Genomic DNA, 72,089 nt, shown 5'->3' on the forward strand with positions numbered 1-72,089 from the left:
GTGAAAGAAGTATGCTTAAGCTTCAATTTTAAAAGATAAGTATGTGCATTCATGAGTGTGCTTGAAACACGACTGCTTTTGCATGTCTGAAAGAATGAGTCTACATAAAGAGTCTACTTGCATGTGAGTCTGTCGGGACAGTAAACATGAACTCTTGCCATGGTAAGTAGACCATATTGTGTAAGGCCTAGCCATTTGCTATGGCATCATAAGGAAAATGAATACCATATAGTGTAAGGCCTAGCTGTTTGGCATGACATCATATGGGAATACGAAGACCACATAGTGTAAGACCTAGTCAGGGACTATGGCATCATGTGGGTGATAACTCTTGAAAAGAGTTATATTTTATGCCTTTGGACCTAGTTAATTGCTTGTACTTAAGTATATCTAGTTGCATTTTAACACAATTCACAATAATCATCACACATGACTCATATCATAATATTGTATCGTAATAATCAATCCACAATTATTCACATAATCACATAATTGCCAAAATAAAGTAAGGGAAACAGAACGCTTACACTAAGAACGTAGGATAGGGGTTTAGACTATTCCTATGCTCCCAATTAACACAACGAATAGTGTCTACAAGTAGCAATTCCAAACACTCACTGATCACGCTTTCGCCTAATTTCCAAAAGCTTAAACTAGCTTTTCCTTGTCTTTATCTTTACTCGTTGAAGGTCCTAACCATTCCAAAGCTTCAAAAAGGTAACTCACACAACAACACAATCAACAATCAGCCAAAGACTCACTTCAAACAATCAAAACACAAGCTTAAACTAAATTCTCATGCAATCAAAACTTTCGACATAGCAAATTGAATTTCAATTATCTAGGTCTATACTTAATTTTTTGCCTAAAATTGATTCCGTTCATCTAATTATTCACCTACAACTGATTCTAAATCTTTTTACTACTCAAAACTACTCAATTCATGGTATCAAAATTTTCGACATGTTTATGACAATTTTCACGAAATTAATTAAAACTTAAGAAATATTTAATAAAACTTTAAAGTAAATTTAGAAAGATTATAATCATGTCAAAACTAATTGAAAAACACTTTGAAACTACATTTTTACCCAAAATGTCGAAATCCACCATTAATGACCCAATATTTGGCTTTTAGTTAAAACCTGCAATTTAACGGATAAAAACACAATTTAAAAGGATTAACATAAAAATATTATAAGGAACCGAATCATTACCTTAGTTGATGAAAAGCCAAAGATTTAATCGAAAACACGAAAAACCTAAAAATTCAACAATGGAGAAATTATGGCGATCTTGGATGTTTTTATTGAAATACTATGGAGATTTACGGCTTGGGAATTGATAGAAATCAAAGGAATAAAGTTTGAGAATAAAAATTGAATGAAAGGAGCTTTGGAATGCAATGGACGGCAAAACAAAAATATGGAAAAGAGACTAACGTGGGGTTTATAAAGATGAAGAGGAAAAATAGGGTATTTTTAAAACTTTGATATTATTGATTTATAACTACTCCTAATTTGAAACCTTTTACAAAAAAATCCTTATTCAAGATTATAGGTCTTTTCAACATTATGTTCAAAAATTGATTTAATTTTCAAAAAGCTATAGTCGAAAATAATTTCGGGTTACCACAATGTAGAATTTTCGAACCCATTCTGAGCCAAAATTCCTAATTTAGCCACAGAAATACTAGGCCCAATTTTGAGGTGTGACAAGCCACTTACCTAGTGGATTTGACACTTGGCTCAGTTGGCTAAGTTGTACAAAATTCTTTATTTAAAATTTGCAAAGTATATTTTCCTTAGAAATTTGGGGTTATTGACATTGCAAAATTACTAAAAACTATTAATTAAATATGTTTGAATGTTTATAAACTTTAGTATTTGATATAAAGTTGATTGAATTATTTATGTTTTTTATTTGATGGATGTAACATCCCGAATTAGGGTCTAATCAAAATAGTGGTTTCGAGACCACAAATTCAAAATAGAAATAATTATTTTATGATTATTTGATGATCTATAACATGATTGCATGTTTGTGTGAAATTTTCATAAAGAAATTCTATGCATAAGATGTCCAATTTGACTTTAGGGATTAAATTGAATATGTTGCAAAACTTGTGTTCTAGAAGCTGAAGTATGAAATTGCATTGGATTATTAATTAAAGGCCTAAAATAGAAATTTTACCAAGTTAAAAAATTTTGGACAAAAATGGGCATGAATAGGAAAAATTTGAAAGAAAGGCCTTAAGGGCATTTTGGTTATTTGGTTAATAAAAGAATAAAAAGGGAAAAATCAAGCAAAAATCTTGTCCATCTTCTCCCACCTTAGCTAAAATTTTCAATGAGCCATAGCTAGGGTTTTGTTCATCTTTCAAGCTCAATCTTAAGTGCTCCCAAGCCTCGTGGTATCGAAGAATCTCGTTTGAACCTTAAGAATAATTTGGGATACAAGTGACATGTCACTAGGAATTATGATATCTGAACTCATTGAGTTGTGGTCTGAGTTCATGATTCATGTGATTTGAACTCATGAGTTGTGGTTTAAGTTCATGATTATGAGACACATGTTATGGCGGTCCGGATACTGGTCTCGTACATACTATTGATGGCGAGGTAGTCCGGTATGTGTTATGGATACCTGATAGCCTGTATGAGCAGACCCGTGAGTAGCTCGAAAGCAAGCAACATGTGATATGAGATATGAAGTAGCATTGGCTGCATATAGGGCACTTAGGTGCAAGATTCCGATGTATCCGATAGTATTCTCAGTGTTTAACGGGTAATCCAAAGAGAAGCCCAATGGGTAATGTGTAATCTTAATGAATACGACAAAGAAGCGAAAGTAAGTTATTTTGTGCAAGTGGGCATACCATGAGATATGATGAACTTGTGGTAAGAATATGCATATGTATATTTACGTGAAATTAAAGTTGAGAAGTTGATAAAAATACAAGATTATGTTCAATATGTTAATATATGATTAATGCTTATTTAAGTTGTATTTTATTTGCATATAAACTTACTAAGCTTTAAAGCTTACCCCATTTCCTTTCCTTTTCTTATAGTGTCGCCAAGCTAGCTTGGGGATTGTGGAACGTCGGGGACTCGATCACACTATCAATTGGATAATTGGGTATAGTTAGACTTTTCATTTCGAGTATAGCATGTATAGGGACTTGGTCTTTTTGTTATATGTCATATTGATTAGGCAAATGTGTTGGCTCATGATGGTGTTGTGATTCATTTTGTATATGGCCATGAGAGGTGGCTCATATTAATTATTGGGTTGTAACCCTAATCATTTATGCATGCATGCAATTGAGTTTATGTTTTGATGTGGTTTGGTTGCTTGTGGATGAAATACGTGATGAATGACATATGTATTTAATGAAAGAATGGGGACTAATAGGTATGACCATAATTATTTTGTAAATGAGTAACTTGAAAGAATAATTATAATGATGAATAAACATGAAATTGGTGTGGAATGCCATATGGTAGTATGACGATTGAAGTATGTGGTAGGTCATCATTATAAAGTCATGGATTAACCATGAATGTGTTTGCTTGTGTAATTAAATGTACCATGTTGCATGCCATGAAGTGAGATGATGTATGTATGTGCTTAAGAGTGGTAAATGGCTTGGAAAATAGCCTAAAAGTTGTCCACACGGGTAGACACACGGGCATGTATCTAGGCTGTGTGTGACACAAGGTCTGCCCCGTGGGTGTGTGGTTTGGCCGTGTGTCCCTTGCACCCTAATTAATGCAAAATAGAATGCTCGGTAGTAAATACACAGGTAGAGACACGGCCGTATGTCTTAGCCGTGTGGAGGACACGACCTCAGGACATGGGCATGTGCCTAGGTCATATGGAGCCTGCACTTAATTTTTGGAATTTAATTCGCCACACGGCCTAATCACACAGGCATGTGACTTGGCCGTGTGCTCTTATTTGGTTGATGAAATCATAGTCAGAGAGTTACACGGGCTGAGGACATGAGCGTGTCCTAGAGCCACACGGCCTGCCCACACGGGCGTGTGACTCTCTAAAACAAAAACATTTTCTAAGTGTCAAAAAGGTTCCGAAAGTTCTTGGATTAGTCCCAAACCGCTTCTGATGTATGTTTTGGGCCTCATAGGCCGTTATAAGGGACAATTTGCATGTGCTTGAATAGTTTTAAATTTGGATGAAATTTTATGGCTTGGTTTTGTATGTTTGTTTACGTTTAAGTCCGGTAATGCCTCAAACCCTGTCCCGGTATCGGATATGGGTAAGGGGTGTTACATATGGAATTCCAGCAATTGGTCCTTTTTTGCACACTCTCTTATAATATATGGACTAAATTGGTCCTGACTCTGTTGTACAAGGACCTCCCATATTGTTTTTCCCTACTAACTAAAAGAAGTAAAATAGGAAGAATTATAAAAAGAAAACAAGAATAAAAGTACAGAACAAGTTGTGGGAAAGTTATGAATGAATTGGCTACTCAAATTAGGCATCCAAGGTGCTAGTGGAAAGATTACTAAAACCCCACAAACTCTATATAACTAGGTTGACATAGAACAATTTCAATCTTTAACTAGGAGAGGCCTATACTCGTTCCATAATGGCCCGAGACAAAAGTGGGCATTCATTATCCTTAATAAAGTTTCTTTTCGCCAAACATTGAAAAGGAATATTATTTTTTTCGAGTAGTCTTCATTTAATTCTAAACTTTTGGTATGTTGTAATATTTGGAAAAATAATTCTAATGTAAATAAATGAGTTTCAAGTAATTATATTACATTTTATTGTGTTCACCTTTATCATTAAAACATGTAAGGCACTGTTTGTAAATTTCAAATTGCATTAGGCAACTTGTCATACAAGATTTATGAAAATGAAGTAGATGAAAAAAACATTGGAAACATGCTGAATCTAATATAAAAGCGACAGTGAGTGATTTATTCCTGGTGGATTGTGTTGAGATCGAAATACACCAAGGGGGTGAATTGGAGTTGTAAAAGGTTTTTGGGAAATCGCAAAAATTGAACGACTCAAGAAATTATTATGGTTCGGTCTCAATTGCCTACATTCACTACCTTAAATTTCCTCAACTAAGGATTTCCTAAATTCACTAGATTTGAACCTTTAAGGACAATGTTTAACCTTTCAAAACCCTATCTTTTCAAAGATAAGATAAAACCACTTCCCCATAAGGTTTTCTACCCAAAACATTAGGTAACACCTCACAAATGAAAGAAAAAAAAATGATGAATAAGATGATACATCTAAAAGGTGGATAATCAACAAGGAAGCACTCTCACTCAAAGTTACAACACTTGAAAGAACGATAAAAATCTTAATCCACAAGTGTGTACAAGAAATATTTAGTGAAAAATTAAGAAAGATTGGAAAATTGAGTATTTCATTTGGTATCGGTAGAAATCATCAGAGTATCGATAGAAGTGCAGGGGATGCTGAACTTTGGCTTTTGACTTGACTTGTTTCGGTAGAAGTCCTTAAGGTATTCGTAGAACACTGAGGATATCAGTAGATCTGACCAGGGTATCGATAGAAGTCCCAAAACAAAACTACCATACTTACTAGAATACGTTCTACCAATAGAAGACCAAGCTGTATCGGCAGAACCCAGAATTGTATCAGTAGAACTTCCAGTTCTACCGGTAGAATTTTGTGGCCTTTTCAAAGTAATTTTCATCTTGATTTCTACCGACACTTGTCCACCTAAGTATCGGTAGAAGTCGTTCAGACTTGAAAAACTCATTAAAAATCAAGTGAACTCAAGGCTTTTTTGAAAAGTTTATTTTGTCCAACACTTTGAAAATAATTTTTAGGACTTATACACAATTTTTGCAAATTTAAGTAGGGGATTTTTAATATTGATTTTGTTATATCAAAATACTAGAAAAAAATAGAGCTAACAATCTCCCCTTTTTGATATAACAAAATATTTTAAAAATTTGCTAGCTCCCCATATCTTGAACATTATTTTCAAAGCAAGCTCTCTTTTTGAAAAAAAAATTTAGATGTCATTTCATTTAAGTTTCCAACTTAAAAATTTGGCTTTAAGATTAAGTTGAAAGAATTTGTAGTGAAGCAAATTTTGCATTGTTCTCTCTCTTTTTTGTAATATAAAAAAGAACGTTTGCTTGAAAAAACTAGGGGAATAAGTACACAATACATAAACATTTGAAGACATTAAGAAAAAAATGAAGCAACCAAAGGCAAACAGAAGAAAAATAAAGAATGGCAATACATTTTAAACAAAAGCATCCAAATGCAATGAAAATCAAATTTCCCAAAGCAACCAATATGCAACCAATATTAATATCCTAAATATCCAAAGAATGAAAACCAAACAACCTAAACGAGTGACATAATCCAACCAAAAAGCATATAAAAATCACCCAAGAAGTGAGGTCCTAATCATCCGAAGGCGGGGGAAACCGAAAGGCCAACTCATTGATACCTTCGTCTAATTGATTGTAGCGATCGTCGAAATGAGCTGTCAATGCATTAAAGCGTTCATTGACTTGCAATGATCCATTGATCGCCTTGAGTAAACATGCTGTGTGTGGGGTTGGCGGAACGAGGACAGCTGGATAAGCCTCATGCGGAGTCCTAGGAGCATTAGATGATTGTGGAGCAATCGGTGGAACCGTCGATGCCTGAGCTATCGAGGATTGTCGATCGAACTTGCAGGCCCAATTTCCCTCATCATCAAGCTTCCAACTGCAACTATGCACAGTTGAGATATCAATAAAGGAGTTTATGGCACGACCAGGGTCTACACTTATGTTAATTCTAAGGGTATGAAACATAAGAGAAGGAAAGTTCCGTAACATACGGTTTTTGTTCCTACACATCAGTAACCTAACAATCTCGAGAAGACAAAAGAAAAATTATAATGTAAAAATTAAACTAAAAACAAAAATATAAAAATAAAATAAAAAAGGCTAAATTGATAAAAATCAAATGTTCCTAATATTTTAGTCCCCGACAACGGTGCCAAAAACTTGATGGTCACTAAACTAACTATAAATACGAAAAAGGCAAGTGCACCTATCGAACAATAGTATAGCTATGGTGAGTAGAGAATATTGTATGCACGAGGACTAAAAGTATTAGTAATTACCGTTTTTCTATTATTTAGCCGACAATTTGGAGTGATGTGTTTTAATCTAAATTTACTAAACTAATTTAACTAAGAATGCAACTGAGAATGAATCAAAGAAATAATCGAATATTAACCAATGGGATAGACGATATCCAGGAAAGAAATAATCAACGTAAGGTTGTTGTTCCTAGACATCAATAACCTAACAATCTCGAGAAGACAAAAGAAAAATTATAATGTAAAAATTAAACTAAAAAATATATAAAAATAAAATAAAAAAGGCTAAATTAATAAAAATCAAGTGTTCCTAATATTTTAGTCCCCGACAACGGTGCCAAAAACTTGATGGTCACTAAACTAACTATAAATACGAAAAAGGCAAGTGCACCTATCGAACAATAGTATAGCTATGGTGAGTAGAGAATATCGTATCCACGAGGACTAAGAGTATTAGTAATTACCCTTTTTCCATTATTTAGCTGACAATTTGGAGTGATGTGTTTTAATCTAAGTTTACTAAACTGATTTAACTAAGAATGCAACTGAGAATGAATCAAATAAATAATCGAATATTAACCAATAAGATAGACGATTTCCAGGAAAGAATCCACAATATCTAGGAAAGAATCCATTTAGACTTCTCCTATTATTATGAGTCTATATTAAACGATTTATTCACTTGTTTCTTGATCCATAGAAATCCATAAAGTATGTTAATATCTCTTTCAAGAGTAAGAACAACTGACTCTAGGTTGATTAATTGAAATTTCTTTCTAATTAAAACCCCTATCGTCGCATTAATTTGATTTATGGATTGTCCTATTAGATCTGGTAGATTTATGTCGTCCTATTTCTAGGATTGCATCTAACTCTAGTCAATTATGCTAGATCTACTCTTAAACAGGGACTTTTGCTCCACTAAAGCGACAATGAGTGATTTATTCCCGGTGGATTGTTTTGTCCATTCAAAATATAGTAAGAAATGAATTGTGATAAAAGGTGAAAATTGAAGGAAACTAAAATTTCAACATTCATACATAACTAAGAACAATAGTAACAACTGAAAAAATAAGTTAGAAACTCTTATCACATTCTAAAAGTTCAAGCAGAGTTTGAAGGTATTACATTTTAGATAAAGAAATGATGTAATTTAAGCATAGGCAGGGACTTGAAAGTCTCTGATGGTTACATAGACTATGGAATGAGTTGCAATAGAGATTGGTGTGGAAGCATTGACAAGCTTTGGCTCCATCGCAGGAATTTCGAATGTTTCTGTTAGAACCATTGGAACGTCATTCAGCATCATGATTTAACCTTGTATATTTCCAGCTAGCGCAGCCAAATGATACTCTTCTCTATTTTGGGAACCTCTAAATTCCAAATTAGGCTTCGCACCATCTGTGGATCTCAAATTACGAATCTGATGTTCGTAATTTGAAAGGGTGACATTGAACGAGCTATCCTTTGACAAGTTAATAAAAATGACAGAAATCCTAGGCTGCAAGAGAGAAAATGATGCAGATAACAATTAATAAAAATAAATAATTTCAAAAACAAAAAGTTTACTCTATCAAAGTTGGCATACCTTTTTCTTCCCACAGTGAGCATATACATGCAAATTTGGGTTAGACTCTTGAGTTACAGCAAGTACAGTACTTCCCATAAGTCGGTGCCATAGAAGTGCACTAGAAACGAAACAAACTGATAAGATGAACTATGTTGGCTGTAATAGGTAAAAAAGCAAGGATAAGGCTCACACTATCTGTGTGAAGATACGGACCCGTAGTAATATGGATCAGGAATAGATGTTGTAGTATTAAGTAAAGTATAATTTTCACCGATGAGAGTTTACCTGCAGAAGACCTTGTGATTATCGGTTGAAGCCATTCCCAATTGATCAAAATACCTGTTAAGGGAGAAAAGTTTGAAGATGTGTTTTATTTCACAAAAAAAAAGGTAGAGGTAGAAGAAAATGAGAGAAAAGTATTACCAAAATCCATAAGCAAAGGTTGGGGACAAATCCTTAGCACCATCGTTAAGAGCTCTGCCAGATTCAGAAACCTAAGCTCCCGACTGTGGTTTAAACTTGTTGAAAATATTCAAAACACCTTTATAGGTTTGGGCAACTTGATTTAGGTAAGTTGGATCTTGAATCTTGGTAATCATGTTTGGATCATCACCTGCATATGCATCCATCGAATTAAGAAACTGACCCTACTAGTAATAAGTAAGCCTCTAAAAGCTCTTCAATAAACACTGAATTGAGACATATTTGGATACCAGGTCCAAGATTATAGATATGATGTGTAACTCCATCAACAACTTCATGTCCTGAAACTTCTAGGAAGGAATTAAACCATTTCTCATCATAATAGCCGCTAGGACCTAGAACCTTTAGTTGAGTTTTGGGATCTGGGTGTAATTCTTTCACTAGATTCTTAAATACTACTATGTCTTTTCCATATTGTTCAGCCTCAATGCTTGCACCCATCCCAGCTTCGGAGAGTTGATTTCCTGAAATGATAAATTGATTAAAATACAAGTCAAAAAATATAATGAAAAATAATCTCGTGCAGAGCCTCGGGAAAACAAATTTAGTTACCAAATTCATAAGAATCAACTTTGTATCCCCTAGAAATAGTATACTTCATGAAATCCCTTGCATTTTGCAATTTCCAATCTCCAACCCAAAGACCCTTTTCGATTTGTGACTGGTTTCTTCCGAGAAGAGCATTCAACCCGAATGTAACCTTTACTCTTCAAAATGTCATATCAATAAATTCAATGTCTTTACTAAGAAAAAAGAAAAAGGGAATGCTTAATTTTTTTTCAGAACAAATAGAAATATCAACCCAGTTTGATTGAAAATTTTATTGAGTTCGTCCCATCTTTCTATGGGAAGGCAACCCTGAGAGAATCCAAATAAACTATCTTCATTTTTCATGAAATTGGGGCAATTCTTAACTCCTCCTACTCCGTATACCACTTGATCTTGCAATGACCCACCAACTTGGATTCTTAAAGGATTGAATGCTGAAAGTAATTTTAAAAATTAGTTTGAAATTACTTTTACCAGCGTTGAACCGAGTTTAGTCCAACTCGTTCACATAACCACTCTTATGAGGTGGCTTTTAATAGTATTCGAATCGCAATATTTGCAATCTCTTTTTTGATTCTTAGGGTATGGACTACCACGGATGAATTAATGATAGAGACATATAATATTATATACGTAGAACTCACATTTTATTGCATTTATGAGACCCTTCTTTTTCAAATCCTACGGAAAACATAAAATAAAAGGAAATTCAAAATTTATGTAAAAGACATTGTTCATACACACACAATAAAAATTTCTTACCAAATTTAAAAGTCCAGCCTTTCCCTAAGGACAGTGATTGTAGTTGCATTTTTCAGTAGGCCACCAATCCAATGTAGCGCATACAAAGTTATCATCTGTTTCAGCAATTGATGTTGCTCCTTGAATCACAACGTTCACATTTTGTGTCGACAAAAGTGATATTTGGGAAACAAGGATTGCTAGGCCGAATATGCATTTCAAATCCATATTCACGATATCTAAATATTAGGAAAGAGCAGAATGAATTAAAGGTAATGCAATTGTAATCATGCATGCGTTTATATATATATATATTTATGCATGTATTAAAAGTTTGTTACAATTAGATATGAATATAAAATATGTTGGGAAATTTAATCGTGGTAAAGGCATCATTATCCTTTTGTTTAAAAGTTACACTTTTGCAGCTGCAACTTATTTCTTTTCAACTACGGTCGAGATAATGATTCCAACTCGTTAGTTGGCATGAAAATTTCATTTTCAAACCATTTTTGGGCCATCTACCATTCAAATTCCAAACTAAAGGCTTGTATTGTTGCTTTAGCTTTTATGTCTTGTTGTCCAAATTGTTAATGGAAGAGGAATGTGGGTTTTGTTACTAGGAAAATTGTAATTTTAATAATATTTTAACAAGTAGATATTGCATGTTAAGGAAGTCTGCGGGAATTATATTATTGCAATAATTAAGCCTATCATTAATCTTGAAATGTTAGAAATTCCGTATCGATGGTAGTGGCTTTTGAGAAAAAGTTTCCCATGTTAGTTTCTTCAAAAATTTTCTGGAGAGGACCTATCTACTTTCGCTCCAAAATCCTAAATCTCTTTCATGAATTTTCATAAACTCTATAGTATCTTAAAATATTTTTGTACATAAAAGAACTTTCTGAGTTATTTTAATATGCTCGATAATTGAAAGTAATATATATTTTAAATCAATTCTATCGTATATGGATTTCAATAGAAATATTTTTTTTTTCTTCTTCTTTGTTTTATAGAAAAGATAGACCACAAGGTTTGTATAAGATAATGAATTGTTGGTTTGAGAGTGTTACTCTGGGCCTTTAGAAAATGCATCTTAACGATGATGACATCAACTACCTAGACAAAGCAAGACCTTCTTTTGTTTTCAGTGTAATGAAATGCATAAAAAATCAAACAGTTATAACTTAAACTCGAAACCTATAGGGATAGTTTATTTTATTTTTTTTGAATTTTTGTGTCTTTTTTTTTATATTGAAAATTCGAAACCAATTAGGGAAGAACAAGTGTTGCCCAAGTGCCCATATTTCACTTTGTATACAATAAAAGCCCAATAGATAAGCCACCTACCTAGTGGATTTGAAACTTGGGTCAGTTGGCCAAGTAGTACAAAATTATTTATTTAAAATTTACAAAGTATATTTTCCGTACAAATTCGGGGTTACTGACATTGCAAAATTACTAAAAACTATTAATTAAATATGTTTGAATGTTTATAAACTTTATTATTTGATATAAAGTTGTTTGGATTATTTATGTTTTTTAATTGATGAAATTTCACCAACTGATGATTATATTGTGTAGATGTATTTTTTTCGCAGTGGCATCTATCTTGTTTTTCTTTGAACCACTTAATTTTTTTGGCAAACGAGAGGAGTTAACCCCCTATTCAATTATCCCTTTTTCCTCACATTTGAATAATATAGGGACTAGATTACCCTATTTTAATTTGAAAGGGACTGAAATGATCATGTCCTAATATTTTATTAATAGAAATAGTCAATTTTGTCGTCAATTGTCCTTTTTTGCACACTCTCTTATAGTACATGAACTAAATTGGTCCTGACTCTGTTGTACAAGGACCTCCTGCGTTATGTTTCCCTACTAACTAAAAGAAGTAAAATAGGAGGAATCATAAAAATAAAACGAGAATAAAAGAATAAAACAAGTCATGGGAAAGTTATGAACGAATTGGCTACTCAAGTTAGGCATCCAAGGCGCGAGTGGGAAGAGTACTCAAATCCCACAATATCAAAATGACCAGGTTGATGTAGAGCAATTTCAATGTTCAACTAGGAGAGACCTATACCTGTTCCATAGCGGCCTGAGACAAAAGAGGGCGTTCGTTATCCATAATAGAGTTTCTTTCTGCCAAACATTGAAAAAGAAAATTATTTTCTTCCAATAGCGTTCATTTAATTCTTAATTTTTGGTACGTTGTAATATTTGGGAAAAAAATATTTCTAAGGTAAAGAAATGAGTTTTGATTAATTATATGCCATTTTATTGTGTTTATATTTATCATTGAAACACGTAGGGCATTGTCTTTAAATTTGAAATTGCACTAGGCAACTTGTGACAAAAGATGTACGAAAATGAAGTAGATGAAAAAAACATTGGAAATATGTCGAATCTAATATAGAAGCAATATTGAGTGATTTATTCCCGGTGGATTGTTTTGTCCGTTCAAAATATAATAAGAAATGAATTGAGATAAAGAGAGATAAATTGAAGGAAACTAAAATTTCAACATTCATACATAACTAAGAACAATAGTAAGAACTGAAAAAATAAGTTAGAAACTCTTATCACATTCTAAAAGTTCAAGCAGAGTTTGAATGTATTACATTTTAGATAAAGAAATGATGTAATTTAAATACAGGTTGGGACTTGAAAGTCTCTTATGGTTACATAGACTATGGAATGAGCGCAATAGAGATGGGTGTGGAAGCATTGACAAGCTTTGGCTCCATCGCTGGAATGTCTAATGTTTCTGTTGGAACTATTGGAACGTCATTTAGCATCACGATTTGACCTTGTATATTTCCAGCTAGCGCAGCCAATTGATACTCTTCTCTATTCTGGGAGCCTCTAAATTCAAAATTAAGCTTCGCAACATCCGTGGATCTCAAATTACAACTCTCATGTTCATAATTTGAAAGGGTGACATTGAACAAGTTATCCTTCGACAAGTTAATAAAAATGATAGAAATCCCAAACTGTAAGAGAGAAAATGATGCAAATAACATTTAATAAAAATAAATAATTTAAAAAATAAAAAGTTCACTCTATCAAAGTTGGCATACGTTTTTCTTATTGTAATAATAAAATTTTTTATATTTTAAGATGAAATAAAATAAAATAAAATAATATTATATTATGAGTCTAAAATAATGAATAATCCTAATATACTTCTTTTATGAATTTATCTAATCTTAGGAATTCATATTTATTAACTAATAATAATTTTAAAATTCTACTTTTTTTTAATTTTATTTTTGAAAAAAATATTTTGGTAAAACAACTTGTCAGTCTTTCAATTTCGAGATTTAGCAAATTGGTTCATTCCAAAAATTTAATCCCTATAGATGTCGAAAGTGAGCAACAATGTACAATTTATCACAATATTAATATTCCATCTATTGTACGTGATTTTGATTGGTATAATAATAAAATATGTAAATATTAAAGGACAAATTTATTATTATATCAATCAAAATTATGCACAATTGATGTGAGATATTAATTATGTGATTAATTGTATTTAATTATTCATTTTTAAAATTAATTTTTGTTGAAAGGTAATAATTTACTTAATTTTAAAAATCTTAAAAAAGAGAAAATTGTTTTCAAATAAAGAAAATCATATATTTGAACTTGAGAAAAATAGGTTGCCTTAAAAAATACTTTTTGAAAAAATAAAATAAAATCATGGTGGTGAAGCCCTGAAACCGGCCACGAGGGATGAGAAAGGGAGTGGTCAAACAGAAATGACCACTTAATTTCCTATTCTGTGATAACCTCTCTTTCTCTATCTGTCTTTCTATCTATCTATCAATTCATCTTCCGAAAACTTATTTTTGATTCAATTTAGATATCGTGAACAAACAAAAATTTGTGGAAATGAGCAGCCAGACGTTGCCTCCGGCGTCAACAACCCGCCGTGATTCTCAAAAAAGAAGATCAAATAGCACTAAGAAGTCTCATTCCTTCAACCATGCCAAGCCCATGTCTCCTTCGTTAGTTTCCTTTTTTTTTTTCTTATCTGTTAATATTATTACCTTTTGAATTTTGAATTTACCCAATGACCTTGTTTCATTTTGTTAGTTCCATCCCTGGTGAGAGGACGGTGAAAAAGCTCAGGTTATCCAAAGCCCTTACCATCCCGGAAGGAACCACCGTGTCTGAGGCTTGTAGGCGGATGGCAGCCCGTCGTGTCAATGCTGTGTTGCTCACCGATTCTAATGCCTTACTCTCTGGGATCGTTACTGACAAGGTATTTTTTTTCCTTCTTTATTTTGCTTGCCTCATTGTCTTTTTTATAACCATGTTAATATATATGTGTATATCATCGCCAGGACGTTGCCACTAGAGTAATAGGGGAAGGGTTGAAGCCAGAGCAGACAGTTGTATCTAAGATCATGACGCCTAGTCCAATTTTTGTTTCGGCAGACTCTTTGGCCATTGAGGCACTTCAGAAGATGGTTCAAGGTAGTTGATTATGTTATGTTTGGCACATAACCCAATTGTTTTTTTTTATAATATTTTTTAGAAATAATTGCTTATATTCCAATGGTGTTGGACGAAAAAACCTGTTATATTGTTGATTTTTTACGGTATTTGGAAGGAACTTTGATATGTTTGTAAAGTTTAAATGGTGATTGTATGTTCATGTGCTGAAGCTCGTTGGTAGCTAATTGCATTTGAGAAAGATACAAGACAAAACCAAGATTTGTTGTCGAATTTATATTTTCATGCAGTGTCTTGTTATAGCTGGTTTGACAGGTTAGGTTGGGAATTATCTGTTACCATCAAACATTAGGCTTTGATTTAACCCTTGACAGAAGTGGATGTTTTATATAATGGGCAGAACTTGAGGTGACTGTTGGAATTTAGTAAATTTATTATTATTTTCTGATAAGTATTTTTGTCATAGCCTTGAATTATAAGTAAGTCTTACAGTTTTAAGGAGTCCTTAACAATCACTTTAAGGTTTTATGTAGTCCATGGTCGTTTGTTAATTTCATTTTGTCAGGGAACTATTGTAGAATTTCTCTAATTAATGGTAGAACTGCGAATCATTGACTTGATACATGCCACAGTTGCACTAAGGTTTATTACAAATTTACAATAGCAGAATCGTTATTAAACTTTTAGTGCTAGTGTACACACATGTAAGTCATCTCATTCAATGGTTCTTTGACAGGAAAATTCAGGCATCTCCCTGTTGTGGAAAATGGTGAAGTCATTGCCATGTTGGATATTACAAAATGCCTTTATGATGCTATCTCAAGAATGGAGAAGGCTGTTGAGCAAGGAAATGCAATTGCCTCTTCAGTGGACCAAAATGGAAGTAAAGGTTCTGGTTGGTTAATTTGTTTTCTTTGGGATTGAAGGCTATAACATTCTAATGATTCGATGCTACTGCATGCATATATTTGAGAAGCTCTTCATATTGTCTCTGTTGTTCCAGCAATATTTATCTTCTGGAGAAAATAGAGAATAGAGAGGGAGAGAGGGAGGAGTGATTGGAAGAAAGAGACTTGTAATTCAATGAGATTTTGTGCTTTTAGATGATATCAACAGTACTACTGAGAAGATGATGTGGTGAAAGTAGATGACTAATAAACAGGTCTTGGGTAGTTGGTTTTAACCCCTTTTCTTTTCTCATGAACTAAAATTGGTTACAAGCATGTAAGGTACCGTTATGAAAAGTTATGGCCTTCAATGTGCATGGATAAAATAGTGCTTATCCTAGTTGTTTAACGCCTTTGGTGAAATCATTTATCTATTTTTTTTTTCTGAGGGGGTTTTGTGTCGAACAACAGTACACTTCTTCTATTTTTAGTGTAGAGACAAGTCTTGACTTGTCAGAAATCCTGTGTTTGATATCCGTCTCTATTGTCACAACAATTGTGTCCATGTTTGTAATATTACATTCATAGGATTTACCTTTTGAGTGTGAGGAAATTATTTGTTAAAGTTTTGTAGGTATCATACTGAATAGCAGTTTGTTGGTATTCCTAATTTATATATCAAGAGAGGAGGGCATGATTTAAATCGTTCAAATTAAAACTTTTATAATTCCAGTTTCCTTGCTATTATATTTCTTTATACTTAAAGAGATTAAGAAAGGTTCATATGTATTAGCAACATATCTTTGAACAAGGCGTGTGATCAAGCATATAGATTACTGCTCTTACCATACAGACTGAAACCTGTGATTTCTTGGTTGACATTTTGTTTTGTTTGTCATGTTCTTTTCAGCATCACATGCCTTCATGGAAACTTTGAGGGAGCGGATGTTCAAGCCATCCTTGTCTAGTATCATTGCTGAAAATTCGGAGTAACTTTTTATCTCAGCTGTCTGATGTGTCGAAATGCAATTTTCAATTTTCTATTAGTCATGCTCTTTTTATTATTTGCTTTACCAGCCCTTGTACCTTCTTCCTTTTTCAGTGTTGCAGTTGTTTCATCATCAGACCCTGTCTGTGTTGCTGCAAAAAAGATGAGGGACTTGCGGATTAATTCAGTTGTTACAGTTACAGGGAACAAAATTCAGGGGATACTAACGTAACACCTTTTTACTCATCACAATACTTTCATGAATTCATTAGTATTAGTTTTTGAGGTCTTTTGCACTATTACATGTATTTAGTGTGGTTTTGGAAGGTCTGTTTCGAGTCATTTGACATATATTGTGATTTCTTATGGTTTCTTTAATGATATGAACTGCAGTTCAAAGGATATCCTTATGCGAGTTGTGGCACAAAACCTGTCTCCTGAACTTACTCTCGTGGAAAAGGTTCAGTTCTTGATTTTTTTTTTTTGTACAGTATAGTCTTTGTTATTTACCCTCCACTGATGTTTACAGGAGATATTAACCTTCGTTTGAAATTGTGTGTATATTAAACTGAGCTTTAACTCTATTGTGCATATGTACATTGGTAAATAATATATGCTTAGCATTTATATAAAATTCTTGTGCTTGACAGTTTTCATAAATAGTTTTGTTATCTGCGGAGTAATTTCTTGATATTGTTTTCAAGAGTATTCCAGTGGTTATCCTTTGTTTCTTTACATATATGTTGTACTAGTGGCTATCCAGAATTTAATTGCATGTTTTCAGTAACCTCTTTTTAGTGGTGTCTGAGTTTTGATTGTTAATTGTAGTTACTCCTATAGCTTTACTTTGGACAGTTACAGTGGTTTATGTTGCATGGAATGATTAAATTAATTTGGAAAATGAAATTTTTTTGGTTCTTTTAAGTTCTAATTCTTTCGAAAGGATCAGTTGCATATATATTGCATCTCAACTTTGCTTAATTGTATTGCTGGTATCTGGCCTTGGAATGGAATGTGCAATTTATATCATGTATTTCTTACACAAGATGGGTCCAGGATTTAAGTGCAAATTTTTTTAGCGTAAATGGTTTCTGGTTCCAAAATTTTTTGTGCTTTCTTTTTTGATAAAAAACTTTTGATACTTCTGTTTTTGATAACCAGACTAATGTTTTCTTTATCTTATAGGTGATGACACCCAACCCTGAATGTGTGACAGTAGAAACAACAATCCTTGACGCACTGCATTTAATGCATGATGGAAAGTTTTTACATCTTCCTGTTCTAGACAAAGGTGAGCTTTGGTCTTTTTATATAGTTTTAGAATCACAATTCGTTCTTGTTCATATTCACGGAAATGGCTGTTGTGCAGATGGAAATGTTGCTGCTTGTTTGGATGTTCTGGATATAACTCATGCAGCAATTTCTATGGTATGCATGATGCGATTTTTATGTATTTCAGACTTTTATTTATTTTGTGTTTATGAATTGTATATTTAGGCGATTGCTTTTAGGCTAAGGGGAAGATTATTTACTTGGGGTTTACTTCATTGTTGCCTCTTTTTCCCATCTCCTTTTTTGCTTCATAAATGTTTCTAAAAAGGAAGATAAGAATCTATTAGAAAATTAACCAATAACTAGAATCTAACCCCAACCCTTACGTAAGTATTCTATAAAGAAGGAAAAATGCTTTTTTTCTCCGGAATATATAATTATGGTTTTTAATTATCCAAAAAAAATTATTTTTACCTAGAAGTGCTTTTTTAATTCCTAAAAGCAAATAGCAAAAGAAAAAGCAAAACAGAGCCTCGATAAACCAGGTTTATATTTACTCTGATCCATGAATTTCCTTTCAACCCATGTGAGAAAAGAGCAAGAATCACATTCTCACTATTTTTTCTTTTGTTTTCAAAATTTTTTACTTTTGAAGGTTGAAAGTAGCTCTGGAGTTGCTCTTAATGAAGTGTCAAGCACAATGATGCAAAAATTCTGGGATTCTGCCCTTGCTTTAGATCCGCCAGGTGATTATGACACTCACAGGTATTACTCATGCTGCCTCATTTACAATCCAAACCCGTTTATACTGTGGAATTAACCGTACAGAGTGTTCATTTCAGTGAAATGTCTGCAGTCATGGCATCAGATGGTGCAGATACTGGAAAACTATCACCCCATCATTCCCTTGGCCACGGGAACTCATTTTCTTTCAAACTTGAGGATCTTAAGGGTCGTCTACATCGATTCAGTTTTGGTATGTAACGCTGTATGTCAAGCTGCTTTCAGCGGAAAATTATCTGAATTTATATAAATACGTCATTTCATACCTAGAAGCAACAACGAACTGATACCTGGACTTCTGTATTGAAAACAAAGAAATATTCTATAGGCTAAGCAACCATGTTGAAGGCTTTGCTAGTATTTTTTTCTCCATTATGTTGTAGGCTTTCAAAAGCATCATACTTGTATTTTGTTCTTCAGGTACTGAGAATTTAAACGAGCTTTTATCTGCTGTAATGCAAAGAACTGCTTCCAGTAATGATAATAGACGTCCTCAGCTTTTGGTTAGTTGTTGGGTTTATTTATTTATTTTGTACTTCCTATGGTTTTTTCAAATTTTCTTGTTTGTTTTCATTCATACATTGATTCTTTTCTTTATTTTTTTTTCTCTTGTTTTTTTATAGTATAAGGATGATGAAGGTGACAAGGTTCTACTCACCAATGACACTGATCTTGTTGCTGCGGTTAACAGTGCTAGATCCATAGGAAAGAAGGTAACGCATTGTTTGTATTAGACTATTGCTTCCCTCTTCTTTGACCATCCTATTTATTTTCTGTTGTTGGTTTCCTTTTGTTTTCACTTCACTTAAGGCTTTGCTTGGTAGAGTGGAAAGAAAATTGGAAAGCTGAAAATTTCAAGGGGTAGAAAAATAGAAAGATGGAAAAGATCATTTTTTTTTCCACGGATGTGCTTGGTAGGAGATATGGAAAAATGAAAAAAAAAAAGTAATTTTCTTTCCATCCATTGTTTGGTAGAGTTGAAAAACGAAAGGAAAGACAATAAAACATTTCAAAAATGCATAATTTTGAACTAATATGCACTTCTCTCCCATTTTCTCTCCTCTCATAATTCCAATGTGAAAGGATTTATTTTTATGCATTAGGATGGAAAATGATGTCTCCTATTTTATTTCCAATAAAGCACTCTCAAAATTTATTTTCTTTTCACTTTTCCACTCTCTCCTTCCATTTCTCCACTTTTCCACCCGACTAAGCCCACCCTAAAAGATTATTATTTGTATAAAAACTTCATTAATTTTCATATTATTTACTCCAAGTAACAAGACAAGTTCATGAACCCAGCTTCGTGAGTTGTTCATCTCACACATCGGAAATTTGCTGAAGCTGGTGTTGGGAGTAGCCTGGTGCAGTTTTCAAAGTAGGCACAAGATAAAAGGAAAAAGAAAATTTTGATAAGACAAATAAGGTGTAGTTGCTGCTGATATATTATTCTAAATTTATAATTGTCTTCCTTTGGTACAGGTGTTAAGATTGCATCTGGATTTTTCCGAGTCAGCTGAGCAATTACAATCAGAACCAATTGCAAGTGCCAAGAGAAGCAGCGCAGGGGTACCTTTGCACTTGGGTTTATTGGCCGGTACTGTTGTCCTGACTAGCATCGGTGTACTTGTCTACTTAAAGCGCTCGAAATTGTGAGGTTATGCTAAATTATCTGCCAAAAACAACATAATATGAATCGTAGCATTGATTAATTAGGCAAGGCAATGAAAGTTAATCGGGGGTAGAAGGTACGAACTTAAGTTCTTTATACAGTCCACAGAAATCATTTTTGTTCCACTTGTATGTAACTCAGATCTAAGAAGGAAAAGCACTTGTGAGGGTATTTGAGCATCATTGTATACTATTTTGACATTCTTTCAGTGACTCAATGAAGCACTGCCATGTACATATGTATGGATGTTTTAAATATTCCATGCTTCAGTTATCTGAGGGCAAATTCTGAAAGATGTGCGGTGGAGATTTATTCTGATACTTTTTGCAAGAAACACAAATTTTCTTCATATTTAGGGGGTGGCTGACATTGCTGGTAGATGTAAGTTTGAGTATGTTGGTAAGGCATCGTAAACTGTTGGGGTATGTTGGTAAGGCATCGTAAACTGTTGGGTTAAATAAAACAATATATTTTGTTTCTACAATTATGTAAAGAATTTATTGGTTTGTCCATTTTAGACATTTGTTATGTTGGGTGAGCCGTTATTAGTTAGAAGAAAATTGTGTAGTGTAGACTAATGGTTTTGACATTGGATCGGTGATTGAACCGATTAGGTTATCGGTTCAATCTGTTTGATTAAAAAAAATATTAAAATAAAAAAAAAACCTTAATTCAGTTGGTTCGTATTGATTTTTGATTTAATTGGTTCAAAGCTAATTTTTAGATTAGTATCCTAATTGGTCTTGTTTGGTTCAAACAGCATTGGTGTAGAAGTTTAAGCTTTTAAGATTGACACGCAGTGTACAATAGAAGTTAAAATTGACCCAAATGCAATACACTACACTAGATTTATGGCACATTTACGGTGTAGGTGAAAATATTATGTTACGTAATAAAAATATTTATTAACAATTCGTATGAAAATTAATTGATACTTTTGTTATAATTGGTAATGTTAAATGTTTATTATATATAACATTTCATGTTTAAATTTCATTATAATCAAATTTTTTTGTTATGTATAAAAAGTAAAAATAACATCCTTATGAAAATATAAATTAATTTGTATATAAGAAGATAAGTTACTAATTTCACATTAAGTTGGTTCTCTTAGAAAAAAAATGGTTAAGAAAACAGAGTTTACAGTTATAGTGGAAGTTTTATTTTTATTTTCAAAATCGAGTCCTTTTATAATATTTAGAGTAATAAATAATACATGTGCTTTGTGCAAGATAGATTTAGTTAATCTTGGCTTTCAATCGAACGAGCTTCTTTGTTATTTTCATACCATGAATAGTAAAATAATTTATTTACTTCTTAACAGAATAACGATATTTCATTAGTGTCAAGCCTTGTTTTTAGGGAAATCGATGCTATTTATTTATAGAGAGAAGTACGAGAATTCTGGTTGCATAAGCCCTTGACAAATATATTATTTAAACAGAAAACACAGTTCCACTCTAAGTGAGATAGGGGGCAACATATGTTTGATCTAGTGCCACTTAGTATATTTGTTTGGTATACTTGTATTTTTTAAACAAATTGGCTTAATAGAATATTCATTAATTACATCAATACCTTTTGCATATTGTCCTCAATATTTTTGTACACAAAGCAAAAAGAAAGTAAATATTGACTCACAGGTTATCTAATGTTTAACTAATACTAAGAGGTATTACGTGGTCAGATCGTAATATGAAAAAACAAATTGTATTAGTAGAAATACCTAAACAAGTCATTAGTCTAATCTGAAATTAGAAAATCGATAGAAAGACTAATATGTCATCTATCAAGTCTAATTGGAAAGGTGTTTTGTCTTAAGCATCGACTCCTGGAAGATAGAGACATAAATGTGAATGAATGGACTAACAGTACATCGGACAGGACCCAAGTTGAATAGATCCTAGATCCATTTATGGATTTCTTCACCTGTGATATTTAGTGTGAGATACCTTAATCCTACGTGGATGATGGACTATGTATGCATGACTTGTATACTTTGATGTAAGTAAAAACCTAAGTTCAAATAGATAAGGTCGAACGTTGGTGCGTTGGGTATACGACTTTTGTAGTATATAGTATCATTTATAATAGTGGAATTCATAACCCAACTAAAGGGTAAATGATATCGTCTCAGCAGAATTACATGATAGATGAAAAGTAAATATCGCCATGAGTCGTTTGTCTTTGTGATAAATGACTTAATTACTATTTAATAGTAATTGACTTTTCATGAAGGAAGATGTGATGATTACCATGAGATAAAATAAGATCATATTGAGAAATCATATTTATCCTAAAGAGATTAAGTGTATCTTATAAGAGTAATACACTTAAAACAAGGTTATTGGACGAAAACTTATTAAGTAGCTCTCATAATCATCTCCCACAATTCGTTGTGGCAAATTAAAGTCTTTTTGGAACTTAACAATCTTGTTTTCTAGCTATTTTATATGATTCTATTATGTTTTCCATTTTTAGTAGTTTACGTTTAATTTTAGTAAAATAAGCACTATTACGCAATTTTTAGCCATGTGATGACCTAACAGGCCAATACGGGCCTAGGGAAGAACTAATAAGTCAATTGAGTGTGCATGACATTGTTTTCGGGTTAAGAACGCGAAGAATGACGGCAGTGTCGTGACATTGGCATGTGGTGTTGCCACACCATACTTCAAAGCCAAACAAGTCAGCCTTGAAAGGCAGTGTCGCAACACCACGGCGGATTGGAATTTTAAGCCAGGGATATTTTCATCCGCACAATACATATTATTCAATTTTATGGCTGCTAATTGACCTAGTTAAGATAGAACATTTTGGCTATAAATATGGGTGTTTATCCTTAGTTTAGAAGGCTTGGCCGAGTGAACCGTTTAAATTAGTTTTAGGATTTTATTTTAGTTTTACTTTTATTTCAATTTAGTCCTTTATTTTGGAAAAAAATTGTTTCATTTGTTTTAACTTGGATGCGATTTGGATTCAAGCTTTCATTTATTGAGTTTATCTTAATTTCTTTTTGGTTTTCAATTGCAATCGAGATTATCTTTGCAACTGTCAAAGGAATTTCAGTTTTTGCGCGTAAATCAATATTGAAAAAGATCAATTTTCATATTCATTTTTCCTATTTAAATATCTGCTTTGTATGTTGAATGTGAAATTAGGGAAAATGGCATCTAGATCCATGAGTGATTGATTTCCTTTGGGAGATTAACGATCAAATGTGGGAATAAATAATAGAAGAATTAGCGTTTATTTCTAAGTTAGTTGGCTTAAACCCGGAAGTAATTTCAGATAAACGAGATCGAAAGAAAAATTTACCTAGTAAATCATAATTTTTCCCGATCAAAAAAGTGAGGTTGAAAGATAAGTGAGTATTGGTCGATTAGTTAATTAATTAGAGGTTGAAAGGTAATAATTGGTTAACTAATAGCTAATTTGAAAAAAAACTCGAATTCTGAAGTTAATTAGGAACATTGATGTGAGTTAATCTTCTGCTTGTTTAATTGGATTAGTTTCGATTGTTGATTTGTGTTATTTAGTATTGCTTAATTTATGTTATTTTCATTGATTAATTTCCATTTTGTCTCTCATACTATAATATTAGTGTAACATCCCAAATTTTAGATTAATGAGAATGTAGAATTATATAAAAAATAAATAATTAGCTCAGTGGTTAGTTGTTGAATGTAAAAGCATGGTATTAAATGAGATCCCTAGTTTGAATCCATTCCTTTACAAAATAATTCAATTTTTGCAAAATCCCATTTTTTTTAGAGTCTGTCATCTATGCCCTTATTAACCTAGGTATAAATATTATTTTTTCACACTATTACTTTTTATTTTATTTCTTCTTAAAATTTCTTAGCATTATTTAGGTTTTGGATTGTAAAGTTTTTTAAATTGTGGTGTGGACTGTTTTTGTTTTGGAGTTTTCATGCATGCATGGTTTTCATATTAAATATATGTTGAAATTGGATTGAACATGTTAGTCAGTTAAATTAATAATTGGGAATTTTATTCGTTTTTTCATTGCAAATAAGATAAACAAAATGTTTTTCTTCTAAGGCAATGTCGTGCAATGTTTTCCAAAGACCACGCCAGTTCTGCTAACTTGACTTAATAAAAGGTTGATTTTAATTAAATGAACGCTTTCCCAAAGTTAAAAAGGTAACTACGGTTTTATTAAAAGAGAGTGTTTAGGAGGTTTCAACTATTGATAGAGTAGGATTGATGCTTAGGTGTTCAATGTAACTTTCACGAATCGGTCATAACGTATAGGCTAGATTTAAGAGGTTACATTTAGCGGTATCAGAGTGTAGGTTTAAAACCTCAGACTAAATTTTTGAATCTTTTCAAAACAAGTCTGCATGCATGCATACATGAAAAGAGTATTTTTGAAAAGTACTTTACAGGGAATGATGGAGTCCGAAGGTCCAATGCCAAGTCAATAGAAATAGTAATGAAACTTTTGTAAGACTATAGATACTATTGCATAAAATGTTAATAAAAGAATTGTAGATTGAGAATGCATTAAAAGATTAAACAAAGTACTAAAGACTGAAAAGAATATTTATTAAATGATCACTCGTGGTAAGAGGGACTGTAGGGGGTGACCTCTGAGGGCTCTAGTCTGGTATGTTGTTAGTATTATGGTTAGCAGCAGTTGTACAAGTATAAAAATCCTATCAGTGTACTCATCCAAGCAGATAATATTCTAAACAATATTTCAGTGATTTCAGTTTTTCTCAATTTGTGCTTTGTTTTTCATTTTAATAGAGTTACTAACAAACTAGAACATGATCAATCACCATTAAGGCAAATTGTGAAACCAAATTAACATTAGCAATGTAACTTCTTAAGCACAGTCAAACATTGTTGATCTGATAGAACATAATAATAACAACTCAGGTCATGCAAATTTTATATTATGATCCTTAAGGCAAAGCAAAGCATAATTTTTGCCTTTAGAAGTAGGAATGTCGTGGTCGTGCTTTCAGTAATACTCACTTATAGAAAAGAAAAAAAAACCCAAATATTTCATAGAACTCACCAAAAAAGGGGGAAAGAAGAAATGATTAAAAGAAAACCCAAAAGAACAAAACGGATCAAAAAGAGATTTTTTTACCAAACATGGACCCAATATAAAAAAATATTGCAGATGAGAGATGAAGTGAAACTAACTTGTAAAGTAAATAAAGAAAGAAAGTGAGCTGTTGAAGAGTGAAACCAATAAAAGGCCAGTGAGAAAGTAGAGAACAAACGGGCCCTAAGTATAAATTTACTTTCCTACTAGAAGTAAGAAAATTATTTATCGCTCTGTGTTTGATTCGTGATTGTCTAAACCCATACTCAAAGCGACTTGTGGTAGCCGAGAAAGTCATTCGGTTGAAAACCGGGAACGTTTAGGATCCATCTCGCACAAAGCATAGATACTTTTCGATAAAAAAATTATTATTATAAATATTACAAACTAACACAATTTTCAAATTTTTAATTTTTTACTATGAAAAAACTATTTTAAACCGAATTTTTTTCCAACATCGACGGATACAGTACAATACCCACTGCCATAATCTAAATACATTTTTCATGGTTGATTTTAATCACACCACTAAACAAACTAATTTCACCATCGTGACTGTTTTTACCATTAATAGAGCCATAGAAAGGAAGCTTTAGACCCCGGAACTACTATAGTTATTTTTATTATTATTATTTTATTATTTAAATTTAGCTATCTTTAAAAAGAATAAATAATCATTAATTGATTATCTAGGACTTGTTTCAAGCAGAAGTCAGTTTGTCTCTTGATTTCGCCTTTGACATTGTACAAATTTCTTAAGTTGAAATGCCTCGAAGCTTATCCCGGTCTCGGTCTCGGTCTCGGTCCCCGTCATACCGGTCTAGGCACAGCCGCCGTAGCCGAAGAGAGCACAGCCGGAGAAGCCGTTCATCCTCTCCACGTCGCCGCAGAAGCCGTTCACCATCTCATCGACGCCGCAAAAGTCGATCTCCGACTCCGAGGAGACACCGTAGGCGAACCTCCTTATCTCCTTTGCCCAAATCTCCCTCCCCACCTCCTCCCATCCCTCAAAACAAAAACAATAGGTATCTTTTTTATTTTTCTTTAATTCGAATTTTGTTTTTGTTACTTTGAACGAAAGCAAAAACAATAGAGCACAACGTGAGGTCAAATTTTAGTAAAATCTAGTATATGGCTAAATCATTGAGCATATTCATATGTAATCGTTTAGTTTTGTTGCTTTGGTTTGTAATTAGGCTTCATCAAGAAGCTGAACTAAAATTATTAGAGGAAGAGACGGCGAAGAGATTGGAGGAAGCAATCCAGAAAAATGTTGAGGAGAGGTTGAATTCGGAGGATGTTAAGTTAGATATAGAGAGACGGGTAGTGGAAGGGCGTAAGAAATTGTTCGATGATGTTGCCACTCAACTCCAAAAAGAAAAGGAATCTGCTCTTGCCGAGGCAAGGCTTAAACAGGTAAGCATCTTCACCCCTGCCTTCTTGTTCTTTTAACTCAAATGTTCTTCCATTTGTATTCGTATATTATTTGGATTTGCATTCTAGACTACAAAATTTAAGCTGATATTAGTGAAGCGTTTGGGAAGAATGACCCACATAGATATTAGATCCATGGTATGTCTTGATTTATTAAATGAGATTCATCACTTAAAAATTTCTTGGTAGAAGAGTGGTTGGTTAAGTTGGTTTTCTATTTCAAGTTATAATATATACCTATTTTACTTGAACTTGAGGGTGAGAATTGGGTACAAATATGTGTTTGAAATGAGTATATTCGATTTTCTATGTTTTTTTTATGTATTTTGGGTAGAGTGGGTGGGTCTTGGAGATCATATTCCCATATCCATGTCCGGAAATGCATTTGACATGAGTATTGGGCAATAAGTATTTCAAGAAAATTGGAGAGTCAAAGCAACTTAGTAGTGTCCTATAAACTTGGTCTTAGATCTCCTATGGCGTTTGATACTTCTTGTAATTGAAGTATTGAGATGATGATGGTGATGTTGGCAATGGGGGTTCCTTAGCTCTTGTGGTGATTAAGTCAACAAGTAGAAAATTGATGTCTCAAACTAATCTAGAATATAATGTACAAAAACTGTGATTGAGATTTTTGAACAATTTACTTAAAAATTAATTTAATAAGCAATTAAAGCAAATAAAAGAGTAGAGATAAAAGATCAAATACTATTGATTTATGGAGGTTCGATCTCGTGCCTATGTCCTCTTCTTTAGTCTCATTTGCCAAGAAGTTTCCAATTTGCTATCTTGAATTGATACTTTTAAAGGACGAAGGATATTTTCATAATTCCTATCTTTTATCTAGGTTAAGATAGCAACCTCTTCTATCTTTTCAAAGCTAAGATGTATCTTCTCTACTTTGAATGGCCTAAGTTGAAACCTCCTCTTTATAATAAAGATGTTTGTGTAAACAAGATGAATCTCTGATAGGCTAGATGTTTGTAAGGTTGAGCTCAACAAAGAGAAACTATTTATAAGGTGTTTTTATTTGGGAATGAAAAGAACGATATGAAGATATGAAATTAAGTTTAGATAGTGAACTTGAAAACTTTGTGAGGGATAATGATATTGCTTTGATCTTTCTCTCTTGGTGTTTCATACTTCTGGAAATGTGGGAGACCCTTATTTAATGCATGGAACATCGAAGTATATGAGTCAGTCATGTATTTGCTAGAGATAAAACACACCATGAACATTGTAAGTGAATTTATTTATAAAAAGCACCAGGAACATTGTAAGTGAATTTATTTTTAAACAGATTTAAGATCATTCAACCTAGGTCCAATCCAGTGTACTCCCAAGTCCAGACCATAAATCTCTATCTCTACTTAGAAATCCAACTAGCTCCGATAGTTAAGAAAATCTATCTCCCACTGATAGTATCTTAGACAAAATAATAATCTTCACATAAGTTACTTGCTCATTATAACCCCTTGTAGTACGAGCATATTTAGATTACTTACTATGAAAAGTTGTCTTCCCTCACACGAAAGACCATTGTATGTTTCTATCAGTTTAACTCGGGTAATCAGGGAACCATATTTGTTTTACATTGCTTTACATGCACAAAAATTTGAGGACAATATATTGCAGAAGAAGTGAATAATGTGTTTGTTTCCAATGATAATCAGTTTGATTGGTAACATTAACTTACAGTTTAATTAAATTATAAGACTATAGCCTAACACTTCTTTCTTCAATTTGTTAGTAGGGTGCTATTGTGCTTCTAATGCTGTTATTTATATTTGATGTTTTGATGTTGATTCCCTTTTTATTTTGAAGATTTGGATTCCAATTTTAGGAATCCAGATTGTTTTCCATGTGAAGTTCTAGGAGAAGTGGATCTGGTTACTATTGCTTGAACCAGATGTGTTACCCATGCCTAACTAACTTTCTCCATAAATTTATATTTGTCCTTGTGTCACATTTTGGTCCCTGTCTTGTTTTGATATGATGTCGACAATTTGGGCAGGAACAAGCACAGAAAGAGAGAGAAGAGCTGGATAAGATGCTTGAAGAGAACAAGCGGAGGGTGGAAGAGGCTCAGAGACGAGAAGCATTGGAGCAACAAAGGAAAGAGGAGGAAAGATACCGGGAGTTGGAGATGATTCAAAGGCAAAAGGAAGAGGCTGCACGGAGGAAAAAGCTTGAAGAGGAAGAAGAACATGCAAAGCAGATGAAGTTGGGCAAGAATAAGTCCAGGACAAAGGTTCCATTCGGAATTGGGTGATAACAAAAACATGTACCATATCACGGTATTGTATCGATCTTCAATCTTTTATGTTTCTTTGGCACTTCTGTACCAAGCCCCAATGCCCTTGTTCTCTTCTATACCTTGAGTACGATATTTGATTTACAAGAAAAGGAACTAAAACCTACTTCCTTGAAAAACTGGAAGTGAATTTCTTATGGTTGGTTGGTAAGCTATTTGCCGAGAAAATGAATTGCAAGGATTATGTTTTTCCTTTGGATTTAGGTTGTTTGCTTCACTTTCATGAGTTTTGCAGGCAATTCGCTTTTGGGAGTTCTAGTGTTAGCTTCTTAGAAAGAGTCCATAGTGAGCTATAGCTTCTGAAATATAAGTATTGTTCTCTTCTATACCTGTTTTTTTTTTTTTTTTGAATGAAGCAGGTAACATGTTAAATTATTGTATGTCTTGTAACTTTGTAATATTTTCGGTATACTAAATTTCTTACAACATTAGAAATTATTGAAATCTTACCAATTTATTCTTTTCTTTTTACAAAATTATTGAATTCCATTTAACATTGTAAAATTTTTAGAAGTTTATTTACTTTTTTCCAACTTAATTTATTGAAATTCTTACAAAATTGAATCTCTAACAACTTTATGATAGGCTTAATATATTATTTGGCACATGAGTTTGACATTTTCTCTACTGTGGTACTTGTGAAATTGGGAGGCTGCCCAATAAATTGAGCCAGCAGCAGTGTTGCCGCCTCTGAATACCTCAGCTGAAGGTTTGACAGCAACAAAACCACCATGGACTTCTGATCGAAAAAACTCTAAACTTTGCTCAGAAGACGAATCGAAAAGCTTCCTTCAATTCAAATCTTGTGAAGAGGACATAATAAAAAATCAATGCATAAGTGTCATGCTTTAGTGAATTATAACATGACACATCATTATTAAATTAAATAAAAATATTAAAAATTTGCAAATAAATATTGATAATTTTAATTAAACATTAATTGTAACTATTATAAATAAATATTAATAACTCTTGAATGTAAAATTTAAAAATTTAATGTTTTAACATTTATTTATAATTAATTATTATTTAATTATGTTAAAAATAAAGTTTACATATTCAATGATAATAATATATGAATAAAGAAAAAAAAAATATATACATACATATACCAAGAACATATTCATAACAATAGTATTAAGTATTAAAAGTATATATATAATATAGACAAAAATATATGCATAATGTAGTATTGAAAGTATTTACATGGGATAATATAAAAAAATATATGAATAATGTGATATTAAAAATATATACATAAAATATATATATATCAAATATATATAATATAGTATTAAAAATATATATAATACATACACATTAGAAATAATAATAATGTTACAAAACAATTATTAATAATACTTCATAAATATATACATATATATGTTAAAAATAAATACATATTAATATTAAGATGATGATAATATTAAAATAACCATTGATAACTTTACATATAAATATATATACATATAAGTGTAATTGTTACAGGCCATTTTGCCCGAGGCCCAATTAAACACAAAACAAGAACCCAAATAACAAGCCCAAAGTCCCTAGCCCAAATCTAACCCTAGCCTAGAAAACACAAATCAGAAAAATAAAATTTCCAAATCAGACGCCACTGTCCCTTCGTCCACCTGCCCTCTGACCGGCGCCACAACCTCCACCTGCTCCACCGCTCAACCACTCCTGCAAACACGCAAGAAATAGTGCAAAACAGTAGAAAAAAATAGATAAAAAAATACATTGTAGATCGACTATAAAGCCACGGAAAAAAACAGATCTAAAGGGGTTTTTTTTTCTTTCTTTTTTCGACGATTGTAACCAAAAAAAGAATTACTATCAACAATACAATAAAAAGATTTCTCCAAGGTGATTTCCAAGTTTTGTTTTCTGATTTCAATCTTCCATTTTTGTTTTTATCACTGTTTTTATTTTTATTTTTATTTAACGAAAATATAAAGAAAAAAGAGAAAAACTCACTGTGACGGAGTTTCAAACGCCGATCTGGCGCTTCGTCGGCCGTCGGAGACGGTGGTGGTGCGGCGGGCGCAGCGGTGGCGCGGCGGCGCTATGGCAATCCAAAGGCCGGCCATTTTTGGAGAGGAAAGGAGGGATTTCTGGATTTTTTTTAAAAAGAGGGTGGCTAAAATGAAGGATATCAAAAATTTTGGGCTTAAATACTGATATAAAACGGCACCGTTTTGATAGGGTCAGGACAGCCCCAAAACGACGTCGTTTTGGGCTCCTGACCCGAGACCCGACCCGTCTGCCTTAGGGGATCCGCGTGTTTTAACGGAAGGGCTAATTGCGCGTTTAGCCCTTCCGCTTTTTAATGCTTTTAAAATTAGGTTCTTTTAATCTTTTGAATTTTACCCGGAATTTTATTGCGTTTTCAATGTAGTCCCTTCTGAAACTACGTCGTTTTAAAGGCGAAGGACAAATTTCCTCTTTAGTCCCTCCATGTCTCGCGCGTGTTTAGAATTATCCCTCCCTTTTTATTTATTTGTGATTTGACCCGAATTTTGTTAAATTTTTAACTTAGTCCTTTTGTTATTTTGTTTATTTTCTTAATATTATATTATTATTATTATTTCCTCATTTATATATATACATACTTATATATATTTTATATTTTATAATTTTTATATATATTTTTATATACATATACGTGTATATACATACTTACATAAACTTTTATATTTAATAATTTTGAAATACACATATACATATATTTTTCATATTTTTATAAATTTATGTGCATACACACTTTTTTTTATATAACGTATATACTTATATTATATATATACATATTATTTTATAATCTATATACCTATATATGTAAATGTTTATGCTTTTATTTTTTATAATCCATATACATATCTTTTATTTATTTTCTTCATTTATTTATTTATTTGTATGTCCATTATTATTATTATTTATTATGCTTTATATTGGTTTATTATTGTATATACGTGATTGATTTTATTTATATATATATGATTTCTTATTTACTTATATTTTGTTTTCCTCGAGATTATTTTGCTTACACCATCATCATTCTATTACGCCCATTTCTATTTAGATTTCAAAAAAAGAAATTTTAAAAAATATAAGTAATATTCGGTATTTTGGATCTTCGAGAGAATCGAGCCCTAACGTATTGGGTTCCGACTTTCTTCGTTGAACTTAAATAATCGAGACTACTCTTCAAAAATGATAACAAGCTCGTTATCAAGAATTCAATACGTTGTGTCCTAACGCATTGGATGTGACATGTTGCTTTCTCGAAACGAGAATTTTTCGAAATAAATGTAATATTCAGTGTTTAATATTTTGATAAATTGTGCCCTAACGTATTGGGTTGCGATTTCTTCATTTGATTTAAACAATTGAATATTCTTTTAAACTTTATTACACGAATTTTTTTCAATATCGGGAATTAAAAAAGGATCGTGTCCTAACTTACTGGTTGTGATCCCTTTTTTAATCCAAGATAATTAAATATCTTCTAAATAAGCACTTTTCATTCGCGTATCGGGAATTCGAGACATTGTGTCCTCCTTACTGGATATGATTCTCTTTCTCGAATAACGTGAAATACCCTCCTTTTCTTGAAAATTTTCAACGTTTTAATACAAGGATCGTATTTTTTTAAAATTCTTCAAAGTTTTCAACCTTCGACATTAAGACATTAACTAATCAACTAGGTACCAATTTTGGGCGTTACGAGGGTGCTAATCCTTCCTCGTACGTAACTGACTCCCGAACCCGTCTTTTGAATTTCGTGGACCAAACTTGTTGTTTTAATAAAATCAAATCGTTTATTAAAAACAACCACTTTTCGAGGTGATCCAATCACACCTCATAAAAAAAAAGGATTGGTGGCGACTCCCGTTTCATTTTTCAAAACCCAAGTTGACCCCGTTTTCATCCAAAAAATGGCGTCAACAGCTTGGCGACTCCACTGGGGACGAAACACGAGAGTCAAGCCATGAGTTGATTACTTTTTATCTTTTTGTCAAAAATCAAAAACCTAGTTTAAATATACGATCCTTTCATTGTATTTTTATTTATCTTTATTATGATCTTCGTCATTGTGATTCATAATTGCTGTGTTTAAGTTCAGATTTATTTTTGCACATTGCATTGCATGACCGTTGGTCATACCCTTTTAAGTGGGAGTGAGAAGCTACGCCTTCGTGAGGTTTTCACCTCCGCATGGGATAGTGAATCGCTTTCGGGATACATCCGTACCTATGTCTTCGTGAGATTTTCATCTCCGCATGGCCATAGGGAAATGTATTCCCCTGAACTGAACTCAGTCCGTATGAGCCTATAATGGGTGAGGATCGAGGAATCTGCTGGTTCAGGTACCCTTACTTTAGAACCAACCCTCATATAGTAGACTTAGGAACTTAACCTAGGTAGAGCCACTCCAAACCCCTAGTATCTACCCGATTAGGTACTTTTTGTTTTCTGTGCTTGATTATGTTTTGTACTAACCCTTCTTGTTGTGTTTTGATTATGATTGCATTACATTGCATTTGCATCTTAGGAAAGAGATATGAATTCAAATCCAATTACTAAATTAGAAAGCTTGTCATGGAATACGAATTCCTTGATAAAGTGGAAAACAATACGACTTCCCAAACATATTCTGAGAAACACAAGAATGGCGATGGAAGAGTTCGTGACCTTGCTTGGTGGCCTGGGGATTCGAGACGATTGTCCAAAAGCCTTCAACAAGCTGACGAGCCTTATGAAGATGGGCAGATGATGGATCGCGACCAAGATCAAGAAAATGAGCTAGCAATGGCATTTATTGGTGAGATTACCTCAAACATGCGGATGAAGAAAAAAATCGATGTTGTTTCTTGGAATATGAGGGTGAGGTCGTACATGTATCCGTTTTATGTAAGGGAATTTGCTTTCTAGAAAAGTTTCCTAAATGTAATTGAATCAGAATCAACGTCTCTTTAGGCATTCATTTCATGCATTTGCATTACATTGCATCATATGCATTAGATTTTCACGAAGTGACCCTAATTATGTAAAATTATTTCAGCTAATCTGGAAAACCAATCAACCAAACATCCTTACGGTACTCGTCGCAAAGCCAAAGAAATGGATCAAAGATTAGAGAAACTGGAGCAAACGCAAAAAGAGATGCAAGGCCAGTTACAGGTGCAAATGAAAGAACATATGGAAAAGATCCAGAAAGACATGGCACAAAAGATGAAGGAGTCTCAGGATGAACTAATGACTAAATTGACGCAATTAATAACCAAGGGAGTGGATAAAGGGAAAAATCCTGTGGTTTGCGATGAAGAAGGAAACAATGATGAGCCACTTTTTTCTCCAGGATACACGCCTCCGCAAGCGCAAATTCAGATTGAACCACATCCACGAAGATCTTCTGTTTCGATTAGGCCTCAGCACTTTCAAGGTGACGCTTCAATACCGAAGAACCTTCAGGGCAGATCTGGTTCTAGTCCTGACGATAATCTGGTTGTCCCGGACTTCGATGAAGTAGCGGAGAAAGACAAGATGAAGGAGGAGTTACCAAAGCAGTTTGAGGAGAAATGGAAATGGATTGAAGAGAAGTTTAGAGCGATAGAAAGTATCGACGGCTATCGGGGAATAGATGCGAAAGATCTGAGTTTAGTTCCATATTTGGTGCTTCCTTACAAATTTAAGATGCCGGAATTCGAGAAATATAATGGGACCAGCTGCCCAGAAGCTCATATTACTATGTTCTGTAGGCGTATGGCCGGATACGTCAACAACGACCAACTGCTCATACACTGCTTTCAAGATAGCCTCACAGGGGCAGCGTCTAAGTGGTACAATCAATTGACGCGTATCCAGATTAGTTCTTGGAGGGATTTAGCACAAGCCTTTATGAAACAATACAGTCATGTAGCTGATATGGTCCTTGACAGAATTACCCTTCAAAATATGGAGAAAAAGCCTAATGAAAGTTTTAGGCAATACGCACAAAGGTGGAGGGAGGTCGCTATCCAAGTTCAGCCGCCACTCCTAGAGAAAGAAACGGCGATGCTCTTCATCAACACATTGAAGGCCCCGTTCATCACCCACATGTTAGGAAGTGCTTCGAAGAGTTTTTCAGACATAGTCATGAGCGGTGAAATGATTGAAAGTGCCGTGAGAAGTGGAAAGATTGATGCTGGAGAAAATAATAGGAGGTCAGACTTAAAGAAGAAGGAAAATGAGGTGAGCAATGTGAACACCTACAACAAATCGATTACACAGCCAAGAAAGGTGATTACTAGTCAGCAAGGTTCATCTAGACAAGAATCGTATGTGAAGCAAGGCACTGAGAACCTTCAATTCACGCCAATTCCGATGTCATATAAGGAGTTGTATCAAAGCTTATTCAACGCACGTATTGTCGCCCCTCTCTACACGAAACCTCCACAGCCTCCGTACCCCAAATGGCACGATGCGAATGCACAATGCGAGTATCATGCGAGAAATACGGGGCATTCCATAGAAAACTGCATTGCCTTTAAGAAACTGGTTGAAAGGCTTATCAGTATGGGCATCGTTAAATTTGATGATTCCTCCACTGCGGAAAATCCATTACCTAATCATAATTGACGAGTGGAGTGAAAGCAATGCACAAGCAACTGAAGAAGGGATCTTATTAGATGTTCGCCCTTATAAACCTGGGAGTGTTCTAAAGAAACCTTTAGAGCTTACTCAGAGTAATATTCAAAACACACTTGTTGCTTTCAGCCTAGAGCAACAAGAAGTCTTTTGTGAAAAAGGCTTATGTCTGAACGTCATTATTTTAATGGAATGCATCTCTGCGATCTTTTGAACTAATAGTTTTTTTTGATTATTCTTTTATTCTTCCATCCAAATCATTCTTTCATTCATAATCATACTGTGCAGATAATTATTCTTAAATTCATACATTCTTTATATATTATTTTGTACCTACAATAGGTCCCTGGATATCAACGACATGAATGACACTGCTACAGACTTAGAATCTCCTTTTGAGCGAGACATGTGTTTAGAGGGATCTCACGACTTTGAAAATGACACAGATCGTAGCTTATCTCCAAACTTGTTGAGGATGGTAGAACAAAAGGATAAACAGATCCTACCTCTCAGTGAATCATTAGAAATTGTGAGCTTGATGAAGACTAGAATTGACCTGCCTACAGAGACGAAAAATTCAAAGATGTCTTTGTATGATCATACCAGGGTATGCCTCGATTCTTATAATAAAACCTGCACAACAGCACGATGTCAGAAATTTACAGTGCGAACGATGCAATTCTTTGCCGGGGCAATGCCTCTCTCGTTGAGTCAGCATAGCTTTACCCATTTGAAGTTGAGTTTCCATCCTTTCAAGATGTTGTTGGATTTTATCCTGATTAAAGAGGAAGATCCAAATTTTTCTGTCGTAGTTGCGTCCCAAAAGGGCTCTATGAAAGAAATCTGGTACCAAAGAAGGTTTCTCCCATACAAGATGAAAGTGGAAGATCTTATGTGGAAGACTTTAGAATAACATTGATTCTGGTCGAAAAGCATGACCAGAACTTGCCTAATCTCATGAATTCAAAAAATCAAAAAATAAAAAAAAATCAAAGTCAAAATAGGAAAAAAAGAAAAAAGGAGAGGCCAAGGCGAAAACCCGCAAAGGGCGCTTTGACCAAAGGTGGATCTGAGTTGAAAACTCGAAAAAGGACGACTCAAATTTTGAGCACAATGGGGCATGGACATCACCATTATCGAAGACTTCTAATGGGCATTGTTTCATTTTGAGAGGCTACTTCATGAGCTAAAGTCATCGTATACCGATACAGAATTTTAGAGAAGAGAGTATTGGAGAATGCATTGAGGTTAAACAATAGCACGATAGCTGAAGTCTCAAATTAGCTCAGAAGTGGACACCACGATTCGTCACTGAAGTTCCTAGAGTTGAACATCAAAAATTGAAGGAAAATGACTGAGACTTACGAGGATTGACGTGAGAAATTACCATTTACCCTCATTGTTTGTCGAACATCGGTACTGGGGCAACACTTCTCTTTTTGGTTTACAGGATTGAGGTAGTTCTACCTATTAGAATCCCCTCATTGCTTGTTGAATGGATCCAATCGCAATGTGATCAGTTGGCCCTAGGAAAAGGGTTAAAAGCTATTCATCAGGGTCAGATGTACCATAAATAAATAATATGAGCCCATAATAAACATGCTCGTCTCAGAGAATTCCACAAAAGGGCTGGATGTTGAAAAAGATTCTTCCTTAACGAAAGGATTCTAAAGGGAAATGAATGCCAAACTAGGAAAGTCCCTATGTTGTAAAGAAGACCGTTTTTAGAAGAGCACTGATCCTGAGTGAGAATGCTAATCCTATAAACTCGGATCCAGTCTAGAAACACTTCGTTTAAAGAAGAAGGAAGGACCAAGGTGAAAACCTGCAAAAGGGCACTTTGATTCAAAAAAAAAAAAGAAGAAGAAGAAGAAGATGAAAAAAATGAAAAATGAAAAAGTAAAAATGGAGAGGCTAAGGGGAAAACCCGCAAAGGGCACCTTAGGCCAAAGGGGATTTGAGTTGAAAACCCGAAATGGGCGGCTCAAATATTGATCAGAATGGGGTATGAAGTGATCAGATTGGGGCATGTGGTGATCCTGCTATACCTGAAAGAGTAGGGCGACATCTTGGGGCATCGACAAAGTCCTATAGATCTCCTAAACACATGTCAAACTCAGGAAAGTCTTCAGAAAGTTTGTACAGAGAAGTTCAAGCTGCGATATCTGGGGCACCTAACCTTCATACTATTTATATATTGAATTTGTTGTTGTTCTTGGAATACTTCATTCTTTTTCAAGATACGTGTTCCAATCAATTCCTCTTTTATTACCCTTGATAATTCATGCATTTCGAGCTTGCTCTCAAATCAATTCTATTTCATCCATTGTTATATTCTTTTTTGCAAGTATGTTGCATTGGAATGATGATACTTTCACAATGAAAGTTTTGCATATTACTCTAGAAGTTTCTAAATAATATAGGAACCTGAAACAGGACTATCGTTTAGAACGCACCAAGTTTAAAGGGTGAAATATCTAAGAGGAAATAGTTTAAGTTAAAGGCTATCTTTTCAGATTTTGTTGTCCAAATATTGATTGAGCAAAATGACAAGATGTCGTGTTGGTGGCAAAGCTTCAATGAGCCAACAAGCGATGTTTACCAGGCAAAAGGAAAAAGTCTTCTGGGAGAAGAAAATTTTGCAATTGTGCATGAGCATTTGGTATGACACCTTGGGAATGAGGTAAATGACCAAAGAGTTTCACATTCAATATCATTGAATTGCGATAGGAGAAGATTGAGAAAAGCCATACCTTTCTACCATCGGGTTACAATGGGAGATTGATGGTACAAATTTTATGTCCCAGTGGATTAAACTTTGACGTGCACAGTGGGGGGCAATCAGATTAAGTGTTTCTTTGGATATGCTAGCCGAGCAAGAAGGCGGTGCAGCACGTCAGTGAATAAAGCCTTAATAAGCTTTTGTGTGATGATAAACTAAGCATTAAGGAATCATTTTCATGACATTTTGAATGTTATTCCTTCACATCTAGTTAGGAGTATTTGATTCATTTTGATCATGCCATCCTAATCATTAGGCATAATTAGGTTCATTATACAGGTCATGTTCCCTAGAGAACAGATCAGTGAAGACAGCAGATCTTGCCTTCCTGCGTTAACAGCGAAGCAGATCGAAAACAAGCCTTGCCTTCATTGGTTGCAGTGGAGCTGGTTAAAGAAGTAGATCTTGTCTTCCTGTGTTAACAGCGAAGCAGATCGAAAACAAGCATTGCCTTCATTGGTTACAGTGGAGCTGGTTAAAGAAGCAGATCTTGCCTTCCTGCGTTAACAGCGAAGCAGATCGAAAACAAGCCTTGCCTTCATTGGTTGCAGTGGAGCTGGTTAAAGAAGTAGATCTTGTCTTCCTGCGTTAACAGCGAAGCAGATCGAAAACAAGCATTGCCTTCATTGGTTACAGTGGAGCTGGTTAAAGAAGCAGATCTTGCCTTCCTACGTTAACAGCGAAGCAGATCGAAAACAAGCCTTGCCTTCATTGGTTGCAGTGGAGCTGGTTAAAGAAGTAGATCTTGCCTTCCTGCGTTAACAGCGAAGCAGATCGAAAACAAGCTTTGCCTTCATTGGTTACAGTGGAGCTGGTTGAAGATAGCAGATCTTGCCTTCCTGCATTAACAGCGAAGTAGATCGAAAAACAAAGCCTTGCCTCCATCGGTTGCAGTGGAGCTGGTTGAAGATAGCAGATCTTGCCTTCCTACGTTAACAGCGAAGCAGATCGAAAACAAAGCCTTGCCTCTCTCGAGTGTAGAAGAGTTGGTTGAAGACAACTGATTTTATCTTCCTGCGTTGACAGTGAAGCAGGTCGAAGACAAACCTTACCTCTCTCGGTTGTAGTGGAGCTGGTTGAAGAATTGCAGATCTGATCTCCCTGAGATTACAGAAGAGCAGATCAAAGATAGTAATCCTATCTCCCTGAGATTACAGTGAAGCGGATTAAAACAAAGGATCTTATCTCTCTGAAATTATAGTAGAGTAGATCGCATCAGGATTTACCTCCCTGTGGTTACAGTGGAGTACATTGAAGCCGATAATTCTATCTCCCTGGTTGGCAGTGGAATAGATTGAAGATCGAAGATGACAGATTTTACCTCTTTGTGGTTACAGTGGAGTACATTGAAGCCAGTAATTCTATCTCCCCGACATTGCGGAGTGGGTCGAAGCGCCAATACCTATACCTCTGAAGTTGCAGTAGAGCAGATCGCATCAAGTCTTATCTCCCTGACGTAGCAGTGGAGCAGACTAAAACCACAAATATCGTCCTCTTAAAGTTGTTGCGAAGAAGATTGAAGCTGCAAGTCAGAACACTCTGAAGTGCAGTGGAGTGGATCGAAGCGACAAGACATAGTGGACTAGAAGGAGGCTATTTGAAGAAAAGAAGCACTAGAAGAAGTCAAGATTCGGCAAGACCGGGCAAAATTGGCCTTTCTTGGTCTTTGCTCTGTTCTCGTTACACGACAACGAGCAAAGAGGGGCAGCTGTTACAGGCCATTTTGCCCGAGGCCCAATTAAACACAAAACAAGAACCCAAATAACAAGCCCAAAGTCCCTAGCCCAAATCTAACCCTAGCCTAGAAAACACAAATCATAAAAATAAAATTTCCAAATCAGACGCCACTGTCCCTTCGTCCACCTGCCCTCTGACCGGCGCCACAACCTCCACCTGCTCCACCGCTCAACCACTCCTGCAAACACGCAAGAAATAGTGCAAAACAGTAGAAAAAAATAGATAAAAAAATACATTGTAGATCGACTATAAAGCCACGGAAAAAAACAGATCTAAAGGGGTTTTTTTTTCTTTCTTTTTTCGACGATTGTAACCAAAAAAAGAATTACTATCAACAATACAATAAAAAGATTTCTCCAAGGTGATTTCCAAGTTTTGTTTTCTGATTTCAATCTTCCATTTTTGTTTTTATCACTGTTTTTATTTTTATTTTTATTTAACGAAAATATAAAGAAAAAAGAGAAAAACTCACTGTGACGGAGTTTCAAACGCCGATCTGGCGCTTCGTCGGCCGTCGGAGACGGTGGTGGTGCGGCGGGCGCAGCGGTAGCACGGCGGCGCTATGTCAATCCAAAGGCCGGCCATTTTTGGAGAGGAAAGGAGGGATTTCTGGATTTTTTTTAAAAAGAGGGTGGCTAAAATGAAGGATATCAAAAATTTTGGGCTTAAATACTGATATAAAACGGCACCGTTTTGATAGGGTCAGGACAGCCCCAAAACGACGTCGTTTTGGGCTCCTGACCCGAGACCCGACCCGTCTGCCTTAGGGGATCCGCGTGTTTTAACGGAAGGGCTAATTGCGCGTTTAGCCCTTCCGCTTTTTAATGCTTTTAAAATTAGGTTCTTTTAATCTTTTGAATTTTACCCGGAATTTTATTGCGTTTTCAATGTAGTCCCTTCTGAAACTACGTCGTTTTAAAGGCGAAGGACAAATTTCCTCTTTAGTCCCTCCATGTCTCGCGCGTGTTTAGAATTATCCCTCCCTTTTTATTTATTTGTGATTTGACCCGAATTTTGTTAAATTTTTAACTTAGTCCTTTTGTTATTTTGTTTATTTTCTTAATATTATATTATTATTATTATTTCCTCATTTATATATATACATACTTATATATATTTTATATTTTATAATTTTTATATATATTTTTATATACATATACGTGTATATACATACTTACATAAACTTTTATATTTAATAATTTTGAAATACACATATACATATATTTTCATATTTTTATAAATTTATGTGCATACACACTTTTTTTTATATAACGTATATACTTATATTATATATACATATTATTTTATAATCTATATACCTATATATGTAAATGTTTATGCTTTTATTTTTTATAATCCATATACATATCTTTTATTTATTTTCTTCATTTATTTATTTATTTGTATGTCCATTATTATTATTATTTATTATGCTTTATATTGGTTTATTATTGTATATACGTGATTGATTTTATTTATATATATATGATTTCTTATTTACTTATATTTTGTTTTCCTCGAGATTATTTTGCTTACACCATCATCATTCCATTACGCCCATTTCTATTTAGATTTCAAAAAAAGAAATTTTAAAAATATAAGTAATATTCGGTATTTTGGATCTTCGAGAGAATCGAGCCCTAACGTATTGGGTTCCGACTTTCTTCGTTGAACTTAAATAATCGAGACTACTCTTCAAAAATGATAACAAGCTCGTTATCAAGAATTCAATACGTTGTGTCCTAACGCATTGGATGTGACATGTTGCTTTCTCGAAACGAGAATTTTTCGAAATAAATGTAATATTCAGTGTTTAATATTTTGATAAATTGTGCCCTAACGTATTGGGTTGCGATTTCTTCATTTGATTTAAACAATTGAATATTCTTTTAAACTTTATTACACGAATTTTTTTTCAATATCGGGAATTAAAAAAGGATCGTGTCCTAACTTACTGGTTGTGATCCCTTTTTTAATCCAAGATAATTAAATATCTTCTAAATAAGCACTTTTCATTCGCGTATCGGGAATTCGAGACATTGTGTCCTCCTTACTGGATATGATTCTCTTTCTCGAATAACGTGAAATACCCTCCTTTTCTTGAAAATTTTCAACGTTTTAATACAAGGATCGTATTTTTTTAAAATTCTTCAAAGTTTTCAACCTTCGACATTAAGACATTAACTAATCAACTAGGTACCAATTTTGGGCGTTACGAGGGTGCTAATCCTTCCTCGTACGTAACTGACTCCCGAACCCGTCTTTTGAATTTCGTGGACCAAACTTGTTGTTTTAATAAAATCAAATCGTTTATTAAAAACAACCACTTTTCGAGGTGATCCAATCACACCTCATAAAAAAAAAGGATTGGTGGCGACTCCCGTTTCATTTTTCAAAACCCAAGTTGACCCCGTTTTCATCCAAAAAATGGCGTCAACAGTAATAATAGTAATTATAATACTAATACTAATACTAATAATAAATATAATAATAGTAGTAAAAATAAATACAATAATAATCATAAAATTAATATAAATAATGTGTACATGAAAAATAATAATGATATGATAATAATAATAATAAAACGAAAAAAGATGATACGATATAATAATAACGTAAGGAAAATAAAATAATAATATTTATAATAAAAGAAAATAAAAGAGTGTATTTAAAAGTATATATAATATTATTGGAACTAATATTAAAAATTAAAATAGCAAAGATAATATAAAAATCGACTTAAATTAAAAAAAAGGACTAAATTCGAATTAAAAACGAAGTTTTGGGGCAAATTTGTAATAAAAAAAGAATAAAAGGGCTTATTTAAACGCAGGTGAAACAACGGAGGGCCTAAAGTGCAATAACCCTCCTTCCTAAAACGCACAGCATCAGCTAGGATTAAATTAAAAATCGCGACAAATTTTGAGGCCAAATTTAAAATAAAAAATGACTTGATTACAAAGTAATAAAAAAGCGGAGGGGCTAAATGCGTAAATATCCCCTCCAATGAAAATACGCGGATCCTAAGTTGGAGCGGGTCGGGTTGCCGGTTGGCCATGGGTTAAGGGCCAAAACGTTGTCGTTTTGGCATTAGTGACTTAAGCCCAAAACGACGTCGTTTGTATGAGTCAAATTTCCCCAAAAAAAAACTCATTTTCCCATTTCATAAAAAAAACCTAACCCCTTCTCTCAAACTCTCTCACCCTCTCCCCACTCAGGCCAGGAATCCGGCCAAGGTCCGACCAGCCACCACCATGGGCTCCGCCGTCGGCGCCGCCATCGACCACCACGCACGGTGGTCGGAAATTTAAAAAAAGGTATTTTTTTGTATTTTTTTATATGCTTTTAAGATATATGTATATGTAAAGAAAAGGAGAAAGAAAGAAAAAAAAGGGAAGATTTGAAAAGAAAGAAAAAAGGAAATGAAAATCACCTCTTTTCGGTTTTGATTTTTTTTTTGTTTCTTTCTCTTTTTGATGTTCAATCTCGATTATGTGTTTGAGAAATATGTTGTTTTCATTGATTAAAAAAAAACCTTCTTTACATTCAGTTCTTCCCTTGGCTTATAAAGCCATTTACAAAATTTATTATAAATATTTTGCTGTCTTTTCTTCTTTTTGACTTTTGCAGGTGCAAGTGGAGCAAGTGGAGGTGCTGCAGGGCGGTGGAGTAGGTGGCGGTGTAGAGGCGTCAGAGGGCAGGTGGCCATAGGTGGCTAGGGTTTTGTCTTTTTTTGAAAATAGGTTTAGGCTGTATTGGGCTAGGGTTTTTATTATTTGGGCTTAGTTTGGGCTTGTTTTGTAATTGGTTTTTATTTTATTGGGCCTGGACAAATTAAGGATCTTACAATGAGGAATAATTTTCAGAGGTAGAACCTATTTTCCACCCTGCCAAAGCCTTGCTACGACAACTTACGGAGGTAAAGATTGGCCATACGCGACGGGATGGAAACAAAGCAACCCATGAATTAGCAAAGCATAACCTCTGCCATTTACGAAGCCATCTTGACCAGGGGCAAAGTCAAAAAAAGAAAAAATTGTGGGGGAGAGAGATTAAATTGTATACTTTTATGAAAATTAAAATACCATTTCACTATTGTCATATAGTTTTTATAATTTTTTAAATGATTAAATTAAGATTATATAACTTTTTGGGTTCAAACTATGATTTTAACATTTATTAACTTAAAACTTCATAAATTTTCAAAGACTAAAAATATAATTTTTCGTTTTAGGGAGTTAAGGCACCTGCCCCCCTCTCCCTTCGCCCAGAAATTGTCAATGTTTGAAGATATTTGATTTTTTTTTTAAATTCATGAATTTGAAGACTTACATAGTGAACCCCCATATCCATGCACAGCCACAATTATTATATTTTCAGTACATAAAAGAAAACTCTAAAAGGGAAAAAGTAGCCTCACAAACAGAGTTAGGCGGAAAGAATATAGTTTGGGATACCAGTTGAAAAACAAGAAAAAATCTGTTGATAAGTTAAATTAAAAAGGGGTTGAAAAGTCAAAAATGGTGGGAGGTGCAATTGGCACCGAAAGAAAAAAAATAATTGGCAAGTTGTTTAAAGTTGAAAGGGATAATTGCAATTTTGGTCCCTAATTTTTTAAGCCATTTGCAAGTTAGTCCCTGAACTTCAACTATAAATAGGCCTAACCATTTCTCATTTCAACCATCCCAACCAATCTTTCTCTCTTAGTTTTCTCTCTTCTCCCATTTGAGAATTCTTAAGGAATTCTATTTGTTTGTAATACTTTGGAGATAGTAAAGTTATCATCTGGTGTTAGTGCCCGAGGACGTAGGTATAATTTACCGAACCTCGTTAAATCTCTTGTGTTCTTTCTTGTCCTATTTTTCTTTCAATATTTGAGGGTATAATAGTAGTATTTAATTGTGCTATTAAATTACTATAGAAGGGATATTCTGTCTAAGGAAAGACTTGGTATTTAAGAGATCCATGTGATCCACCTCTCTTCCCTGGGAATTGAACTTTGTGTGATTTTTTAGTACAATAATTTACACGCTTCCGACCCTATTGGAACAACAAGTGGTATCAGAGCCGAAGGTTAATCGTAGTATGCTCTGTGGTTGCAGTCTGAACTGATCTTCCACATCAGAAAAGATTTCCTTAGGTATATTGAAAGATTATGGAGAAAACGGTCGGTGTAGGAGCTTCAACATCGTCCATGTGGACAAGACCGACAATTGCAAATGCAAGATTGGCCGTGGAGATCTTTGATGGCACGGGCCATTTTGGTATGTGGCAAAGTGAGGTTCTAGATGCCCTTTTTCAGCAGGGTCTAGACATTGCCATTGATGAAGAGAAACCAGATGATGTACAGGAGAAAGATTGGAAGGCGATCAATCGGTTGGCATGTGGCACAATTCGATCATGCCTTTCTCGAGAGCAGAGGTATGCTTTTTCAAAGGAGACTTCTGCAAATAAGTTGTGGGTGGCACTTGAAGAAAAATTTTTGAAGAAAAACAGTCAAAATAAGCTCCACTTGAAGAAAAGACTGTTTCGCTTCACATACGTCTCAAGTACCACAATGAATGATCACATCACCAAATTTAATCAGTTAGTCACTGATTTGCTGAATATGGATGAGACATTCAAAGATGAAGATTTGGCTTTGATGCTATTGGGGTCACTTCCTGAGGAGTTTGAGTTCCTAGAAACTACTTTACTTCATGGCAGGAGTGAGATATCTCTGAGCGAAGTCTGTGCGGCCTTATACAGTTATGAACAGAGAAAGAAGGACAAATAGAAAAACTCAATCAAAGATACAGAAGCTTTAGTAGTCCGAGGTCGTTCATACACTCAGAAGAAAACTCAAAAGGGGAGATCAAAGTCAAAGTCCAGACTCGGGAAAGATGAATGTGCTTTTTGTCATGAGAAAGGCCACTGGAAGAAAAATTGTCCAAAGCTGAAGAATAAGGGAAAAGCTGCTGTAGATGCTTGTGTTGCTAAGCATGATACTAGTGACTCTGAACTATCACTGGTTGCATCATCATCGTCGTTCCATTCAGAAGAGTGGATATTGGATTCGGGTTGTACCTATCATATGTCCCCTAACCGGGAGTGGTTCTCTGATTTAGTAGAACTAAATGGAGGAGTTGTTTATATGGGCAATGACAATGCCTGTAAAACTGTTGGGATAGGTTCAATCCAATTAAAGAATAAAGATGGATCAACTAGAGTTCTGACTGATGTTCGGTACGTGCCCAGTTTGAAGAAAAATCTCATCTCATTGGGAGCCTTGGAATCCAATGGTTCAGTTGTTACTATGAGAGATGGGGTTTTGAAAGTGACATCTGGCGTACTTGTGATATTGAAGGGCATCAGGAAAAATAACTTGTATTACTACCAAGGTAGTACAGTTATTGGAGCAGTCGCTGCAGCTTCCGGTAACAAAGACTTGGACTCAATGCAGTTGTGGCATATGAAGTTGGGACATGCCAGCAAAAAATCCTTGCAAATTCTGGCAAAGCAAGGATTGTTGAAAGGTGCAAAGGCTTGCAAATTAAAATTTTGTGAGCACTGTGTTCTGGGAAAGCAAAAGAGAGTGAAATTCGGCACTGCTATCCATAATACAAAAGGTATTTTGGAATATATTCACTCAGATGTGTGAGGGCCTTCCAAAACACCTTCGTTGGGAGGAAAACACTACTTTGTTACTTTTGTTGATGACTTTTCCAGAAGAGTTTGGGTGTATACCATGAAAACTAAAGATGAAGTGCTTGGAGTTTTTCTTAAATGGAAAACTATGATCGAAAACCAGACTGGCAAGAAAATCAAGCGGCTTAGGACGGACAATGGAGGGGAATATAAAAGTGATCCGTTCTTCGATGTGTGCCAAGAGTATGGTATTGTTCGACACTTCACAGTTAGGGATACACCACAACAGAATGGAGTGGCAGAGCGTATGAATCGAACATTGCTGGAGAAAGTTCGATGTTTGTTGTCCAATGCTGGGTTGGGCAAGCAATTTTGGGCTGAGGCTGTGACATACGTTGGCCATCTTGTTAATCGTTTGCCATCATCTGCATTAGAAAGAAAAACTCCTATGGAGGTATGGTCTGGAAAACCGGCTACAGATTATGATTCCTTACATGTGTTTGGATCCACTGCATATTACCATGTGAAGGAGTCAAAGTTAGATCCGAGGGCAAAGAAAGCTCTCTTTATGGGAATCACTTCTGGAGTGAAGGGATTTCGTCTTTGGTGTTTAAGCACAAAGAAAATAATCTGTAGCAGAGATGTTACCTTTGATGAATCTGCCACATTGAAAAAGGTAGCAGATAAAGATATTCAAACGAGCAATACTCTACAGCAGGTGGAGTGTACTCCAAAACAGGTGGAGTTTGAGCAGATGAGGATTTGCCCAGTTAATAAGTCTAATTCTCCAGCCACAATGGAGGAATTAGAGGTTGAAGAGGTTCTGACCCAAGAACCACTAAGTACACCAGAACCAGTTGCAGTTGCAAGGCCACGGAGAGAAATTCGTAAACCTGCTCGATTTACTGATATGGTGGCCTACGCCCTTCCCGTTGTTGATGATATTCCTATCACTTATCAAGAAGCAATGCAAAGCTTAGAAAGTGATAAATGGAAAAGCGCCATGGATGAAGAAATGCAGTCTCTCCGGAAGAACAATACTTGGGAGTTGGCGCAATTACCAAAAGGTAAAAGGGCAATCAGATGCAAGTGGGTATTCGCAAAGAAAGATGGATCTCCTAGCAAGAAGGATATTCGCGACAAGGCAAGATTGGTAGCTAAAGGCTACGCTCAGAAGGAGGGAATTGACTACAATGATGTATTTTCCCCTGTTGTGAAGCATTCTTCCATTAGAATTTTGTTGGCCTTGGTAGCACAGTTGAATTTGGAGCTAGCTCAACTTGATGTTAAGACGGCTTTCTTGCATGGTGAGTTAGAAGAGGAGATCTATATGACTCAGCCCGAAGGATACACAGATGCTGGTGGTAGAAATTGGGTTTGTAAGCTGAACAAATCGCTATATGGATTGAAGCAATCCCCGAGGCAGTGGTACAAGCGATTTGATAGCTTTATGAGAAGGCAGAAGTACACAAGAAGCAAATATGACAATTGTGTATATTTGCAGAAGCTGCATGACGGATCTTTCATTTATCTACTCTTGTATGTTGATGATATGTTAATCGCTTCAAAGAGCCAAAATGAGATAGATAAGCTGAAGGCTCAGTTGAATTAAGAGTTCGAGATGAAAGATCTAGGTGAGGCCAAGAAGATTCTCGGCATGGAGATAAGTAGAGATAGACAGAGAGGCAAGCTTTGTTTGAATCAGAAGCAATATCTGAAAAAGGTATTACAATGTTTTGGTGTAAATGAAAACACAAAACATGTAAGTACCCCACTTGCTTCTCATTTGAAACTTAGTGCTCAATTATCTCCGAAAACTGAAGAAGAAAGAGAATATATGGCGAAAGTCCCATATGCTAATGCAGTTGGGAGTTTGATGTATGCGATGGTGTGTACGAGGCCTGACATTTCACAAGCTGTTGGAGTTGTGAGCAGGTATATGCATGATCCTGGAAAAGGACATTGGCAAGCTGTGGAATGGATTCTACGGTATCTTCGAAAAACCGTAGATGTTGGTTTAATTTTTGAACAGGATGAAGCACTTGGTCAGTTTGTAGTTGGATATGTTGATTCTGACTTTGCTGGTGATTTAGATAAACGTCGTTCAACTACGGGGTATCTGTTTACTCTTGCGAAAGCGCCAGTGAGTTGGAAGTCTACCTTACAGTCTACAGTAGCTGTGTCTACTACAGAGGCAGAATATATGGCAGTTACAGAAGCTGTTAAGGAGGCTATTTGGCTTAATGGATTATTGAAAGATTTGGGAGTTGTTCAAAGTCACATTAGTCTATATTGTGACAGTCAAAGCGCTATTCATTTAGCGAAAAATCAAGTCTATCATTCAAGAACCAAGCATATCGACGTAAGATATCACTTTGTGCGGGAAGTCTTTGAAAAAGGAAAAATTCTACTTGAGAAGATTCCGACAACAGATAATCCCGCAGATATGATGACCAAGGTGGTAACAACAATCAAGTTTAATCATTGTTTGAACTTGATTAACATCCTGAGAATTTGAGCACCTTTAGGTGTATGACGCTCGAGAGCGCATTTGGAGGCACTACAAAAGATAGCTTTATCGAATTTGGGGAGTTGAAGGAAGTGTGTGAAGATGTGATTATCTTAATCAAATCTTCAAGGTGGAGATTGTTGATAAGTTAAATTAAAAAGGGGTTGAAAAGTTAAAAATGGTGGGAGGTGCAATTGGCACCGAAAGAAAAAAATAATTGGCAAGTTGTTTAAAGTTGAAAGGGATAATTGCAATTTTGGTCCCTAATTTTTTAGGCCATTTGCAAGTTAGTCCCTGAACTTCAACTATAAATAGGCCTAACCATTTCTCATTTCAACCATCCCAACCAATCTTTCTCTCTTAGTTTTCTCTCTTCTCCCATTTGAGAATTCTTAAGGAATTCTATTTGTTTGTAATACTTTGGAGATAGTAAAGTTATCATCTGGTGTTAGTGCCCGAGGACGTAGGTATAATTTACCGAACCTCGTTAAATCTCTTGTGTTCTTTCTTGTCCTATTTTTCTTTCAATATTTGAGGGTATAATAGTAGTATTTAATTGTGCTATTAAATTACTATAGAAGGGATATTCTGTCTAAGGAAAGACTTGGTATTTAAGAGATCCATGTGATCCACATCTCTTCCCTGGGAATTGAACTTTGTGTGATTTTTTAGTACAATAATTTACACGCTTCCGACCCCATTGGAACAACAAAATCATGCGAGTTGGAGTCGGAGATGGCAAAGTGCGGCACCACCACCGACCAAATCCAATTGCCATCTCTATTAAATCAGTCGGTCAATTCTTCAATTCTCTCGAATTGGTTCCTTCCATTAGGCCTTTACTGTTTAAACCCATACAATCTCTTTAATAAATGTCTTTGGCTTCATATTTGATCGCGACTAAAGATATTAGGAGAACATTAGTGTTGCATATTTAATACAATCAGATTTTAAATGTTGGAATGGTCGACTCTTTCAAGAGAAATTTTTGATGTATCGTTTGTTGGATAGTTGAATTGGCTCTAATAATTGAAGGTATTGTCTTTGTATAGAAATTTTGTCCCTAACTTTTGTGAAAGCCATATACAATTCATGAAAGAGACATCTCGATTACTAGTACTTGCAAAACTCAAAAAAAATATTAATATAAAGCATGTAAATAATAATAAAATTATCTAAATATCAACTATAAACTTCAAATTGGACTCCCTCGCAATCAAAAGAAAAAAAAAGTTGATAGTATCACGTATCTCTTGTTAGATTTAGGGTGAGTTTGATAGGTGGTGGGGTACGGTGTAATACGTTTAATTTACTTTTTGCCTCACGTTAAATATCGTTAAAATATCTAATCTCATCGCTATCGATATTTATACACTAACTACAGATAAATATACCGTACATCTAAACTTACAATGTGGAACATCAATTTTAAAAGCTTAATTGCAACTGATTCATTTTCAGAATTTATATACTGAATGCATTTATAGTTGATCGCAACTTGATTTGTTAAAATTTAATTATTTGTATTTATTATATTTTTATTTGAATTATTTTGAATATTGGAAAATTAATTAATTATTATAACAAATATATCTTAAAAAGAAAATATTTATTACATTGTTAGCTAAGTTTTTAGACTTTACAAACAAGATAAAGAGGTTGACAAGTCTCCTATATAAGTATAGTAAATATTTAAAAAAAACAAATCTTTTAAAAGAAAGACACGTGTCAAATTTTAAAGTTGTTATTGTAATAAAAAAAATACACTGCCAATGTATCAAATGCTAACTCATCTAAAAATATATCTTTGAGAATACATTTTCATAGGAGTACCTTGACACCTAGGATTGAGCAAGTAAATTTTAAAAATTGACCTAAATCGAAGTATTTGGACGGTTTATGGAATGCAAGTTTAAAAATCATAATTACTTGAAATCGAACTAAGTCTATTTTTATTTAATATATAATTTTTTAAATTTTTATTATAAAAATAAATATTTTATATCTAAAATAGTGAAAATAATTTAAAAAAATTTTGAAAATTTTTGTTTTTAAGAAATATTTATGAAAAAATCTTTGAATTTTTGTCAAATAATTATTCAAAAGTCATAAAACAAAGTTCATTTCGCTAAAATAAGCTTAAAAATTCAAAATCAAAATTAATATAGAAAAATTGAGAATCGAACCAAGTCGAATTGAATTAGGTTGGACGGTTAAAATAGTCCAAAACACCCGACCAAATCAAACCAATATTAACCCTATCAAAACCATGAACGCCAAGTTTAGAATAGGTTCTAATTAGCATAGAATTCGTGCCCCATCTATTAAGAGAAAGGTAATGTGATCATTTTACGCAACTTATGGGTATTGATTTCAAGCTAGTAAACTTTAACTAGGATATTTATTTGCTTGTTTGCCCAGCCAACTCATTTAATACAAGGAATTTGACACATGAGAAACGTGACATCCATCCTAAAGTGGGAACCACATGACATTCCATCCTAAAAGTTCCATCCTAATTTCATGGTATCAATTTAACCCATTAATCAACATTTATCATGTCAAGCACTAAAGTGGGAACCTTGAAATAGGAATGAAGGGGTTGTTTATAAATCTTATAGTTTTAAAAAAGTTGAGAAAAATCATACAACAAATTAAAACATCAGCTTAAAAATTGTATATTTTTTCAACATAATTCGTTAGATTTTTTTTTAAAGTACAAATCATATCATTATAATACAACAACAATAATTAATTAACTCAAGCATGGTGAGAAAGTAGTTCAGTGATCATGCTATAGCATTATTCCTCGAGGATAATCCCTCGAATAAACTACTCAGTATGGCACTCATCTTGGAGTTTTGACTGTTCCTTATCGATCCATTTCATGTTCCAACTTATTAGAACAACAACAGCTATATTTTGTCAAAACTCAAAGGTGGCATTTATGAGTCTTAATTAAACCTGCATCCAAAGGCATAGAGTTCAGTAGCCTACATCTTTTGTCGCATGGGAAAAGAGGGACATTAGATTGATTAGCCCAATTGGGTGAATAGGAATGTTGTGCTTAATAGGATGAGTAAAACTCGATTCGATTAAAAATTTTGAATTTCCAATTAATGGAATCTATTTATTCAAATTGTTCAAGTCAACTCGAATAAGTAATTCGAGTTTCGAGTTCGATTTGTGTTGAATTTTACAATTCAAATCATTCGAATAACAGATTGGTGTAAATACTTTTTTGTTCTTGTCTTAAAAACGAGCAAATTGATCTCTCTCAACAAAAGTTACAAAATAATTCAAAATAATTTTTAAAATTTCAAAATATTTATAAAAACTCCAAAATTTATCATTTTTAAAAAAATATGAAAATTTCAAAAAATATATATAAATGTTATAAAATAAAAAGACAAAAAATAAAGAAAAGAAAATAGGAGAGCGAACGTATTTTATTGATCAATGGGGATATTTACAATGTTTCTCCAAAGTCTATATTTATATACATAAGAAGTATAAATAAAACAGAACTCTACTTTTAATTACTAATAGAATTTAAAGTATATCAAAACTTATTTAGATCTTAATAGACTTATAGATAATGTGTCTAGTTAAAACCTTACTAAGATAAAAACCTTGTAGGGAAAAAATTTCCTAGTGAGTACACATATCTTTAATATGCATAATATGCTGCACCATTAACAACCTTACTAGGAAAACCAAATGGGACTGTCGAAACCATTTCTTTTGAAAAACGGGTCGACTTTATATTTTGAAAAGAAAACGAAAATTGGTAGTCGCCACCAATCCTTTTTGATGAGGTGTGATCGGGTCACCTCAAATTAATCATTTTAATAAAAGTTAAGATTTACTAAAACGATAATTTTTGGTCTACGAAAATAAAAAAATGAATTCGGGAGTCGGTTACGCACGAGGAAGGATTAGCATCCTCGATACACCCAAAAATTAGTACTTAGTTGATTAATTAGTGTCTTAGTGTCGAAAGTTAAAAAAACTTGAAAGACTTCAAAATACGATCCCTCTTTTTGTAGAAAACTCGAATATTAAAAACCTTCTCGTCTCTAAGTTATAAAACGTCACATCCAATAAGTGAGGACACGACATCTCGAACTTTTGAGAGTGAGCTTGCCTTTTATTTAAAAATTGTGTATTTTAACCCTTTTTGAAAGAATATTCGATTATTTAGGGTAAACGAGGAAAATCAAAACCCAGTAAGTTAGGGCATGATCTCTCGAACTTCTAAATACCGAACATTGCCTTTATTTACAAAAAATCTTATTTCGAGCTAACAAGATGTCATATCCAGTGAGTTACGGCACAACACCTCGTGTTTCCGAGAATAAGCACTTTTATTCAAAAATTAGTATTACGATTTAAAAGAATATTCCGTAATTTAGGTTAAATGAGAAAAATCAAAACCCAGTAAGTTAGGGCACAATTTTCTCAAATTTCTAAATACGGAACATTGCCTTTATAAAAGAATTAATTTCTGGTTAGGTAAAACACAAGTTCGTAATAAAACTAAATAATAAAGAATGCATAAACGAATACAATTTTCGATATTAACAGGCATAGCAGAGTGAACATTGACGTGAACGTGAGTGATAATGATGATAAGAGCAAAAATAAAATAAATGAGTAAAACGACTAAACTAAAATAAAAGGGAAACAATAAATAAGCTAAGAAACATTTGAAATTAAAAGCAAATAAATAAACATCATGTAAAACTATTTTATAAAAAAGATAATGATAGTAATGATAATAATAATATTAACAGTAATAATACACGTAATAAATATTATCGTAACCATTTTTTTGAAAAACGGGAATCGACTTGGATTTTGAAAATGAAAACGAAAAACTGGAGTCGCCACCAATCTTTTTTTGATGAGATGTGATCGGGTCACCTCATAAAAGTGGTTGTTTTTAATAAATGGTTTGATTTATTTAAACAACTATTTTGGTCCACGCAAATCAAGAAAACAGGTTCGGGAGTCAGTTACGCACGAGGAAGGATTAGCACCCTCGATACGCCCAAAATTGGTACCTAGTTGATTAATTAGTGTCTTAGTGTTGAAGATTTGAAAACTTGAAAGAATTTAAAATACGATCCCTCTTTGAATTAATGCTAAAAATGATCGAATAAGTTAAAACGGAGGTTAAGGACTCCCTCATCTCGAAGTAATAAAACGTCACGTCCAGTGAGTTAGGACACGACATGTCGAACTTTGAGAATGAGCTTGCATATATTTGAAATTCACGTATTTTGACCTCTTTTTAAAAGGGTATTTGACTATTTAGTATAAACGAGGAAAATCGAAACCCAGTAAGTTAGGGCACGATATCTCGAATTTCCAAATGCCGAATATTGCCTTTGTTAACAAAAATCTTATCCCGAGGTAACAAAATGTCATACCCGGTGAGTTAGGGCACAACACATCGTATCTCCGAGAGTAAGTATTTATTTCAAACTTGTATTGTGATTTAAAAGAATATTCCGTTATTTAGGTTAGATGAGAAAAATCGAAACCCAGTAAGTTAGGGCACGATTGTTTCGAATTACCAAATACGGAATTTTACTTTTTATGAAAGAATTATTTTGGGTTGGGTAAAAGTTAGTATAACATAAGTTGTAATAAACGGGATAATAAAGAATGCATAAGCAAATACAAATTTTGGTATTGATAGGCATAACAGAATAAACATAAACACGGATGTGAATGATAATAATGATAAGAGCAAAAATAAATGAATAAGACGAATAAAAAGAAAATAACGAATAAGCTAGGAAATATTCGAAATTAAAAAGAACTAGTAATAAATAAACAATCATTATGTAAAACTAAAGAATAATAGTATAGTAATGATAATAATAATATTAAATGTAATAATATAAGTAATAATTTTGGAATGATGTATGAAAGTGTATATATGTATGTGTATATATAAATAAGTAAATAACATATAATGTGAGTGAAGAATAAAAAATAAAATAAGTGTATTTAAAGAGTAATGGGTAAAAATAAAATAATAATAATATAATAGTAATAATAATGATAATAATAAAGTAATAAATCATAATGATAATAATGATGATAATATAAGTAATAATATAAGTAAATACAGAGAGAATATGTATAATAACATAATAATACCTATATAAAATTAATTAACCTAATAACAAGATGATAATACTAGTAATAGTAATAAGGTGGAAAAAATAATAATAATAATATATTAATAAGAATAAAAATATATATTTATAATAACGATAAATAATTATAATAATGATTATGATAATAATAATAATAATAATAATAATAATAATAATAATAATAATAATAGTAATGGTAATAGCATAATAGTATTAGAAATATACAACATATAGTATTAGAGGTAAATACATAATATATACGTATTAGAAATAATCATAATATTAAAAACAACTATTAATAATACTACATAAATAGATATATAGTAGTAGTATATACATGATATAGTTATTAAAAAATATAAACGTAAGATAATATGAGAAATAAAAATATATAAATGATATAGTATTAAGGTATATGCATAACAATAAAAATACAATATTAAAAGATGTATATATATATATAAAAATGTATACATAATATAATATTAAAATATTTACATAGTATATACATAATAATAATAATAATAACTATTAATATTATATAAATATATACATATATCCATTAAAGATATATACATAAGATATATAAATATATAAATATTAATTGAAACTAAAAAATAATTCTAATGATAGTAAAATATACTAATAATAATAATAACGATAATGGTAAATAATAATAAATAATATAAAAAGGGTAAAAGTAATGTAGAAACTGAGTGAAATCTAAAAAAGGGACTAAATTCGAAACAAAAATGAAATTTTGGGGCAAATTTAAAAATAAAAGTCAGAGAATGGACCCATTCGAAGGGCGCGAAGGACATGGGGGATTAAAAAGGAAATTTTCCCATTCTCCAAAACGCTGTGCTTCACATGGGACCAAAACGAAACAAATATGAAACTTTAAGGGCGAAATTAAAGGGAAAGAAAGGGGATGGGACCACATTGAAATCGGCCTCAAAAGCGGAGGGACTGAGGGCGCAAACAGACCCTCAGTCCAAAAACACGCGGATCCCATGCCTGCCGGGTCGGGTCGACCCCCTCCACCCCAAAACGGCGTCGTTTTATGCTTTGGGGGGGGGGAGGGCCAAAACGGTACCGTTTTGGTACCATTATAAAACCCCAAACTTTTTCTTTAATGCTCATTTCTTAGCTGTTTTTAAAAAAAAAGGGGAGAATTCTCCCTTTCTCTCTGGGACAATTCCAGAATCTGGCCAGAAGGGCCGCCACGCGCCACCGCCGGCGCCGGCGCCGGCCACCGTTCACGGTAGCCGGAAAAGGTAAAGTTTCTTCTTCTTTTTTCTTTTTTTTTTATATATTATCTTATATATTTTATGTGTTTATAATATATATATATATATATATGCAAATAGGAGATTCGAAAAATGAAAAAAAAAGAAATAAACCGAAAATGTATAGAATGAAATCACATTTGTTTTCTAGATGTCTGATTCTTGGTATTTGTTTTCCAATTTAGTGTTTTTCTCTTGATTGGCTATTTTGTGCTTTTGACTCACTGATTTTTGTTTGTGTTTTAAAATCAAATGCTGTTTTTTTATTTCTCTCCAATGCCGAAAAACAAATGATTTTGGGAGTGGCCTTTTATAGGCAATTTCCCTTACAACTTGCTTCTTAATAACTTGTTCTGTATTTCTTGCAGGAAAATGGGCAGTGGATGTGACAAGGGCGGTGCTGCAGGCGTCGGTTGGGGTTAGGTGATTTAGGGTTTCAGATTTTGAAATCCTAAATTTACTAGTTGGGTCAGTTTAGGGTTATTTGTGCTGTAATGGGTTTAGTGGGTTTAGTGAGTTTAATGGGTTGGCTTTAATTTGTTTGGGGCTTGGGGTATTTTGGGATTAATTGGGCTAGGCGGATTTGGTTTAATTTGGGCCTACAAATTGGGCTTGTACAAATATCTTAAAGTTTGGGAAGAAATATAAAAATGTATGCATATATGTATATATAAGTGAATAACATATAATGTGAGTGAGGAATAAAAATAAATGAGTGTAGTTAAAGAATAATAGGTAAGAATACTATAATAATGATAATATGTTAGTAATAATAACAATATAGTAATAGTAATAAAAATAGTACTAATGTTAATAGTAATAAAATAAAGAAAATAAAAATTGTAATAATAACAATGATGTAAATAATAATATATACATAAAATATATATAATAATAACGATATGAAATTTATGGGTTTAATGCTAAGATAATGATAATAGTAATAATAATAATAATAATAATAATAATTCAATAATTCAATAATAGTAATAATGACAATAATAGAAATAATAATAGTGTTTGAATGAAATAAATATAAATACAAGTATAATAATAATATTAATAATATATTTAATTGATAATGAAAAATCAAAAGTAACGAAAAGGACAAAATTGAATCTAAAAACGAAGTTTTGGGGCAAATTGGGAATGAAAAAATGGGTGGAGGGACTGAATTGAAACGCGCGAATATGACTGGGGACTGGCATGGAAATTAACCCTGGCCCTCACACGCAGCGTTTCGCTTGGCCAGCTACGGACTAGATTAAAAATTGAAATAAAATTGGAATGTCAAATCTACGAGAATAAAAAAGTAAAAGGACCTGATTGAAAATGGCCTCAAAAGTGGAAGGATTGAGGGCACAAATGGACCCTCAATCTAAAAACATGCGGATCCTAGGCACAGGCGGGTCGGGTCTTCGGGTTCCTCCCCCAAAACGGCGTCGTTTTAGACGCTGGGGGAGGTGAGTGAAACGGCGCCGTTTCACTAGGCTATAAAAGCCAAAAAAAATTTCAAAAATCTTCATTTTCACCCTTCTTCAAAAAAAAAAACAAAAAGGTCCCCCTCCCCTCTCTCAAAGCATCCAGGGCCAAGCCAGGTCTCAGGTCGCCGGACCGCCGCAAGGTCGCCACCACCCGCCTTCGCCGGCCACCGCGTGAAAGGTACTCTTTTTTTATTATATTTTTTTTGTATTTTTTATGTGTTTGTAATATATGTATACATGCGAGTGAATAGATTCGAAAATAGAAAAAAAATAAAATAAAATCACCTTAGGTTTTCGGGTTTGATTTCTGGTATTTTGGGTTCTTCCGATTTGGTGCTTTTCTCTTGATTTGTTATTATTTGCTTTGAATCATTGTTTTTTTCATTCAATGTCTCTAAAAAAAACCTACAAAGATTAAAAGGCTTTATATAGCCGTTTACAAAGTATTTTTGTTCAACTACTTGTCATTTCTTTTTAATTCTTGCAGGTGCAACTTGAGCAGTGGCACAGTGGCAGTGAACCAGATGGTATGGGCGATGGGATAGAGAGTAGTTGGCCGAATGCCCTAGGTGCGGCGCACCTAGGGTTTGAAAGATCTGATTCTTCCTTTTTTTTGTTTTCTATTTGGGTTGGGGTTAGTTTGGGCTTAAATTGGGCTTAGTTTTTTTTGTTGGGCCATTTGGGTTTGTTTTAGTTGGTTTAGGTTTGTAAAATGGGCCTGGGCAATTTGGGCCTTCTACAAGGACAAAACCTCGGTTAAGGGAAAAAGAGTATAGCACGTATTTACTTCTCCTCATGAAAACATCACATACTTTCTCATATTCTACATATTCAATCTTGAATACTAGTTTTTCAAATGACTATTTGAATATATTTGCTAAGTATTTATATCACTATTCTTTTGAAAGTCGTAAGTCATGGAAAATTTGTGGGGAAATATATTTTGATCTCTTTAGGAGTTTCAACAATAGTCATAGAAAACTTTAATCATGATTCTTTTATAAAAACAAAAATAGGTATTTTGGATCAATTCTCAATATGAATTGTCTTAATTGCATAATCTGAGATTAATTATTCAAATAAGCAATCTTGCAAATGACAAGTTGCAAGTTGATAACACATATGTGATTATTTTGTAGATGCATATACCAGGAATCATATAATATCAAAATCATCCACATGGTGGATGAGTGAGCCCATTCATTTAAGAAATGCAAGACATTAAATCTCAATTTTAGCTAGTGAGTTTCTAATAAGCAATTTTCATTGAGAACAAGCAACAATTGAGAATTCATAAGAATTCTTTAATAAATGTCCATATGAAATCTCAATTAATTTTCACATCATATATGATCCAAGACGGTTTAACTGGTCATGCCAAGTAATAAATGCATTTGTATCAGTAAACTTATGGTTTACTTTAACATGCATTTCCATTGTACTAATAATGTTATTATAAATTGTAACAAATTGATAATTTTATTGTCATTCCTTTTACTTTGTATCTTCATATAAGTACTATTTTGACATTTACTACTGAAAATGTTTAAATCAATGTGAAGTTCAAATCACTATTTTTCAAGTGTACAACAGGCACATAACCAATGACTTTTCGTATATAAGTTTTCTTCCTTGCGAGTTCTCATCAGTAATATTTTTCCACATAATTTTAATTGAGAATTTATTCTGAATATTGTGAAGTTATACTCATAATTAAAAAAAAACTTCTAACTTCAGGTGCATCCAACCATAATAAGCTTTAGATAGAATTAATTACCATATTCTATTGCTCATAAGTAGATCTTTCACAATCAAATATTTTGCTTTCAACCCCTTAATTGGGATGATGAAAAAAGTAAATCACAAAGATAGTCACAGTCAATTCAATTTAATAACAAGAGTAATCAATAACTCAATCCTCCCTCTCTTTTTTTTATCCTTTTAAAATAAATATTTATAGCAATAGTGATTCATATAAAATATAATCTTTTCTTAATTCACAATCTCAATATGATGTCCGTTACTATGAATATGTTTTAGAACTAATGCATTAACCATCACAATTTTTGTGCTTTTCTAGATATTGATATATTAGCTCTTCTGGAGCTTTCAACTAATTTTGTACTATCAAATATTGGAGTAATATTTGTTTGTTTTAGTACCAAATAAGATAAATATTTTCTATATATAATGATAGAATTCGTTACTACATTCTCATATCATTCCTCAAAGAATATTAACAGAAACAAAATATTTGAGCATACACTACATATGTGGCCAATAATCTTTCATATCACATTGATAACATAAGTTGTCTTTACCCTTTGAAGAGTTATCTTGAGAACTCTCATTGTTCTCTTATTTATTACCATGTTCCCACTTTTAGTGGTTCGTGATTATATCTTTTATTTTTTTTTATGTTTGCATTCACTTTGGGAATGCAACAAATCTAGTAAGACAGACTTCTAAACGCCTCCATTGATTCTTTATTTCATAATCACCATCACAAACATAAGTGGATTTCAATTCAGAGTCTTGATAAACTCAAAGACTTCCATCGCCCCTATTCCATAGCTTCTTCAGTTAGATGGTCCAATCTCTCCATACACAACACAAAAAGATATGGTGATGATGGGTCTCTTTGTCGAATTCCTCGTGAAGGAATAAATTTGTCCGTAAGAGTATCATTCTAGAGAACTTGAAGGGATGATAATGACACACAATTTGAGATTACCTTGACCAACAAAGGTGGCAGCCCTACTTTCAACAATGTATCCTCCAAAAAATCCCATCTAATCTGGTCATAGGCCTTTTCTAGGTTAATATTCAAAGTCATCCCAAACTTCCTACCACTGAAGTTCTTCAAAGAATGCACCGCCTCCTATGCAATAATTATATTATCTAAAATGTTCCTACCTATCACAAAGCTTGCTTGGTTTTGCTTTGTGAGTTTCATCAATAACGGGCGTAATCTATTAACAACTATTTTCGTAGTGATTTTATATAACACCGTACACAAGTTGATTAGCCTAAACTGCAGAATCCTGTTCGGACTTGAAACCTTAGGAATCAAAACAAGTAGATTTCTATTAAGCCAAATATCTATCGGTTGCCCTTCCAACATCTGCCTGACCAAAGAATAGATCAAAGGCCCAACAACATCCCACTGTGCTTGGTAAAACTTTGCATAAAAATCATCCACCCTAGGAGCCTCAAGAGGAGCCATTCCAAACATAGCACGACGCACCTCCTCACTTGAAACCACCAAACATAAACTATCATTCTCCATTGTTGACAAAGAATGAAATCTACCTCTATATGGAAAAGCCCTATCAACAGTATAGTCAGTAGAAAAAAGACCCTTAAAGTACTCTACAACATGTTGTTTTAAAAGCTCATTTTCAAAACACCATTCATCACCATCAATCCTTAGCCCATCAATTTTGTTATGTCTGTATCTAATTAAAGTATGACTATGGAAATACCGCGTATTACGGTCACAGTTTGCAAGCCAAACCATTCTAAATTTTTGAAACCACAAAATCTCTTCATGCTTTACAACCTCATCAATATCCTGTATTAATTTCAGCTCACAATTACGAAGTCTAACAGAATTTCTTAACTCTAAAATTTGTTGAACACGTTTGAATTCAGAAATCAACTGTCACTTAAGTTCGAATATGTTACCGTAAACACGTTTATTCCAATCTTGTACCACACTCTAGAATTTTTTCAAGTTATCAACCATCGAAACATCACCTTCCCAACTACTACGAACCAAGGCCTTAAATTCAAAATGAAGCATCCAACTGTCTAGGCAACGAAAAGGCCGACTCCCTTTGTTAGTCCTTGGTTCTAAGGATATTAAAATAGGTCAATAATCTAACTAAAGACGATGGAGATTTCTAATTAACCGAGCAGTTCGACACAAAGGATTCCCAACTTGCCTTACAAATTTCCCTCTCCAAACGTTGAGACAACCCTCCTCTACTCCATGTGAATTTAGAACCAACACAACCCAAATCTCGAATGCCATTATTAAAAAGGAAATCTTCAGACCATGCGCACCTATTACATGTTGTAGTTGCACCATTCAAACGTTCCGAGGTATCCAAGATCGCATTAAAGTCTCTAGCAATTAGCCACAGACCCTCAATCAAACTTGCAATTGAATTTAGATTATTCCAAAGTGATTTCCTTTCGGCTAGTTGGGGATTAGCATAAACAATCGAACAAAGAAAATCTGAAGAGCTTTGACTATTACTAATTCTCATACTAACCACCTGAGGATGCAGTCCCATAATATCGATGATCAACATATTATCATTCCAGAGTGTTAGAATTAAGTGACCCAAATTCTTATTTAAATAAAATACGATGGAAAATAAAATAAAAGTAAAATCAATATAGAACTAGACTTCTTTTATTTTATTTTAGAATAAGGTTTTTAAACCTTATTAAACTCCATCAATTTTATATTGATTAGGATAAGGTGTTTTAATTCTACTAGAATATGGCTTTGCAAGCCTATAAATAGATATAGTCTATTCCTTTTGTATTTGATTCAAATTTTTCGACATAGTGAATTTTCTTCTCCTCTGCCTGTGGTTTTTTTCCCGAAAGGGTTTCCACGTAAAATTTGTGTGTTCTTTATTTTATTTATTTTATTTTATTTTATTTTTCACAAATTGGTATCAGAGCTTCCAGGTTATTCATCTCGATCACGGTAATGGCGTCTTTGAAGTATGAAATTCCGCTGTTGGATCGCAACACCAGATTTGCGTTGTGGCAAATTAAGATGCAAGCAGTTCTTGCACAGATGGATTTGGAGGATGCCTTGCTAGGGATAGATAAGATGCCTTCGACATTAACAGATAAGAGAAGAAGCGTAATGATCGAAAGGCATTAACACAATTACATCTGTATTTGTCCAACAAAATTTTGCAGGATGTGATGAAAGAGAAAACTGTCGCTGCATTATGGAAGAGGCTAGAACAAATATGTATGTCGAAAACTCTAACAAACAAGTTGCATATGAAGCAGCGTCTTTATGCTCATCGTTTGGAGGAAGGTGCGTCTGTACACGAACACTTAACAGTGTTTAAAGAAATTCTCTCATACTTGGAGGCCATGGAGGTTCAGTATGATAAGGAAGATCTACGGTTGATTCTACTTTGTTCATTGCCCCCGTCTTATTCAACCTTTAGAGACACGATTTTATATAGTCGCGAGTCTCTCACAGTTGATGAGGTTTATGATTCTTTAACTTCGTATGATAAGATGAAGCATCTTGTGGTTAAACCCGACTCTCAGGGAGAGGGTCTCATTGTTCGTGGGAGACAAGATCGGAATGCTGATGATGATCGTGGTAGAAAACATGAATGAAATCCTCGTGGTAAATCTAAGGGTAGATCGAAGTCTTCAAACAAAGGTAAAACTTGTAACTTCTGCAAGAAGAAAGGGCACATTAAATTTGAGTGCTATAAGCTACAAAATAAGATTAAAAGGGAGGCTGCGAATCAAAAGGGAAAACAACCAGAAAATTCCGGTGAAGCTGATGTTGTAGAAGACTACAGCGATGGTGAACTTCTAGTCGCTTCTGTCAATGATTCTAAAGTAAGCGAGGAGTGGATACTTGATTCAGGCTGCACCTTCCACATGAGTCCCAATCGGGATTGGTTTACAACTTACGAAACAGTATCTGAAGGTGTTGTTTTGATGGGAAAAAATGCTTCGTGTAAAATCGCTGGTGTTGGAACAATTAAAGTTAAGATGTTTGATGGAGTTGTCAGAACACTTAGTGACGTGCGGCATGTTCCAGAATTGAAAAGAAATTTAATTTCGTTGAGTACTTTTGATTCAAAAGGGTACAGATACACAGCTGAAAGTGGGGTTTTAAAGATTTCCAAAAGATCCCTTGTTGTGATGAAAGGGCAGAGAAAGATTGCCAAGTTATATGTTTTGCAGGGTTCTACTGTTACTGGTGATGCAGCTGTCGCTTCCTCTTCCTTGTCAGATGATGATATTACTAAACTTTGGCATATGCGCCTAGGGCATATGAGTGAAAATGGCATGGCAGAATTAAGCAAAAGAGGACTTCTTAATGGGCAAGGAATTTGCAAGCTAAATTTCTATGAGCACTGTGTTTTTGGGAAGCAAAAGAGAGTTCGATTCACTAGAGGAATCCATAACACGAAGGGAACATTGGAGTCTATTCATTCTGATCAGTGGGGGCCATCTAGAGTGCCTTCGAGAGTGGAGCTAATTATATGCTAACCTTTATTGATGATTTTTCCAGAAAAGTTTGGGCGTTTTTCCTGAAGCAGAAAAGCGATGTGTTTTTTGCATTTAAGTCTTGGAAAATTATGATTGAAAAACAGAAGGGAAAACAGATAAAATACCTCCGCACAGACAATGGCTTAGAGTTTTGTTCTGATGAGTTTCATAGATTGTGCAAGTCAGAAGGGATCATGAGACACTTGACAGTTCGTCATACTCCACAGCAAAACGGCATTGCAGAACGAATGAACAAAACGATCATGGAGAAAGTTCGATGTATGTTGTCAAATGCCAACTTACCGAAGGCATTTTGGGCAGAAGCAGCCTCTACTGCATGTTTTTTGATCAACCGATCTCTATCCGTTGCCATTGAGAAAAAGACTCCACAAGAGGTATGGTCTGGTAATCCTGCTAATTATTCTGATTTAAAGATTTTTGGGTGTCCTGCGTATGCTCATGTTGATAATGGAAAATTGGAACCGAGATCTATTAAATGCATTTTTCTTGGTTATAAAGCTGGTGTGAAAGGGTATAAGTTATGGTGTCCTGAAAATAGAAAAGTTGTAATTAGCAGAGATGTTGTTTTTGATGAAACTGCTATGCTACCTAACTTATCTCTTAAAGACTCTTCCAATAAAGAAAATCAAAAGCAGGTGGAGCATTAGATTAATACAGAGTCAACTCCTCAAGCCAGAACAAAAATTGAGAATAGAGTTGCTTCTTCACCACAATACTCTATCGCCAAAAACAGAACTAGAAGAGAAATTAAACCTCCAAAGAAGTATGCTGAAGTTGATCTAGTTGCTATGCTTTAAATGTGGCTGAAGATATAGATGCGAATCAAGAGCCATCTAATTATTCTGAGGTGGTTAGCTGTGAAGACTCAGAAAAGTGGATGTTTGCTATGCAAGAAGAGATGGAATCACTCCACAAAAACAGAACATGGGACCTTGTGAAACTTCCTGAAGGTAAAAAGGCTGTTCGTTGTAAATGGGTGTTTAAAAAGAAAGAAGGGACTCTAGGAGTTGAAGAACCCAGATATAAAGCAAGGCTTGTTGCAAAGGGTTACAGTCAAATTCGAGGAGTGGACTTCACAGATGTGTTCTCTCCAGTTGTTAAGCATAGTTCGATTCGAGCTTTGCTTGGTATTGTGGCCATGCATGATTTGGAGCTTGAGCAGTTAGATGTAAAAACTGCATTTCTGCATGGAGAACTTGAGGAAGATATTTACATGCAACAACCAGAGGGCTTTATAGTCTCAGAAAAAGAGGACTATGTTTGCTTGCTGAGAAAGTCCCTTTACGGTTTGAAACAGTCACCAAAACAGTGGTACAAGAGGTTTGATTCCTTTATGACTTCTCATGATTTCAAAAGAAGTAGTTTAGACAGTTGTGTTTACTTTAAGAAAAACAGTGATGGTTCTTTTGTGTATCTACTTCTTTATGTTGATGACATGTTGATAGCAGCAAAAGATAAAGGAGAGATAAGAAAGGTCAAAGCCCAACTAAGTGAAGAATTTGAGATGAAAGATTTAGGACCAGTAAAGAAGATACTTAGTATGGAGATTCTCAGAGATAGAAAAGCAAGTAAATTGTACCTAAGTCAGAGCGGGTACATTGAGAAAGTTCTTTGCAAGTTCAATATGCAGAGTGCTAAGCCTGTTAGTACTCCTTTAGCAGCCCATTTCAGACTTTCATCGGCCTTGTCTCCTCAATCAGATGATGAGATTGAGAACATGTCACATGTTCCATACTCTAGTGCAGTGGGATCTGTCATGTATGCTATGGTTTGTTCACGTCCAGATTTATCATATGCAGTCAGTGCAGTTAGCAGATATATGGAAAATCCCGGTAAAGAACATTGGAAAGCAGTTCAGTGGATTTTAAGATATTTACGAGGTACTACTGATGTTTGCTTACAGTTTGGAAGAACTAAAGATGGAGTTATAGGGTATGTTGATGCTGATTTTGCTGGAGACCTTGATAGAAGAAGATCTCTCACAGGTTACGTCTTTACAATCGGGGGTTGTGCAATTAGTTGGAAAGCCACTTTGCAAACTACAGTCGCTTTGTCTACCACTGAAGCTGAGTATATGACGATTACTGAGGCTTGTAAAGAAGCTATTTGGTTGAAGGGACTATTTAGTGAACTCAATGAAGACCTTTAAATCAGCACAGTATTTTGTGACAGTCAGAGTGCCATCTTTCTTACAAAAGATCAAATGTTTCATGAGAGAACAAAACACATTGATATTCGGTATCATTTTGTTCGTGATATTATTGCTCGTGGTGATATTGTTGTGAGCAAAATTAGTACTCATGAAAATCCTGCAGATATGATGACTAAGTCACTTCCTATAACCAAGTTTGAGCATTGCTTAGACTTGGTTGGTGTTCATTGTTGAAGTTAAACCCTTAAGGGGTTTTATCGAAGAGGTGGAGAACTTGTTTATTGAAAGTTCGCGATGAAGAACTTGTTCATTGAGAATTTGTGTCAAGCTGGAGATTGTTGAATTAAGTGACCCAAATTCTTATTTAAATAAAATACGATGGAAAATAAAATAAAAGTAAAATCCATATAGAACTATTAGAATAAGGTTTTTAAACCTTATTAAACTCCATCTATTTTATATTGATTAGGATAAGGTGTTTCAATCCTACTAGAATATGGCTTTGCAAGCCTATAAATAGATATAGTCTATTCCTTTTGTATTTGATTCAAAATTTTCGACATAGTGAATTTTCTTCTCCTCTGCCCGTGTTTTTTTCCCGAAAGGGTTTCCACGTAAAATTTGTGTGTTCTTTATTTATTTTATTTTATTTTATTTTATTTTTCACACAGAGGATCCAAATCCCCCTAGAAAAACCACTAGCCTCAACCCTGAAGGAATTCGAAAACCTTATTTTTCCAATAATTCCATCCGCTCGTTCACCACTAATTCGGGTCTCATATAAGCATAAGATATCCGAGTTAAAATCATTTCTTTGCTCAGCGACTATTTTATGGAAATGGGGATGTCTCGTTTCCTAACAATTCCAGAAAATAATACTTAAATCCATAAAAATCAATATAACTCTAAGGAACTACAAAAAAACACACAATCAACCCCATAAAATCAACAACTAGAATCCACATTACTATCAAAATCTGCATCCATAATTTTAATTGCAGATGGCAAATCCCCCTCTCTGGTATGCTTCTCGGACATCAAGTCGATTTCCTTCACTATTATTAATAGACTTTGTTGATGGTAATACAATTTGTCATATTTATAATACATAAATGGTGACATATTATTTTGTCACATAAATGGTGGGATTGTTTAATCAGTGACTAGTTTTCAAATTTTTATCCTTTCGCTCTGCCTTAAAGGTATGTTAAACAACATTTTTTAAAAAGTTGATGGTCGAATTCAATTTTTTTAAAGGTTGAAGGCTAAATTTACCCAAAAAATAATAAAAGCTAAATTGATAAAAATAGGCAAATATTTAGAACTAAATTTGATATTATGCTTTACTTTTTTGAGATTCAAACCTAGAAATTGAACATGGCATTAAATTAATTTATTTTTTCCCTTTATAGCTAAATCTAAAAATTCGGGCTATGAGCATGGGTAGAAATAATTTTATTTTATTTTAACTAGGTTTAACCTTTTTTTTCATTTTTTTAATTTCCAGAACGTTAGGTTGTGATGTTTTTTCCTTCATTTTTTTTAATTTATTTCATTTTAATTTATTTATATATTTATAAAAGAATAAATGAGCTAATTAGAATAGAAAATAGTTAATAAGTGAAGAAAAAATTAAAATAAATTAACTTATACAGTTGTTATGATACCAATTATTATCAACCCACTTCTACGCTACTCCATCGGGTCCTGAACTGCACTCTATATGGGTTTGCACATTTGTAGTATGGGCGAGCCCAATATTGAGGACGTGTAATACGTAATATGAGTACTCCTACACATGGTGCGAACCTTGTGTATGTGAATCCACTTCGAGTGTATGCATGTTAACCTTAAAGTAGGGTACACTGTTGCACAATCGTTAGCAAATACACAGTAATAAAAAAATATTTAAGTATATTAATGTAAATCAAATAAATCACAAGATTGAAACATGAATAACAAGTAAAATATTATTTAAAATAAATGTTTACTATAAACATGTTGGAAATCGATTCAGAGTTGAGGCCTGTGGAACACAGTCTCCTTAAGACAAATTCGACCGCTCCTTTCGCGCTGGAGAAACATCAGATGATTGTCTCCCAGGATACAACAACTGGATGAACACCACAGTAGTGCAGTTGCATGATCAACGAACTAGGCTTGCTTTCTTTCTATCACTGGAAAACAGATTCAGGTGAGATCCAATATAAATCCAACTTTCTATTCACTCGTGGGATCCAGGCAGTCTGGAGGGGACCACCACGGCTCCTCTCTTTTCAATAATCTATACATCCCTTATTAGTGTATGGACATTTATCTCTCGAGCACAGGTTTAGGTTCGGGCTCAATGGGAAAATAAAATGGAGCACCTAACAACGTATCTTCACAGACCAAGAACTACGAGATTGCCCCTTTCATTCTAGGGTGACGGAGGGATTGTACCATTCAAGCATTTTTTTTATGCTTTTCCTAGAGGTCTAGAGAAAGCTGCAATCAATAGGATTTTCCTAATCCTCCATTCCCGAAAGGAAGAACATGAATTCTTTTTTCTTTCCGCAGGGACCAAGAGATTGGATTTAGCCATAAGAAGAATGCTTGGCTAATAAATAATTCATTTATTGGTCTTCGACCTCCTCAGTCACTACGAACGCCCTCGATCACTGTAATGGGATATGTCTATTTATCTATCTCTTGACTCGAAATGGGAGCAAGTTTGAAAAAGATCTTAGAGTGTTTAGGGTTGGGCCAAGAGAGTCTCTTAACACCCTCTTTTTGTTTTTTCCCATCAGAGTTATTTCTTATTTCACAAATACTTGCCATGGTAAGGAAGAATGGGGGAACAAGCAAACTTGAAGAGCACAATACAATGGAAAGTTGTATGCTGTGTTTGGAAAGGAAGAACATGAATTCTTTTTTCTTTCCGCAGGGACCAAGAGATTGGATTTAGCCATAAGAAGAATGCTTGGCTAATAAATAATTCATTTATTGGTCTTCGACCTCCTCAGTCACTACGAACGCCCTCGATCACTGTAATGGGATATGTCTATTTATCTATCTCTTGACTCGAAATGGGAGCAAGTTTGAAAAAGATCTTAGAGTGTTTAGGGTTGGGCCAAGAGAGTCTCTTAACACCCTCTTTTTGTTTTTTCCCATCAGAGTTATTTCTTATTTCACAAATACTTGCCATGGTAAGGAAGAATGGGGGAACAAGCAAACTTGAAGAGCACAATACAATGGAAAGTTGTATGCTGTGTTTGGAAAGGAAGAACATGAATTCTTTTTTCTTTCCGCAGGGACCAAGAGATTGGATTTAGCCATAAGAAGAATGCTTGGCTAATAAATAATTCATTTATTGGTCTTCGACCTCCTCAGTCACTACGAACGCCCTCGATCACTGTAATGGGATATGTCTATTTATCTATCTCTTGACTCGAAATGGGAGCAAGTTTGAAAAAGATCTTAGAGTGTTTAGGGTTGGGCCAAGAGAGTCTCTTAACACCCTCTTTTTGTTTTTTCCCATCAGAGTTATTTCTTATTTCACAAATACTTGCCATGGTAAGGAAGAATGGGGGAACAAGCAAACTTGAAGAGCACAATACAATGGAAAGTTGTATGCTGTGTTTGAGAAAGATGAATCACTCCTGAAAAAGAATCTATTGATTCTCTCCAAATTGGTTGGACCGTAGGTACGATGATTTACTGCACAGGCAAGATCTCTGGTTCAAGTCCAGGATGGCCCAGTTGCGCCAAGGAAAAGAATAAAAGAAGCATCTGACTCCTTCATGCATGCTCCACTTGGCTCGAGGGATATAGCTCAGTTGGTAAAGTTTTACTCTTGCAATTAGGTTATTGCGATTATAGGTTCGGTGTCTAGTTGTCCAGGTGGTAATGATAGTATCTTGTATCTGAATCAGTGGCTCACTTTTTCTAAGTAATGGAGAAGATGATCGAAACATACCACTGAAAGAATCTACTGAGACAAAGATGGGTTCTCAAGAACGTAGAAGAGGTGGGATGGGCAGTTGGTCAGTTCTAGTATGAATCGTACATGGACAATAGTTGGAGTCAACGGCTCCCTTAGGTTCCCCCATCTGGGATCCCTGGGGAAGAGGATCAAGTTGACCCTTGCAAACAGCTTGATGCACTATCACCCTTCAACCGTTTGAGCGAAATGAGGCAAAAGGAAGGAAAATCCATGGACCAACCCCATCGTCTCCACCCCGTAGGAACTACGAGATCACCCCAAGGACGCCTTTCACGTTGGAGAAACATCGAATGATTGTCTCCCAAGACACAAAAACTGGATGAACACCACAGTAGCGCAGCTGCGTGATCAACGAGCTAGGCTTGCATTCTTTTTATCACCAGAAAATAGTTTTTTGAAGAGAAAAATGTTCAAAATTTAGTCTTTCTGTGATCTGATTATTTAATTTGAATACTCTGAGGAAAAGAAATAAACACGTATTGGGCTAAAATATTTATAGGCTCTAGCCCAATCAATCTGGACATTTTGCATCGCCCACATGCGCCCCCAACCTCGATGGATTTGGATTTTCACCCCCTACACACAATGGAAAGCATTAGTTTAGTCATTCAATAACCACCAAGTTGGTTTACCTATATATACAAGTTCCACACTTGATTCTCAATCAATGTGGGACTAATACTTTTCATTTTCCTCAACATAATTCACAAGTAGCTTACTTTGAGCATTAATTTCTCATTCATCACTCAACCATTTTGAGCATATGATTGTATAGAACATAAAATCATAATTTTATGATTCAAAACTCCTCATTTACCAATAAAAAATATGCCTCAATGATTCCAAAAAAATCATATTTTTCCAACATACACATCATCATTCATGGAGATCTACTTAGCATATCACATCTATAAACAATGACCGTATTATATAAATACATAGAATTAACCTATCTGAGATGACATATAGAAAAACACACAACAATAATAGTGAAAATAGTAGAAGCGTGTAAACGAGAGTGATAGCTTTTATTTTTCTTCAATAAAAAT

The 72,089-nt window shown here is 34.0% G+C and overlaps 3 protein-coding genes across 6 annotated transcripts; 2 read left to right on the top strand and 1 right to left on the bottom strand.

Moving 5' to 3' along the window:
- Nucleotides 1-8,282: 8,282 nt before the first annotated feature.
- Nucleotides 8,283-10,700, bottom strand: LOC107889831 (heparanase-like protein 2). The gene is made up of 9 exons (XM_016814383.2): nt 10,526-10,700; nt 9,985-10,165; nt 9,735-9,889; nt 9,346-9,646; nt 9,123-9,176; nt 8,985-9,038; nt 8,718-8,817; nt 8,447-8,630; nt 8,283-8,404 (listed from the first exon to the last, which is right to left on the bottom strand). Exons 1-9 carry the CDS (start codon nt 10,698-10,700, stop codon nt 8,283-8,285), a joined length of 1,326 nt encoding a protein of 441 aa, XP_016669872.2.
- Nucleotides 10,701-14,160: 3,460 nt separating this feature from the next.
- Nucleotides 14,161-20,837, top strand: LOC107888485 (CBS domain-containing protein CBSCBSPB3). 4 transcript variants are annotated; one of them, XM_016812612.2, is made up of 15 exons: nt 14,247-14,265; nt 14,347-14,491; nt 14,580-14,748; nt 14,831-14,963; nt 15,679-15,837; nt 16,740-16,818; nt 16,932-17,045; nt 17,211-17,277; nt 18,003-18,108; nt 18,187-18,245; nt 18,745-18,854; nt 18,932-19,065; nt 19,293-19,375; nt 19,496-19,585; nt 20,355-20,837. In XM_016812612.2, exons 2-15 carry the CDS (start codon nt 14,376-14,378, stop codon nt 20,526-20,528), a joined length of 1,593 nt encoding a protein of 530 aa, XP_016668101.1. In that variant the 5' UTR covers nt 14,247-14,265; nt 14,347-14,375; the 3' UTR covers nt 20,529-20,837. The 4 variants fall into 4 exon arrangements, with proteins under 4 accessions (XP_016668100.1, XP_016668102.1, XP_016668104.1 ...); XM_016812611.2 differs by having other exon boundaries at nt 14,161-14,491; XM_016812613.2 differs by having other exon boundaries at nt 14,183-14,491; nt 15,679-15,831.
- Nucleotides 20,838-26,232: 5,395 nt separating this feature from the next.
- LOC107888484 (uncharacterized protein At1g10890) lies at nt 26,233-29,574 on the top strand. Its single transcript, XM_016812610.2, has 3 exons — nt 26,233-26,652; nt 26,824-27,043; nt 29,076-29,574. Exons 1-3 carry the CDS (start codon nt 26,393-26,395, stop codon nt 29,331-29,333), a joined length of 738 nt encoding a protein of 245 aa, XP_016668099.1. The 5' UTR covers nt 26,233-26,392; the 3' UTR covers nt 29,334-29,574.
- The last annotated feature ends 42,515 nt before the right edge of the window (nt 29,575-72,089 follow it).

Source organism: Gossypium hirsutum, chromosome A09, assembly GCF_007990345.1.
Source record: "Gossypium hirsutum isolate 1008001.06 chromosome A09, Gossypium_hirsutum_v2.1, whole genome shotgun sequence".
Lineage (NCBI taxonomy): Eukaryota > Viridiplantae > Streptophyta > Magnoliopsida > Malvales > Malvaceae > Gossypium > Gossypium hirsutum.

Coding starts and splice junctions, on each gene's coding strand:
- LOC107888484 (XM_016812610.2), top strand. CDS start 26,393: ATGCCTCGAAGCTTATCCCGGTCTCGGTCTCGGTCTCGGTCCCCGTCA. Junction 26,653..26,823: donor CCTCAAAACAAAAACAATAG/GTATCTTTTTTA, acceptor GTTTGTAATTAG/GCTTCATCAAGAAGCTGAAC. Junction 27,044..29,075: donor CCGAGGCAAGGCTTAAACAG/GTAAGCATCTTC, acceptor CAATTTGGGCAG/GAACAAGCACAGAAAGAGAG.
- LOC107888485 (XM_016812611.2), top strand. CDS start 14,376: ATGAGCAGCCAGACGTTGCCTCCGGCGTCAACAACCCGCCGTGATTCT. Junction 15,838..16,739: donor AAATGGAAGTAAAGGTTCTG/GTTGGTTAATTT, acceptor TGTTCTTTTCAG/CATCACATGCCTTCATGGAA. Junction 16,819..16,931: donor ATCATTGCTGAAAATTCGGA/GTAACTTTTTAT, acceptor TTCCTTTTTCAG/TGTTGCAGTTGTTTCATCAT.
- LOC107889831 (XM_016814383.2), bottom strand. CDS start 10,700: ATGGATTTGAAATGCATATTCGGCCTAGCAATCCTTGTTTCCCAAATA. Junction 9,647..9,734: donor AGTTGATTCTTATGAATTTG/GTAACTAAATTT, acceptor TTATCATTTCAG/GAAATCAACTCTCCGAAGCT. Junction 8,631..8,717: donor CTCACTGTGGGAAGAAAAAG/GTATGCCAACTT, acceptor TCTCTCTTGCAG/CCTAGGATTTCTGTCATTTT.